At 31.4% G+C, this 60948-nt stretch overlaps 11 protein-coding genes across 11 annotated transcripts; 9 read left to right on the top strand and 2 right to left on the bottom strand.

Moving 5' to 3' along the window:
* Positions 1-254: 254 nt before the first annotated feature.
* On the top strand, positions 255-2891 carry Osi9 (DUF1676 domain-containing protein Osi9). Its single transcript, XM_011068437.2, has 3 exons — positions 255-700; positions 1513-1685; positions 1907-2891. Exons 1-3 carry the CDS (start codon positions 441-443, stop codon positions 2230-2232), a joined length of 759 nt encoding a protein of 252 aa, XP_011066739.1. The 5' UTR covers positions 255-440; the 3' UTR covers positions 2233-2891.
* Positions 2892-3183: 292 nt separating this feature from the next.
* On the top strand, positions 3184-6372 carry LOC105153531 (DUF1676 domain-containing protein Osi10b). Its single transcript, XM_011068435.2, has 2 exons — positions 3184-4371; positions 4982-6372. The coding sequence occupies exons 1-2, from the start codon at positions 3891-3893 to the stop codon at positions 5404-5406; spliced, it is 906 nt and encodes a 301-aa protein (XP_011066737.2). The 5' UTR covers positions 3184-3890; the 3' UTR covers positions 5407-6372.
* A 1818-nt stretch (positions 6373-8190) lies between these two features.
* On the top strand, positions 8191-10994 carry LOC105153529 (uncharacterized). Its single transcript, XM_087406538.1, has 3 exons — positions 8191-8781; positions 9015-9074; positions 9433-10994. Exons 1-3 carry the CDS (start codon positions 8412-8414, stop codon positions 9663-9665), a joined length of 663 nt encoding a protein of 220 aa, XP_087262664.1. The 5' UTR covers positions 8191-8411; the 3' UTR covers positions 9666-10994.
* An 83-nt stretch (positions 10995-11077) lies between these two features.
* Positions 11078-14170, bottom strand: LOC147909795 (uncharacterized). The gene is made up of 3 exons (XM_087406561.1): positions 13163-14170; positions 12071-12250; positions 11078-11590 (listed from the first exon to the last, which is right to left on the bottom strand). The coding sequence occupies exons 1-3, from the start codon at positions 13410-13412 to the stop codon at positions 11433-11435; spliced, it is 588 nt and encodes a 195-aa protein (XP_087262687.1). The 5' UTR covers positions 13413-14170; the 3' UTR covers positions 11078-11432.
* A 3306-nt stretch (positions 14171-17476) lies between these two features.
* Osi12 (DUF1676 domain-containing protein Osi12) lies at positions 17477-18796 on the top strand. Its single transcript, XM_011068433.2, has one exon. The coding sequence runs from the start codon at positions 17736-17738 to the stop codon at positions 18510-18512; it is 777 nt and encodes a 258-aa protein (XP_011066735.1). The 5' UTR covers positions 17477-17735; the 3' UTR covers positions 18513-18796.
* A 1170-nt stretch (positions 18797-19966) lies between these two features.
* On the bottom strand, positions 19967-21777 carry LOC105153527 (hypothetical protein). The gene is made up of 2 exons (XM_011068429.2): positions 20653-21777; positions 19967-20198 (listed from the first exon to the last, which is right to left on the bottom strand). Exons 1-2 carry the CDS (start codon positions 20942-20944, stop codon positions 20011-20013), a joined length of 480 nt encoding a protein of 159 aa, XP_011066731.1. The 5' UTR covers positions 20945-21777; the 3' UTR covers positions 19967-20010.
* Positions 21778-21986: 209 nt separating this feature from the next.
* Osi13 (Protein) lies at positions 21987-28438 on the top strand. The gene is made up of 2 exons (XM_087406555.1): positions 21987-26166; positions 27413-28438. Exons 1-2 carry the CDS (start codon positions 25977-25979, stop codon positions 27733-27735), a joined length of 513 nt encoding a protein of 170 aa, XP_087262681.1. The 5' UTR covers positions 21987-25976; the 3' UTR covers positions 27736-28438.
* A 3215-nt stretch (positions 28439-31653) lies between these two features.
* Positions 31654-34004, top strand: Osi14 (DUF1676 domain-containing protein Osi14). Its single transcript, XM_011068427.2, has 3 exons — positions 31654-31947; positions 32567-32755; positions 33421-34004. The coding sequence occupies exons 1-3, from the start codon at positions 31737-31739 to the stop codon at positions 33777-33779; spliced, it is 759 nt and encodes a 252-aa protein (XP_011066729.1). The 5' UTR covers positions 31654-31736; the 3' UTR covers positions 33780-34004.
* Positions 34005-35011: 1007 nt separating this feature from the next.
* Osi15 (DUF1676 domain-containing protein Osi15) lies at positions 35012-37668 on the top strand. Its single transcript, XM_011068426.2, has 2 exons — positions 35012-35419; positions 37227-37668. Exons 1-2 carry the CDS (start codon positions 35047-35049, stop codon positions 37556-37558), a joined length of 705 nt encoding a protein of 234 aa, XP_011066728.1. The 5' UTR covers positions 35012-35046; the 3' UTR covers positions 37559-37668.
* A 5192-nt stretch (positions 37669-42860) lies between these two features.
* On the top strand, positions 42861-44686 carry Osi16 (DUF1676 domain-containing protein Osi16). Its single transcript, XM_011068425.2, has 2 exons — positions 42861-43638; positions 43875-44686. The coding sequence occupies exons 1-2, from the start codon at positions 42891-42893 to the stop codon at positions 44252-44254; spliced, it is 1128 nt and encodes a 375-aa protein (XP_011066727.2). The 5' UTR covers positions 42861-42890; the 3' UTR covers positions 44255-44686.
* Positions 44687-55061: 10375 nt separating this feature from the next.
* Osi17 (DUF1676 domain-containing protein Osi17) lies at positions 55062-60859 on the top strand. The gene is made up of 4 exons (XM_011068424.2): positions 55062-56488; positions 56566-56798; positions 56963-57672; positions 58279-60859. Exons 1-4 carry the CDS (start codon positions 55861-55863, stop codon positions 58415-58417), a joined length of 1710 nt encoding a protein of 569 aa, XP_011066726.1. The 5' UTR covers positions 55062-55860; the 3' UTR covers positions 58418-60859.
* Positions 60860-60948: the final 89 nt, after the last annotated feature.

Here is a 60948-nt window from a genome sequence, read left to right as displayed (position 1 = left end):
TTGTGTACACAAACAGCCTAAGTAGGCACACAGGTACACGGAGAGGAGAACCGGTGGAGAAGGACCGGTGTGGAGGCGCGTATTCGCAACGCGAGACGTATACGACACAAACGACCGCCTGGAGGAGAACCAATAGCTCGTATGGGTTTGTAACCCGGCAGCAGGCGGGGGCCATCCGGTGGGGGCCATCAAAATTTCAAAAACGTACGCGGGCCCCTTTCGCGACGAGGATAAAAGGCAGCAATCGTGATTCTTTCGGGCAGTATCGATACGATCGCCGTACTCGTTCGAGCGTTCACGTGTGAGAAAAAACAGAATCGAGATCGAGACGAGAAAGCGCGAGGAAGAGAAGGAGAAGAAGAAGTGAAGATAAGTTTTCGAGGAGTTGGAGTAATTGATTCGATTCGGTGTTTCCTTCGCTGTCTGGAAGATTCATCAAGATGTTCAAATTCGTGGTAGTCGGCGCACTCTTCGTGGTATCCGCTCTCGCTGCACCGGCCTCACAGGATGCGGGGGTGGCACCGCCACCCTCGATCCTCGAGGAAGCTCTCGACGTGTACGCTTCCTGTTCCGGGGAATCGAGTATTGCGGTGTGTCTCAAGATGAAGGCCCTGCGCTACGTCGACCGTGCCGCTCGTTCGGCCGACATCGAGATCATTGACGGATTCAAGATCGTACAGACTGAAGATGCCAAAAATAGGTAAGGGATCGCGAGGATTTACTCGAGATAGTGATCGGTACGGTTACTTACAGTTACTTACGGTAACTGACCATCAAATCATATAATGGGCGATATGAGAAATTAAGACGTGAAAAATGAAAAAGAGCCCCTATTCTTGAAAAGTATCGCATACGTAAAACTAGGGAAGTACTATAATATACGTTATGTATACTATAGTATTTTTCCAGTTTTTCGTTTTTTTTTTCAAGAATAGGGACCCAGGTCTCTAACAACACAGGCCTTCAGGGGACGTCCTTAGGACATCCAGAGGACGTCCATATGTCCCTTGAACAGCCTAAGGACATCCCCAGGATGTACTCTGGATAAAGTGTGCTATTAGGGGTGATTCGTGTAGTGAACGCATAAATTTATATTCAACATATATTTTTTAATAGACTAAAGTGCACGAATTTATTTATATAATATAAACCATAAAAAACTATCACTATTTGATTACCGAGCTTAGATTGAGTAATTATTTTGTAATATTCGATCATTTTTAGATTCAAATTTGCTTTAAGTATGATCTTAAGAAGAATAAATTGTAAAGAGAAAAAAGAGACAAGTAGAGAAGAATTTGTCATTGAAATTTATTATTTTATGAACTGTATAGAGAATTAATTTTTTACTCTCATTTAATTACTGTTGTAATCAATGAACATATAATTTGAATGCTACTTGACTCTACGATGTCCGGTTGTAAAAAATTGTAGCACAGAAAGTTATTAACGAAGTTTAAGATAGCTCGATATGTATATGTTGATATAACGAACATATTTCTTTCTTTTCAGCCGAGCTGACAATGCAAGGTCTCTTAACGACATTGAAAATACTTTACCTGTTGAGACCGAAGCCAAGGAAGCTGCAATTGATCAGGCCATTGTCGACAGAGCCGCCAAATTCTTATCCACGCATACTGTTGAATTGAGTCTTCCCGAAGACGTTTCCCGCTCTTTTGATGAAGGTAAAATTAAATTAAATTAATTTTTTATTTAAAAAAAAGAAAAAGAACGTTCTTAAAGTTTTAAAGTTCTATCATTGAATATTTTTTAGACTGTTAAAATACGCATGAATTTTATTTGAAATTTTAAGATATAAAAAAAAACGAAAAAAGTTTGGATATGCTTGTAAATTATAACATGTCGAAACAAATTGGAGACCTTATATTTCGGAATTATGTTTCAGCTCGTGGCAAGAAGAAGAAAATCGTTAAATCTCTCTTACCCATCCTTCTCCTTCTGAAACTGAAAGCTGCCGCTCTTATCCCTATTGCCCTTGGTGCTTTGGCTTTGATAGCTTTCAAAGCCCTTATCATCGGCAAGATCGCTCTCATCATTAGCTTGATCATCGGTCTGCAAAAACTCCTTGCCTACAAGAGCCAGAGTTACGAGGTCGTTGCTCACCCCGTTCATGATTATGGACACGAAGTGCATCACGACCATGGTCACGGCTGGGCGAGATCATCGGCTGGTTCTGATCTCGCATACAAGGCGTACAAACCTTCCGAATAGCTCAAAGTTACGCATAACTTCTTCCCTTTCTAATTTTCTACCTACATTCGCCAAAGTGATCGTCCATAATCCATCGATCACCTGAGGGTGGCGTGACTCAACTTCTCAGGGATCCGTGAACAAGTTCAGCTCGACGACAAAGACGTTTACCTTACGATATACAAACGACTATACTGAACGCAATTCTATGTGGACGGGTAAAGGACTGTTAGATACGGACGAGATTACTGGATTTTGCGTGAACTGGATTTAACGGTACGATGACTTGACGACTTGGACGACGGTGCTGTAATTCAATAAGGACAACCAATAAGGATACTACGATAGTTGTGTGGTTCGATACATTACGACAAATCTATGACGAAGCTTATCACTTTACCAACATCAACAGAATACTGTGCTCAGAGATTATGAGAATCTCGAAAGACTCTCAAGTGGAATCCTGTCAGAATGGTAGAAGTCGCGCCCCCTCCGTCATACCCGTGCGGTATCCTTTCAGAATCCTCCGTGTCTATCATATGCGGAACGACTCGTAGTCAGTACTCGCACGGGATCACCAGATTTAATCCAATGATTATTTATATACCCCATTTTGGGATCATCATGTAACTTATCATATTATTTATAAATAAATTGTAATTTTTATATAATATTAAAAATTGACTCAATTTTATTTCTTTCCAAATATTTCTCTTCCATATTATCACGCAAATATCCTTTACCACAAAAAAAAAAAACAAATTCCAACAAATATAATAAGATTATATTGATATAAGAATTTTTGAAACCATATTACAATAGCGATAAACTACGTATAAGATATAGATATATTTATATACATAACTTTACGTCAGAGTTAAAAAATTATTTTCAAGTGAAAATAATATTTCAGTCTGAAAATAATATTATTTTAAAAATGAGAAAAAGATTTAAAAATATATCACAATTCAAAAACTTAATCCAATACTTTAAATGTCTTGCTGGATGACGATCTTTAGATCTCGTATGTTCCAGATTTACGCAAATTCGGCAATTATATCCGCGCTACTTGTGTTCCCAATTTTTCTTGCTCAGCCATCAAGCTTGTCCTATCAATCTGAAGATATAACGATCTTTCGGACACTCCATTCTTCGACCAAAGGAAATTACGCTTCACAGTGCATCCGGTGTATCGACCAAGCTTCGTGCGCACAAAATACAAACGAAGTATACTTTCGCTACTTATAAAATCTTCCGAGTGAAACCAATTGTTCTGTCGTGTGTGAACGCCCTCTTGTCGCCTATATAGGTAGGTGATCGCAGGAACAGTATGAACAGTATTTTACGGGAACTTCATTACTCTACAGCTCGTCCTTATAACAGGATTTTCTGTTACAATCTTACAAAATTAAAGAAACAAAATTATGATAGCTCGAAGATGTGAAAAGCATTCTAAAAATCAAAAATTTTTGAGTGTCTGTTATCTTACAGTGTGGATTATTTTTTGTGCCTTGGAAAAAAAAATTAAATTTAAATAAAACGATTGTGCAAAAGTTTTTATAAATTTCCTAAAATCCTTGTATCTTTGTTCTGTTTATTTTAATTCTTATAAATTTTTGATTCAATGTTTAATTTTATCTAAACACACTTATACGATTTGAGAGATCGGTGCTCCGAAGATGAAAAGCGAACTCCGTTATTTAAGTTTACTCTTTCTCGTGTCTACGAGTTTTACAGTGATCATGGAGTCCAAGGAACATATCACTTTAGACGATGAACATTCCTATAGCTTCAATGAAGTTCTTGGTTTATGTCTCGCAAAAAAGGAACATGGTACATTCGAATGCATAAATCGTGGCATTTTAAATACCTTGCAGTCATTAAACGATAATGATAGTTTGGAGTTTGGAAAGATGCGACTTGACAGAGCGGAGGGCTACGGTAGAGATCTTTTGGATCTGGATTACGATCCAAAAGATTTCGGAAATGTTGTAAAGGCAGCTGCCAGACTTATGGAACGCCGTAATGCCAAGTGGAATTTGGATAATATATATCCGGGATTACAGATGCGTATTGGACCAATGCTAAACGGAAACGGAATACTGGAATTTGTTATTAATGAAAGAGTTCCTTCGTACGGCGATAGGCAGACTAGTACAGGTAAGCTATAATATTATTTTTGTAAAATTAATTAAAATTAATTTTAAATTTGATTATCTCTTCAATAAGCTCGTATTTATAATTTAGAAACAAACGTTAAGAAAAATTTGTTTCAAATACGTATATATAATTGTTATTCTGCATAAAGATAAAGCAGAATTTTATTTAACTGTGAGAACGTTTTTACGTAATATTTTTTTTAATATTGTAAATTTTACAAATATTTTTTATATATGTATTATATGTTCTTTGCTAATAATTTATTAGCACACAAAAAACATGTGTACATAAAATTTATTGGTAATAATTTGTGCAAATGATGTAATGTAAGAATTACATGCAACTGTTTCAAATAATTTGTGAAAGAATGATTATATAAAATGAATAAAGTTACAAAGTGCTTGTTTCAAAAAATTGTAGCTTGTTACACGCAGAATTACTCTATTCTCACTATTACTGTTATCTTAGCGTGGAATTAAACCTTATGCTGATTCTTGTACTGGTTAAGACGTTACATGTTACAACCAGTTTGAAGAACGTCCTCTAGCAGGCAGCACTATCAAGACAACTGGATTGGTTGCAAATTCAAGATCAATTTCTATTATTTCAGGAAGGCAGTTGACTAGACACATATTACTGCCATTTCTATTGGGTTTCAAATTCAATCTGGCCTCACTAATTCCGCTCATGTTCGGTTTCCTGTTAATCGTGACCAAGAAGGCCCTCTTATTGACGAAGATGGCGTTGTTTCTGATCGGTCTTTTAGGATGGAATACGCTCTTTTCCGGTGCACCTGCTGTACCTCCTTACTCGACAAACGCGTTTAATGGCTTCCACGCTTATGGACACGACACACCGGCTGGTGTATATACCCATTATGATTATCATTACCCGCAGCGACCTTATAGACCCTTACAGGACTACAGTCCTTATGATCAGCATGTTATTAGAGAAGTTGTCAATGTTTATGACGGAAATAGCGATTCGGGACAAAGTAAACAAAATAAGAGGAATTTTGTTTTTGACTCAAAGTAGTTAATTGGTCGTAAATTTTGAAATATATTAACGAGAGATTTAGATTATATAATTATCAACATAAAAATCATGACCAAAGTTAGATATTATTAGATTTAACAGAGAGAATTATTTTCGTCACATCTTATTCATATAATTAATTTAAAATATAAGAAATATTTTATCAACTTTTGTATTATATTATTTAGAGATAAAATTCTTAAATATGTCCGTGTTCATAGTCAGACCTTGTATTTAAGACCTTTCTTAAATTTATCTTTAGATACTCAGCAGCCAATGAAATAATTCGTAGAGTATCTAAAGATAAATTTAAGGAAGCTTTAAATATAAGACCTATGAATACGAGTATTAGATCTAATAATACGAGTTACTTTACATTTTGCAATATCGTATTATTGTATTATTTCTATATTTTATTATATACGCATAGATTATAATTAAACACATAGCTTTAAAAGCCGAATTGAACATATCAAGAAACGTTTTTCTTTTATTTGTTCTATTTCGTTAATTATATATAACAAACATTTTATAATATCAGTAATAAGTTGAATTAAACTCCGCTTATACGAATAAATCAATTAAGTAAAGAAACTCTAAATGCAGTCAAAGTTAGATCTAGTGCTTAATAATATTTCTATATTTATATTTAAATACATTTTCCAGTATTTCAAACTGTGTACTGAAAACATACAGTCTTGAAAACACAGTCCTAAATTCAAATTGGCAATAATAGTATCACAAATTAAATTAATTGTCAATATTATAATAGTAATAATGCTAATAAGCGTTTCAAAATACTAAAAAAAAAAATTTATTACAAATATTACATCAGTTAGAGTTAACATAATTTTTCAAAATGATGTTTTTCTGTTAACACTGATACATTTATATTATTAAATTGCATAATCTGTCGCAAATAAACATAGTAAGAAATGTAAAATGTTTATTAAAATAATATTTATTTAATATATCTACGCTATTAATTTTTTATTTTGTTACATTATCATATTATATATCACATTCGTATTGTTTCAATTGTAATATATCTTCGTATTGTTTAGACGAATCGAATAAGTCGAAAGAGAAGAGATATTTTATGCTGGTAAAACAACTTCTTCGTCTGCATTGTATGTCTGCATAATAATATTTTTTATTACAAATTCACTTTCAAGTTCAGTTGCAAGTATCTGTCTGTCCATCAATTAGAATTGTCACTGAGATTCTGACGTTTTCACTTAGTGATTCCATTAGCTTAGTCCATTATCGCATCGTCCTTTCTTTCGGTCGCCTAACTGTACTAGTTCTCTCTTTCTCCGTTGCTCTTACGTTATTATCATTCGCAAGAATGACGATTACATCCGGGAAACGCATATTTGTTTCTCTCCCTCTCCCTCTCTTTCTCCTCCCCTCCTCTCTCTTTCTCTCTCTCTCCTACTTATAAAGGAAAATACTGTCATATATTTACGGTCATACAACTACATATGCGACCACATGCTCATAGCATTTTCTATCAGGTATAACAATTAATAAGGTGGGAATGCATTGCACGTTGTAACAATTAGTGAAGAAAGCTTTTAAACAAGTTTTATCGCTTGTCCATCATTTAATTATCCCTCCTTTTAAACGTGTATCTTGTGTGTTATTAGCTCATATCATAGAATAGTGTTAAGAGATATATGTAGTGCATATTGAGAAATAGGTTAAGATTTTTCAATTAATTATATAATGGAAATACATTTAAAAAATGAGCATTATCGATCAGATAAAATACTTTTAATTAAGAGTGTTCGGTTAAGAATACAAATCTCTTACAAACAGAAAGATAGTATTTACGGAAATACCAATTTACAAGAAATGACAATATTATCGTTGAGACAGTATCATTCTGTAATAAGAGCGTGACAAAAGCTTATGTTTGTATATACGCTTTCTTCTTGATAATTATTCGAACTATATCATTAAAGTGACGATGAAATGGATAATGAATACTTGGCTTCGTATAACAATCAATGTGATTGGAATTGATGTGGTCGGAATTTACTAAGATGATGAAGGAACTATAGTGAACTTAAATACTATGACAAACAGCCTACATTTGAAAAAAATAATTGCGAAATTTGAATGCATTGAATGTAATGGACAGTGTTAATCAAGTCCATATTTATAATTGTTCCAGTTATTTTTCGAATGTAGCTCGTCACGGATCGTAACCTGCACTAAATTAACAGTATTTAACAAATATAATAAGTTCCTCGATCTTTATTAGTTGTATAATATTAAATTAAATTATATTATATTAGTTGTATATATTGTAATACCGTAATATTAAATACAACAAAATGAAAGAATTTCCCAAGTGATGAATACTAAAGCGATTATTTCATGTATTCAGTATTCAAATATTGAACTTGAATGTATGTAGTAACAATAACAAGAAATAATTAGCGTTGGAAATATTAAAAATTCATTTCCGCATGACATTATTCTGTAACACGTAAAGTTAGTCATGCATGCAAATTGATGGATAAATCTACAACCGTTTCTGCTTCTCAATGCAGAGGTTTGCATTTATAATCATATTTGGGTGGAGAATATCGTCTGTTTTACCTGCATTCCATTCCTGTTGCGTCGTTATTAACTACGATCGGCGCGGCGGAGTTTTAAGGTTCGTTTGATAAGCAGGTCAGAAGGATACTTACTTACGGGGCTGTACGACATTGTTTTGGTTGAGGGGTCTTTCCTTCCGTTGTGTAGCGTTAAACAGCGCGTGGATCAAGTACGGGCGTATACCAGGAATCTTAATGCTTTGGTAGGAGAGGCTAATGGGTGCACACTTATATAAGTCGCAATGCAACCAGATTTTAAGGAGTAGTCTGCGAGATTTATCGAATAGATCAGCAGAGTGGACAGTGTAAGACGTAACGGAGGAGAAGCTGATAATTGTAGAGATAGTTAGAAGATAAAGAAGGAGAATCGACGAGTTTGCGTATATTATACTCACGATGGATAAGCGGCATTCAATGATTTGGATTTTACATTTTCTTCATCTCACGGTGTTCTGCAATTTAGTGATTGCTAAAAGTGAATATACAAGTCTATTTGAACGGTGCGCAAACGAAAAAAACACTTTCAATTGTTTCAAACGGCGTGCTTTGGAAATCCTCGATTCTGCTATCCAAGATGATTCTGTATTTAAAATCAATGATTATATTTCAATTACCAAAGATCCAACATCTACCGCCAGAAGTCACAACTCGATGAAATCTGAAAATGGCACGGAACTAAGTCTCGATCAAAAATTAGATAATAAGTTTTATGAATATTTGACATCGAGAAGCGTGAAACTGACAATACCGGGAAATGCTTTTGAAGGTAACAGCACCTCAAGATTATTAATAAATTGTGCCATTAAAAATGCATTATGTTTTTCAATTAAATCATTGAAATATAAATTATAATTAAAAATGTTTTATAATCGATTGTTTTACACAAATAAAATACAATTTATTTGTTCGGATGTATATTTGACAAAGAAATTGCTCCTTTTTAAAAAGAGAAAAAATTTAACAATAATATTTAAATAAATATATTTGCAATATTTGCAGGAAGAAAAAAAAAGAATAAGGGTTTCGGATATATAATAGTAGCAGGTGCCGTGTTAGCAGGTAAGTTCTTTCTATTCGAAAATTAATATTTTATATATATATATATATATATATAAAATTTATAGAAGAAATAATTTCAAAATCGAAATTAAAAAAAAAATAATCAACCCAAAAAATTAAATTAACTTATTAAAATTTTTTTAGGTTTTTTATACTGCTAATTTTTTATATTACTAAACTATATTTTTAAACAATATCATAGATACAAGCAATGAATAAAATTTACTTTTTATGGAAAATGATTTTTATTTGATTTGTTTATTTTAGTATTCTAAATGAATGAAAAATCTAAATATAATTATAAAAAAAAAATCGATTCTTCCAATCTTCCTTATGGAAGTATAAACTATTTGTTTAGGTATGATGGCGCAATTAGCCTATGGAAAAATTGCTTTCCTTGCTGGCACGGCTTTACTGACGGCGAAAATGGCTTTAGTTTTAAGCGCGATAGTTGGTTTGAAAAAACTAGTGTCGAGCGGAGGAGGTGGTCATGAAGTAATTTATGCTACAGCATCGGAACATCATGGAGGTGGTGGCGGTGGATATGGTGGTGGTTGGCAACGAACAATGGATGTTATTCCTCCAACCTGAATCACATTCAACACATATACTACAAAAGTTTTACGACTTAGTTACCACATGTAATACATCTCCTTTGATGTATCCGATAATGAAAATGTATTATTTTTTTAATTTTATTATTTATTTATTTATTTATTTAAATATTTGATTAATAAAAACGTTTTATTGTACATTACTTCCTTTTTCTATCCAAAGAAGGTGTTATTCTAAAGAATAAATAATACATAATATTGATATATTGTATATTTTGATCAGTATTCACATTACACTTTTGTCGACAAATGCGCAAATTTAACTTACATTATTGTTAATGTATATATAGTTTATATTAAATATTACATAAAATTTTAAAAATAAATGCATATATTTATTAAAAGTAAGATGTGAATATGAATCTTTGTCTTAGATTTATTATTAGTTCGAGAATTTTACCTTCCATTAACATATTTTATTTATATTAATCTAGAAATATAAAATCAAAATAGATATTATATTTTTGCTTAATATTTAAAAGATATTAATTATTTTTTATTTAATTTATTATTAAGTTGTTATTTAATTTATACTTAGTTCTATTATTTCGTAAGATAATATAACATTATTACCAAAATAATATCAATTGTAAAATATCATAAAATATATTTGTGTTTGATAATTTTATGAATATTCTTAATCACCTTCATGATCACCAGAAATCCAAGGGATCCCAAAAAGGTAAGAGGCTTTATATCTCTAAGGTGTTTTTTTAAAACGGGATTTAAACTACCATTTATCCAAAGTTCAACACACCTTTTTTGTGCCCAGAGGCCAGATACTGTTCCTTAGATCAGTCTTTGCAATTTTTTTAATTACGTTAAAATTAAAAATTTCAAAAAGTCAGTATATTTCCATGTTCTACAACGTTTAAAGTATGTTCAGTAATTTTTTGTGATTTCGAAGAACAAAAGCTGGAAATCAATTAAACGGCAATTACGGCAATCAATTAAAATTGTTGGGGTCATTTTGCCCCCTGTATGATTGACTTATACAATAATTTTCAGAAGATGTCACTACGAAGGATTAATACAAATAATTGCATAAAAAATTAAAAGTATATAGAAAAAATAAGTTAAAATTGTATATTTAAGCTGTTTAAATAATTACACATCGTATATTAGACTTTATGTAAAATATAATTTATCTACACTTAAGATTTACAAACAGTTGTTATTATATATAATTTTAAATGTATATATTCAAATGTATACAATTTTCTATTATAAGATATGATCTAAATTATAGCTTTTTTTTCATTAAGTATAATATAAATTTCAAATTCCGTAAATAAATGGGCACATTAAGCCAAGCAAAAAATAAACGCAAATAAATTAACAATACTATATTTTTATTAACAATATTAAATTAACAATATTTCTCATATAAAATTAAATAACATTTAAAAATTTTGTCTTTGTATTACATTGTTTAAGTGTAACCACTTATTAAAACTAACAGTAGTAATATACAAAATTTTCAATCTTTGATTCAAAAACTTTTTTAAATAAAAAAATACTTTATTTATATTTATAAAGTACACATTTAAATTGGTCATTTCTATTGTTCATTTGTTCTATTATTCAATTGTTCCAAAATATCAAATTTTTTAATAAAATTAGATAAGCTTTATAAATATTTTTGTTTATAAATAGATTTATGTATAATATAAGTAGCTTTACAAATAATTATTCTATAAATAATTATTTTATTTCCTTGAAAATCTTTGTCTCTCCATTTATATTAAAATATAAGCTGTCGTCGCTTCCGATGTTCGTAAAGATAATCATTACGATCATCACTGTAATCATTACGATGATCGTAATCGACGCTTGAGCTGTGGGTTTGTATGTAGCTGGTATGTGGATGTTTCACTATTTCATAAGAAACTTTTTCAGAATCTGAAAGAAAATTTTATTAATTAAATCATTTCATATAAATTACTGATTTGTTTTGACATCATAAAATCGTATTATTTTCTAAGAGCTAACCTTCCAAATTTCTATTATCAGAAAAATTTACAGAATATATTTAAAACCGGAAAAGTTATCAAAAAACTTTATAAAATATATTATCGTCAAAAACAAAATATATTATAAATATATAGAATTATAGAACACAATATGATTTAATTTGAGAAGCTATATTTTAAGATTTATTTTAAATTTATTTAATTATTTAAGTTTGTACATAAATTTTTTTCTTAATATTAATTTTCAATATTCCTTTTCTCATTTTTAACTGTTTAATTTAATTAACTATATTGTTGTTAAAAAAAAACAAATATTTGTATTTCTTTTGATCATAGAGGCTTGACTTTTAAATATACGAGCATGAAATAATAATTTTTTATAATTTTTTTTGATTTACCTACCACGTACCATTCTTTTTTACAATTGCGGCAATGGCAATCGCTATAGCTACTTTGGCAAGCAATATTGCTTTTCCTGCGAGAGCTGCAACGCCATGTAATAGTCCATACAGCAATGCTGCTTTCAAAGCAGCTAACATGTAAAAAACTACTCTGCTATTTCCTTTTTTATCTTTTTTCCGAGCAGAAACTGAAATTTAAAATAAATTGATTAATTAACCAAGTATTTATACTATCTAATTTAGATCAAAAATTAAATTATATTATTAAATTAATCAAATCAACAATGAAAAAAATAAAGGTGCTGATTATAAATAAATTATTATAAACAAACATTATATATGCAATATATTAGGTGTTGGAATTAATTCGTAGCGTTTTTAATGAAAGAATGTTATTTATTTCACATGAGCATTAAAAAATACATTAATGAAAGTACTTCCCATCACTTGTAAAACGCTACGAATTAATTCCAACACCTAATATAATATACGTCTTTATTTTTAACTGCTTCTTTACGTATAATATCAAATTTATATGTATAAAAGAATTATTATTTTTTGAAAAACTAATAAAAAAATGTAATAAATAAATATATTGTACTATTTACTGTGTAATCATATCGATTTATTTAATTATTTTATTTAATATTTGTTTACTTAATTGTTGATTAAAAGATTCAAAATATCGACTAAAACTATTAAAACTTTCCTTTTTTTTACTAACTTTTTTTATTAATAGAATGTTTTTCCACTCAGAAATTGAGCATTAAATGTAAGATTCTAGAAATAATAGACAATGAAAGTGTATTTTAAAAGATAATTTTGCAAATAAAGGGGGTAGTTATAAAATGTTTTTGTTTTATTTAGTATACTTAAATATATATAGTAATATAATATAACTAAATATATTTTTAAATTATATATTACATTATACTTATTTAATAGAAAAAGTCATCTAACATCTTTTATTTAATATCTTTTTTCTTGAAATTACTCTAAAATTACTCTAAAAAAAAATATGAAACATGCTATTACTTTTCTTAATTATATTACAATATAAACTGCAGATTTATTTTAAGAAAATCAGCAAGAATTCTCACCTTCACCCATGTCATTAATATCATTTAGAAGTCTTTGTCGGGCTTCCCTGTTAGATTGCGTTTGATTCTTGCTATTTGGCGATGAAGTATCGGCCGACTCATAGGTTTTACACTTGGAAATGTCACCTTCATTGTTAGCACACTCGATTGTATCCGAAGTTTTCAATAGATGTTTTCTGTTCACGGGCTCGCAAGAATAAATGGCGATGAAACCGCCTAATATCAGAACCGCGAAGAGTCGCCAAAGCATGTTCGATCAGAACTGACGCTTTGTGAAGATCGTCATATTTATAGGCTCTAGCAATTAGTAATAATGGCGAAGTAAAGTGGTGTTACGACATACAGAGCGTGAATGCATCTATGGTAAAATGCATCATGCGCATAAAATTATTCCAACGTACGGTGCTGCAGAACCGTACGTTTCTGCACGCATATAGTGGCGGATCCAATATACGTACAAGGATACACATCTAGTGTACATATAGTATTGTACTTGCCACATTGTTAAATGGAGTGCATGAAGCGCAGTGAGAAGATAAATCTCAGCGGCGCGTATCATTATTTCGTCCTATCAGAAATATGTATTTGTGGAAGTATGTGATGCAAGTTGACTCGCATATTCGAATTTACGCTTGGAGAGATAGATGGCTAGATAAACAACAAGATAGGTGAGAAAAGTAGGTGGGGAGGATGACATAGATGAAATCTCAAATTTATCGAAATCGAAGGTCAAGCATCAACGAATATGTTGGTCGTACAATAGCTATTTCTATACAAACGCTTGATACAATTTGGATGTATATGTACTGTTACGGATCCATAATTTGCGAGAAAGGTAATTTATTTAATATCAAATAGACCGATAATAGAAACGTTGAAGAAAGTAGAAAGTGATGTGAAACATACGATTAATTTTTGTATTACTCCTAACTAATGTTTTATTTATCTTACATACACACACATACTCAGGTTTCGTTTCGACAGGTAGTCGTTTAGTTTAATTCAAAATGTCAATTGTTTCTATTATTTGATATTAATGATTGTATATTATTATGAATTTGGAGATTTTTCTCCAATATAATAAATGATGTAAAAATTAATTAAGTTTCCTATTGTCAAATATATAACGATATTATTTGTCAAAAGTTCTTCTACAGTACTTTAATTTGAAGTAAATAATCATCATCACCTTATGTATTATTTTCAATTACACACATTGTGGTATATAAAGTGACAGTAAAGATTGTTATATTACTGAGTGGAAGAATGATGCTCTGATTTATTATGCACCGCAGCTGTCATTTAAAAAGTTATTAAAATGAATGCGTGAACTGAATTAAGATGATAAGTAGATTGTCAAGTGAATGAAAAAGCTTTCTTTTCACTTGTTACAGCTCCCACGATCCTCGCGCGCCGGAAAGTGGAGAATAAGGTCTAAAAAGCATGATCTTTTTCTTCGACGAGTGTTTTGTATGCCACTGGGCCAATCGAGCATCCTCGATTTACTACTCAGTGTATTACAGACAGGGTTACAGCCTCTGAAGGTTACCAGCTATACGCATCATAACATGGCACGAAGAATGCAGCTCCTACTCTTTAGTATCTAATAGACGTTTAAAGTTCCTTGCATATCCCCGGTGTTGTAATGTAAGGTATTATAATTCAAAGAGCCATTATTCTTTCTACAATATTTTGCAATCTTGTTTTATAGATCCTGTTATGTCTGCTATGTAATTTTGATATTTCTGCGTGTAGCTTTTCCTTGGTTCGATTATGCTCATCATGAGCAACTACGCTGGATTATTTGAACGATTTTTTGCGGACATGCCGTTTCAACATTTTAAATCCGATAGAGCTCTTTGGAATATAAATTTTTTCATTTTTTTATTAAATCGTACTAAATTTAATGCTTTTTTTTGAACAAACATGATCCGACAATGAGCTAAATCAGAACCCTCCACATCCGAATCGGCAGAACCACCTGTTGCTGATCATTGACCTGAATCTAATAACAGGCAGAAACGTCCTGTTCTTGTCTAAAATATCTCTCGAGGAAATCACTCATGACGATTTAACCTATTGCCTCACTTTTATTATTCCGGAAACCTGTGTGTTCCATACAATAACTGATGTTTCGTATAGGTGACTTTTACTACGTAAGGCTTTTATAAATTATCCATTTTTCCCATACTTTATAGTTTAGTTTTAAATCATGAAGTCCAATGATAAATGGGTAGCCTATTTTAATTTTAATTTTCATTTTTTTTTTTACAAAGAATAGTATCATTGTGACTCAATGACGCCTTGGTAAGTATTCTTTTGGCAAACTTCCGCGAATTAGACGTTGAGGGATGAATGGGATAATTCATGAGGCATCATTAAGATAAATGTCTCGGCTGAAACGTCCTACTTTTCTACTTTTGCGAACAATCGAAAGTACGCCGCTCTTGGGACCTGAGTATCAGATAACAAATAATTGCGCACTGTGCGTAGACTCATAGCAGCGAAATCCATTTCTCGCACCATTCGTGAGAATATAACTGCACGCTCAGAATGTGGCACGGGCCTTAATACAGTTAAACACCGTCTGTGTAAGCCCGTAGCACTGACTATGGGATAATCGCGAAGTAGGTAACAGTATGGAGGATGCATCGTTGGCTGTTGTCGCATTAGAGATGCGCTAACCTCGATCGAATGTGTCGAGGATGCGCCAGGCGCTCAGCTTCACGCTCCTAACAAATCGTGATACAAGAAGAAAACAGAATACATTGGACCAGATAATTTCACCTTGTGGGTTTGCACACGTTATTAATCCTTTCGAGGCTAAGTGCTACAATTTCGTACACAAAAGGTATGCAGATTTTTTTTATCTTCCATGTACAGTCCATGGCGATTCCTTAAAAGAAATAAAAGATCTGTTCTAAAATCATAATAATAATTATTTTATAAAAAATGTAGCTGTCTTTGAATCCTAAAATCTTGTTTTGTTTTAACTGTATAAAAGGATTATTTATTTAGTATATCTTTTAGTAGTAGCAAATAGAAAGGTACAAAAACATGTTCTAATGAATGTATTAATCGGTATACATATGGAGTGCATATGTGTGTCAAAACGTTGCTAGTAATTGAGTAAATTAGCTAATTATACGCCATAAGGTTGCGAATTCCACATTCGTAATGTACATTTATCTACTGATAATCTCTATTTCATGGCTATCAGACCAAAAATGAACGACAGCTGGTTTATATATAACGTTGTGTTGAGGGAGATGCAATGTGTATGTAATCAAAAAGCAATTTGTGCAAGAGTAAGGTGCTATGCAGTTATAAGTTGTACTATTGCGCAATAAAGCAGTATCGCATCATGTAATCACAAAGCGCGTTGCTGTTTTGTTCGTCTCGCTTTACGTATTTCAGTGTCAATAAATCTGGAACAAAATGAAATCTCTTCTTCAACGTCATATCTTGCTGAAAGAATAGAGATAGTAAAGACAATTTCAAATACATTTTACGTTCTTCATACATTAATGTGATTTATATTTATTAATTTATATTCAGAGCGCAACTGTGAAAAAAGATTAAAAAAATGAGAAACGGTTCGTGACGATTGTCGTTAGATAAATACAAAACATTATCCACCATCTATGCGGGACACAACATGATGAGAATGATACACCAAAATGCAGGGAAAGTAGATCATCCGTGTCGATAATCCTCGCTCATTCCACGCCGCAGGAAAATCGTACGATAGGAAGGTCACGGGCTGTCCGTAACCTGGAACCAGTTTCTACAATAGCATCCTCACGTTATGCTAGGGGTCAGAGAGATCACGGTGCCAGATACTCTGCCAATGCAGTCTACGGCGCTCCCCTCTGGTCTCATCTCAACACAGGCTTTGCCTCTCTTCTCCCGCGCAAAATGCGAATCATGATGAGACCGCACACTAACATGACGCGGAAGATACACACATAGTATCTCCAAGTACATAACCGCCACAGTGAAATTTAATGAACGAATCGCGTGGTAGCGAATCGCGTTGAACAGCAGTGTCTCGATCTCGAGACGCGAGTGGGTCTCTGTGTCAGGAAGGGTCACATGTTCTTGGCGCGCTACCACTATGAGAATTTTTACTTTGGCCCCGTCCCGCCGCGACGGCAGCTGTCTAGCGAGCTGAAAGAGAAAGAGGAAGATGCAAGGACGAGAGGGGTTTGCGATGGGGAGAAGAAAGAAGAGATTATCCACTCATACAAGTGAGGTCGTGTCGTCACATGCACCAGCATATCCGTCCGTTTATACGAGAGAGATACCTCATCCCCTTCGTGAAGGATGGTATCTAGGAGGATGGCAACTCGCTGGTATATATCTGCTCGGAGGCTTCGTCCTGATGCCAGTTCTCTCTAGTCGAGGATCATCTAGCTCGTGGGTGCGCGCAACTATTCGTATATCCGACTAGTCACTTCGAATTTCGAGTCGCGTGTCTCTCGCGTGACTTCGAAGATACGAGGTGTCTGTGATTTAATCCCAAAATTGTCCAGTTAAGCATTCGCGAGTTGGAAAACCATCCAAATCCAACATGTTGGCGATTAAGATTATATCAAAGTGCGTGCTGCTGTTGTTAGTCTGCAGTGCAATTCATGCCAATGAGGACGGCGGATTCCTTGAACGAGGATACCGTGCTCTTTATCGTGTCTACGAGGAGTGCGAGCATCGCAATATGGCCGTGTCGCCGTGTTTGAAGAAGAAGGCGATCGCCTTTTTCGAGAGACTCGGTCGTATACAGACTTTACCGATCAGCGATAATCTCGAGCTGGTCAAAGTCGCTTCTGCGACGGATGATAGCTCGAAAAATACGGTTCCCGATCTGGAAAAGACTTTGGCTAGAACTAACGGAGGGGCCATGGACGAAATGCTCAACGATATTCTGTTCGAGCGCGTAGCCGCGCTAATGAACAGTTTCAACGTGCAGATCAGCTTACCAAAGACAAATTCTGGCGAATTGAAACGAAGTATTGAGGAAGGTCGTGGGAAAATGAAGAAGATGATGGGCATGATGATGATGGGAATGGCGATGAAACTCGCCGCGTTAATTCCCATTGCTATGGGCGTGCTTTTCCTGCTGGCAGGCAAAGCTCTGATCATCAGCAAGATCGCTTTAGTTCTGTCGTTGATCATCGGTTTGAAGAAACTATTAAGCCAAAAGCAGGGTCACGATCATGGCGGCTGGCAGCAAGGCGGAGGTGGATGGGACAGAAGCCTGAAGGGAGTTGTAGACGCACCTGTATCATCAATAACGGAAGCCGATCGCGAATACGCTCAGACTTTAGCCTACAACGCACGGCAGAAGCATTAAACAATCCGCAGCAGGAAGAAACAATGGGAAATCTTCAGGTATTAGGAGGAAGCAACGCCTGTATCCAAAGGAGCAGATAATATGCAATTTCAGAGACAGTTCGGAACAACGAAATAGATTCACTTATTTATGTTTTAAAATAAATTTTATCATTTATAAAACATCGCATTTATGTGTACTGCATAGATTACGATAAAAAGAAGAGAGTGTATAGATGGAATATATCAGTGATGTTATTGTTAAAATAAGAAAAAAAATATGAACGAAAATATAGAAAATGCAAAAACTTTAAAAAAATTGAAAGTAGGAAAAAAGATTCAATTGGACGAGCTGTTCTTATTCGTGTAAATTTTTAACAATTTTTAACAAGTCTGATCGCTTTTTAAATGATCATCGATATGATAATAATCGCATCGTAATTTCTTCTAAATTAATTATAAATAACGTAAATATTTAATGATACGATAATACAATATGTAGTAAATTTTATTATTATATACATTTGGAGCGAAAAGGAAGTTACCGTAAAGAAGCTATTTCGACAATTTTCTGCAAAGCGAGAAAAATGCGCAAGCTGTAAAAATGTATAGCTGGAATGTAAATAACTGTCAAAAAATATAAAACAAAAAAGTGATGACGACAAATATTTCCATTTCAACTGTCAATTGCCTCAGTAAACAATCTAACAAAATGTGATAGCGAGAGAGTAATTTTCACTCACGAAAACTTCTAATGGTACCTGTTTGAAGTTTTTGTCGACAATCAAAACGCGATCAATCACGAGGTTAAATGAAAAGATGACAGATTTTAGTCTTTGATTAGCCGAATTTGTAGTCGTTTCTCAGTACACTTGCGATATTTATATTTATTTATTTATTTAGTACCTCACCAAGGTAGGCAGAAAGTATTTATTTTAGATTTATAAAATAACTTTAGAGAGAGTTTGGAATGTGTAGCTTGCGACAAGTACTTACATCTGTATCAATATTTACGTTACTAAAATCTTGTGTTCAGTAGAGTAAGCGTAACGATTAAAATACTTGAGTGTTAAAATGTAGTGAATAAGAAATACTAATTCCATCATCTGTCAACATTTATTATATAATGATTAATTTATATAAATATATTACATTTTAAGAAGTGTAACATTTATTTCGTAATGATCGTAATACATGAGAATTGTTTCGCGTAACGTTTTCCATTTGTAGTGTCTAAAAGATGAAAAATAATTTAATTTAATGTGTTTACAAGTATACACTTGACGCGACGCATTTTCTAATGTATACGAAATGTATACGAAATGTATACGTTTGACTCCGAGAAGCGATTATAAATTCGGCTTAAGCGTTACTTTGTGCACACAGGCGTTCAATACTTTCTCAAAGATAAGTTACACAAGTCTAACCTGATTGTAAATTATTACGAAATAAAGTCGTATGTCATTCTCACTTCTTAGTATATTCTTGGTGCTCTCCTTCTAAAGATCCTGATTTCGTTGTCAATGTATCTTCAGTCCGAGAACGGCAGCAAACAAGGCGAAGAAGAATCCCGCAAGCAGCGTCGTTCCTTTGAGAAGAATCAAACCTCCAAGTATTGTTGGTATCAGAGCGACAAATTTGAGTTTATATGCCATCAGCAACGCCAACATAGTACGGCCAACCTTTCGTTTCTTACGCCGTGCTTCATCTGAAAATTATCACGAACAATATGATTAAAATCTTGAATATATTTTCGATGATTTAGATTTGAAATAATGAAAATATCGAATTATTTAATACTGTTATATTTATAATAATATGATTCTAGATATGAAAACGATTTCACTTACAAGAAAATTTATTACAATTGAAAAATTAACATTAAACTCATTGATACTACTTGTTAGGATTTTAATGTAAAAATTATAAAATTTTAAATTATCGACATAAATGTTCGATATATCTCATTTCAATAATGAAAACCATTATAACATATCTTAGAGAAAACCGTTATACAACGGTACCGTTAATCATACTTCATCAGAATGACAATTCAAACATAACATTTGCTGCTATTTTTTTACATCAGTGTTTTATAGCGCTTGCATTAGAAGATAAAAGCATTTCTGTCATTAAGCATTATAAGGCCGGTTTTAATTTACCTCGTTCCTCCACTTCAATCTTAGAATGTGCATTATAGAAGTCTTCATCAATTGAACGATGAATCTTGGCTATGTTATTTTTGACGTTGTGACCATTGACCGAAGAAATAGGATTCTCGAAGGTGATATTATCATTCATGTACCTAAGGATCTTCTCGCCGGAAATGACGGTTCTCTCTTCTTTCTGCCATTTCTCTGACGTCGATTTCGAATGCTCACTCGCGCGACTGACGCAATTCAAGGTCAGCAAAACCGCGACCAGATTAGCTCTCAACAGCATCTTTTCTCGCATTCATGAAGAATGAGTTCTCGCTGGAAATCCACTGATGGTATTTGCACGGTTTCGTCTACAATCTTACTCTTTCGTCTATCTCACCTTATTTCATTGTCAAGACGTCATCGCGCACTGATTGATTTTCCTAGATCAGGGAGTACCCGACGAATGTTTCCTCGAATAACATCCGAATGACTGACGAAGCGAGCACTGTCTTTCTCTAGGATCGACGATGAATCACGAAAGATGAGCTACGGTCGTCACGACATGCCTCTTCCGTTGCTCGTGTCCACTTTTGGTTGAGCTCGTTTTGTTCCGTATGCAAGATTTTAAAGTTGGATCTATGGAAACGACATATGGAAAGAGAGAAGATGTCAACTGGGTATGGGCAATATAGAAAGAAGGAATGAACGGTGCAACGAACAACCGCGAACTAACTGATCCGCCGTTGATCCACTGTTCGACGACAAACTGACCGGACGCAGTGGATACCACGCCGGGCACGCTTCAGTTGCCGAGAAAATCGGCAGTCCGTGTAAAATGAGCTCCGACCGGTGAGCCAGCGATATATACGCTTGCGGTAAACACTATGATCCAAATTGTCAGTACCGATATATGTGTCACGTTATATCGCAGAACGGTATATACGATGCATAGACACGGTCATACCAGATAAGAAGGTTTCTGCGGGTGTTCTCGTCGCGTAAGAGAAAGGGAGTGGAGGCCGTCGCGCGAACGAGCGCATTATAATGCCTCTATAGGGGCGGAAATGGTTTTGCAGAAACACGATGTATTCGCAGTGAACGTCGTTTTGCAATGAACGCGATTTTTTTTAAGTTACGCCACGCAGATATCCGGGCCAAAGAAAATTTGATGATCTTCACGTTGGAAACGTTTCGTGTCTCTAGTCATCGTATAAGATCATAGCGTGATTTGCTTTATCTCTGATGTTCTTATCTCAAGGAAAGTCAGCTTATAAATGTTTGATCTAATTTTCAAATCTCTATGATCAAATGCTCATGTACTTTTGTATCTTTTAATGATTTTTTTTATTCTCTTATACTAAATTCTAAGATATTTTACATTTACAAATTGGCATAGTACGTTGACTGATAATCTTATCCGATTGTGATTATTTGCATGAGCAATTTCCAATATTTTAAAAACAACGTTTCTTTGTTTAGAAACTTATTTTAAAATTAACTAAAAGAACATATATTTATTTGATATATTCACTGTTAAATAATCTTATTTGTAAGTTAAAATATGTAAGTCACTGTTATTTTTAATTTAATCTCATATACTTGTGATTGAAATAATATCCGCTGGATATCCGGAAAAAGTTGTGTCACTGTTTCACTTCATTCCCTTCCACTCGCTTTTCAATTTTGTTACGCCACTTTTAGATTATCGATTGCCTTTCTTTTGTCAGAGCATCATCCCACACTCATAACAGAGCATCACAAACTGCACTACATTTTACAATCTGCTGCATATTTATCTGAGCTATCTGAAGCACGTTCCGCTTAAGTGCACAATGGAATATTGCACATTGCTCTAACCACGACATAAATGAGCATCTTATTGAGTATTCTGCCCGTAGGATAAGAAATTAGAAATCTGCGTGTATACACGTAGAAATCAACGTGAAAAGACTGGGATCTTTTTTTTTTAGTTACGCCCAGCAAACATGCGGGTTGCTAATAATCCGGTAGCTTTAAATGATCCTTACAACCTGATAATATTTTCTTCTCGTTGCGTTTAATGTATTAATTTGCGTATGTAGGTATATGGGTCCAAAAATACTTGTACACACATACACACACACACATTGCGCTCTTACGGTTACTTTTAATTTATCTTAAGATCAATTTCATAAGAATATTAAATACAATATTTTAACACAATGAGAACATGGGTGTTATTTAACTGATTTAATATAGGTTCTATTACTTTTATAGAATTTGATATGACAGAGAAATGTTTCTTCATAAAGTTATACATTATTGAAATTCAAATAAAACGGAGATTGTATTATTGCATCGTTTACCGAATAAGTAAATGTAATAAAATAAAGTGTACGCGAGATTGACAATGTATATAATAGAACGAATTTATATTATTTAACATCTACAGAGTAGACAGTTATTAATGTATTTAATATTCATTAAATTGCGGAAAAATGTAGTGAAATTATAACAATTTGCATAATTAACACAAAGCATTCGAAACGTGTATCGGATGCCCGCGTACGAGATTGATGAGACAAAGCATTAGATACAGCGTGAAATGTTTCCATTTTATTAAATGATTAATAGTCTGACTGTTTCCAACAATTATCAGGTTCTTATCTGCTCTGAAAATCACGAGTCACATGCATCATATTAAATAAAGTGATACTTAACAATCATTATCACATATGTACTCTCTCCTTGACTTTCTTCATTCTCGGATATTACATCGAGGCAGTTTCACAAGTAATAAACCTGTATATTTACCAACTTGAACAGAGAACTTGCACGCACTAATTACGCACTCGTAGCAAAATTGTTTTTTTTGGATACGTTGTTTTTAGTTTGTGGCTAATAAAAGACATTACCTGTATATTATGTTTGTCGCTATTGAAATTATCAGACTAGTTATTTAAAGATAGAGCATTAGTCGAGTTCCTCGTGTATGAAGCCGACAACCTACATATCGGTACAGTAGTTTTATTCATATACCTCCTAAGTATATCACTTCAGATTCTTGGAAAGAGGAAATAAAGAATAATTTGTTTTTTTTAAGATCTTAATAATAATCCTAAATAATAATGATCGTTAGGAGGAAGATATCAAAAGACGAAATGATAAAATGATAAATATTAATTCTGTTATTATAATGATTTTTGGGGTTATATATATATACATATACATATTGTCTTACCATTTATTTTTATATTTATTGCAATCTATGATAAATTCTTATAATCTATGATAAATTCATATGGTAAAAATAATTCTTTTCACATATGAAAAAATTAAAGTTTTCGTGAAAGTGGAGACGAAATCCATCATAGATGTATATTTCGTTTCACAATATTAAGTTAATGTTTTATGCACATTTAAAGTTTGGAGGAGGTCATTTCAGCCACAGTGCAAGATGAAATTTTGTAATTGTTAAAAATCATTTTTATGTATAATAAAATTGATTGTTGAATCAGATAAAATTAATGTGATGAAACAGAAAAGAATGAAAAACGTATTTTTTATCGAAAAATGCTAAAAATGATCAATTTTTTAAACCTTAAAAAACCATAGTATTCATATCTTTTTCATTAATATTCACAAAGATAAAAAAGCCGAAAAAAGAAGAAATTTAAACCATTTTCGATTACAAATTTATTTTTTAAATCATTTTGTACTACTCCAATTTATCTATTCCAATTTAATTTTTTTGATTCAGTGATTAATTTTATATGGAAATATATGATTTTCAGATAATCGCAAAATATGATATTATTATGTTATGATTAATTGTGATTATTAGGATCAAAGAATATTAGCCAATTAACAATTGTTACGTTGAAATATTAGAAATTAAATTATCTTTAGAATAAATAAAAAAATTTCAGGCAATATTTATGATTACTATAGCTTTATAAGCATAATGTATAATATATAATTTGTGAGCTTACTCACATGGAACTATTATTACTGTTATTACTATTGTTATAGTTCTAATTTTATCAAATAACAGGCGCTCACGAAAGAGGAGCCTATCATTAACGATATAATAACTTTGCTTGTGTAAAAAATGAATTAGCCTAATAATGTTAACCCATGTAAGTATAACGGTACGAAATAATAAATAAGATACTAAGCTATAAATTAAAACACGCATAAAAGTTTTAAAAAATTGCTTTTTAAATAAAAGTTTCTACATTTAAAAAATGTGCTAGATAATAATTTATAACAATGTTTCTTTCGTATGTAACTAAAATTATTTTCAGAAAAATATTGTAATTTATTAAAAATTTCTAAAAATATGATTGTGATAATATGGATATGACGTTCGTATTTAAATTAATATAAAAATGTTGTTCTTTACTGCTTTTCTGACGTTTATCTATCGTATTCAAGCGTGAAACATCATTTTTTTCTGATGTTGATAGAAAATACTTCACTTAATGATGAGCATGAATATAGATCTTTTTTATAATCTTTACTTATTAATTGAAAAGTTGGTTACTAAAGGTACGTACACTTTCTTCTGTGATTAATGATTAATAACTAATTTTATACGCTTTACGGTAAAGAAATGATATTATTCATTAATATAATTTGTCAAAATCTTTTAATATTAATTAATTATTAACTATATTTTATTATACTTCAACTTCTTTGTAGTATAATACAATATTGATAAAAAATTTTATCATTAAAAAATTATTGCTGGCTTTAATTTAATTAGATATCAAATTATTATCGGTACAATAATTGAAACGCTATTGATTCTCTTTAATTATAGATCCGCTTATAGAATGAAATGGTTTAATTTGAATTATTTCTAGTTTACTTTTTTCGGTATAAGCAGGCTATAGATCGTTGCAGTCTTTGTACCATAACTATTCGAGTGTAAAACGAACTCAATTGATAATAGATGTATATTCATACGACAAAGGACAATAATAAGACGTTTGATGGAGAGAATGATCTACTTATCCCGGTCGAAATATTCTGTGGAAAGATTCTTCGTTCTTAAGAGTAGTTGACGTGAACAGCGTCCAATGATCGAGGTAGACTAGCTCGAGAGGTATGGGAGTGGACGTTGGATCCTTCGTCACGCATCAGTACCAAGTTAGATGACTGGTCTCCTCCTCTGAGCTTTTCGCGGTCCCACTATATAAACTAATAACCCGGTATAGCACGAATGTCAGTTAACATATTATTGGCGAAGAGGTCGGTCACAATTGCAAGATAAGTGAAGTTTTTGAGGTAAAACGTGATCATAAAGTGAGTTATAAGAAAAAATACAGAAAAGGAATAAAAGAAATCTAGATGCTGGAAAGATGTTACTGCTGTATATGCTACTATTTCTACCTGTGTTCGTCGCAGCACAGGGATTGCAATCAACGAAGACCCTGAATCGAGAGATGATACGGAACAACTCTACAGGCTCTTTAGATTGGATTGGCGAAAGCTTTTTGAACATCGTTGATACATTTTCACCAGTTTCAAAATCGTGTGATAATATAGAAGGTATTAACAATAATAATTATTTGTGGCTAAATGTAGACAATTCTATTCATTTTTAAATCTTGTATATTTATCTAATGTTTGATAAAAAAAGAAGTTCAGATTTTGTTTTATTTTATTTTCTTATTAAATAATAATATATTTTATTTTCTTATTAAAAAGTGTATAGACAAGAAACAATCAATAAGACATAATCAAATAAAAAAACTTTTAATAAAAGTTATATATATTTTTTATATTAATTACTGTTACACTTTTAATAATATTCTGGATTTTAACAAAAAAATTTTTATCTGTTTTTATAAAATTTAAATTTTGATATATAATTTTTATATTATATATGTATAAAAATATGCTAAATTAATATACACAATATACGATAGGCATATTAATACAGATAGAATATGTTTATGGGATATCATTACATTGAGAAAAAAAGAGAGTATTATATCTTTACAACTATTAAATTAATATTATTATAAACTACTATGTAAATTTATAATTGCATTTTTAATTTTATTAATGTCAAATAGAAAAGATTAAATTATTACAAAATGTATGGCTATTTATAATAACGTTTTTATGCAATTTAGTATTAACTAATTTAGTGAAAGTGTAGTATATAAGTGTCAACATCGGTATATATTGTCAAACATTTTTTCTCAATAATACGATCATAAGTTTGTTAACAACAAATTATAATATATCTGGATAAGGAATTACAGGGAAATGAGATAGCAAATCTAGTGTGGTATTTCAAGTTTAGTAATCAAAGATTTGAATAATTTGCTGTAAAATGAAATTATAAGACTGCGTATTAATCAGACGTTGCTAAAGAAGCGTGTAATTGCACATATTGTCCATTATGATACTTTTGGGTTTACGGATTTGTGGAGCCTTACAAAAACATAAGTGCTTTCTACTCTAGTTCATCTTTATTAACTTCCGTGACGATCGTACTTAATAAGGAAGGTATACTTCAATGAAGGAATGCACATCCTGTTTCTGAAGGAACAAAATACTTTTATAATATAAACTTTTAAGTCATAACATATGTAGTGTTTAGTAGAACGTTGCAGGCAATGTAGTATAGGCTGTATCAAGTAGCGATATAAATGATATGTTACATTTATTTTTTATGAATCATGTTTTATATAAAATATAAAAGATATTAGGAAATTAAAAGCACGATTATAACACGATTATATCTATTTGTATTTATTAAGTATCTCTTTTTTATTAATTACAGGGCGTAAAGATAAGAAATTCAAGAAACTGAATAAATATATTCTGCCTTTGCTTATTGGAGTTTTGTTGATAAAATCTATTCTATTGCCCATCACGTTAAAGGCATTGGCAGTTCTAAGCGGAAAAGCTGTTGTACTAAGTTTGATGAGCTTAATCCTGGCAGCCATAGTTGGATTAAAAAAGGTTGCCCAGAAGGAGAGCAACTACGAATCAATCAATAAGTATAGACGACAGGATATATATGATTTCGTTGACGACGTGCAAGAATTCGAACCTTATCGATTTTACAAAGAACGACGTAGAAAAAGAAGTGAAAAGAATTAACGGACGATTCTTTGTTGGTTCCTGAATTATTTTTAACTTTTAATTATTTTATCCTTATAGTAATGTTTGAAGTAGAAAAATATCAGTTTTATTTTAATTTTAAACAATTCTGAAAAGATTGACGTTATATATAAAATTAAGAATAAGATGTATTTATTTAGTTAGTTAATTAATTAATTTTCTATCAATTTTATTTACTTATTTATTTCAGCGTCTGGCTATGATAAAATTACATTCAGATCAAACATTGTAAATATAATAAATTCAAAAGTAGCATAACCAATGAATCAATGTCATATATACGTAATGTTGTAAAAATTATTTGTATTAACATCAATGAAGAGCTTTACAATGGAGATGCGTTAACTGCTTGCGTTAATTATGTTAAATAGAATAACTGACTATTGATACATTGGTAAAAGGTGTCAAAAACTATAAAATTTACAAATGGAAACACAAATATTTACAACTTATAATTAGTCTAATAACTTGACGACAGTTTTCAATATCGCTAACAAAATCCTTTTTAATGCGTAATCACAATGTATATTAACACATTTCACTAGCGTGATGTAAGAAAGAGAGAAAGTTTCTTGATTCCGTGAGGAACTGTTTGTATAGTATATTTATGTCTTTCTTGTATTCCATTTCTCTGTCGAAGTTAAATTATTCAATTATGTAAATAAATATGTTCCCAACAAAATTTTTTGAATTATTATTACAATATGCTTATATAATTCTTATATAATGAGAATATTATTTATGTAATGAGAATATAAATTTTGTTAACTATTAAGAAAAAATAAAATATTGTCAATCATTACAAAAAAAAGAATATCTATTAAACATAAGATTTTTAAACGATTTTTTAATCAAAAATAGGAAATTATTAACATTATCAATTGTATAATAAATGATTGAGAAAAAGCGATCTTCTAGAGAAGGAGCGGTCACATCGTATCACGTGAAGAATAAAAGAAAAAAAAAAATAAGATAGGAACTGACCTCAATATAAGTCATTGCTCTTTGATTCTCTAAATTTTCTACATTCCTATGTAGTTAAAAAGAACTGTTTTAAAGAACTTTTATGCTTCATCGTAATTATTTTATAATATAAATGAAATAAATAGTTTTGCATAGGCATGTGTCGAATATTACATGTATTCACAATCATTTGTGTTAGGTATCACCGATAGGTGCATTAGTTAACAATGTATTTATATTGTACAAATAAACAAATTAGTTATTACTCTTTATTTTCTAAAAAAAAATGTATTTTTAAAATATCGATGATTTCGTTATAGGTAAAAATTCTCATATTTCTCTGAAATAAATGCAGAAGAACGTAACCGATGATAATCATAACTCAGAAAATTAATCTAAAATTGTCTTCATTTCTTCCTTTGGATACCGTTAAACGAAGATGACAAAGTTCTTTCCATATCTGACGTTAAATATTTAAACAGATTCGTATAGAGCACAATGAAATACCTCTTGTGAATAAATTATCTGTTACCTTTTCAAGTGGTTGCCTAAAGCAACGTTGATGATGTCTTCATTGTTGTTTCGGTATGTTACATTAATTTCTCTTATGCATAATCCGGTATAAAATTAAAATAAAATTAAAATTAAAATAAAATTAAAAATAAACAATCTGTACAAGGCCAATAAGAGTCACAGACTGGTGAAGGTGTCAACGATTAAAATCTACACCATTAATCGATTGTGTGGAATCTTCTTTATTTTGAACGGTTTTTCGGCTCTCTTTGAAATCCTCCTCAGCAATACATATCTAAAATCTTAAATCATTTATTTTGAATCTTCCGTCACATGTGAGTCACTAACAGATTGCCAACTGAAGTGGATCCTATTTGACATATATAAAATTAAAATTGAGTCAATAAGAAAAATCCAACCATCTCAAACAGGAAGTTCAACAATTCCATGAAGTTTTGGAGGTTTATATTAACTAATAAATTATTGAAGTTATCTCAGTTTTATACATATTCACTATTTATAACATTCCTCTCCGGATAGTCAAAAGCATTTAATGGACAATTTTTTTGAAAAAGGACACTCCGTAAAACAAAATAATTAAGTCATAACTAACATTACAATATTTTAAATATAAATGTAAAATCATAAATTATATGTATGTGTGTGTGTGTATATATATATATATTAGGTGTTGGAATTAATTCGTAGCGTTTTTAATGAAAGAATGTTATTTATTTCACATGAGCATTAAAAAATACATTAATGAAAGTACTTCCCATCACTTGTAAAACGCTACGAATTAATTCCAACACCTAATATATTTCTTAAATAGAATTAATAAAATCAATAATGTCAAAATTAAAAGGATATGTAATTTTAAAAAGATATGTGCGATTTCTGCGATAAATCCACTATTTAGATTTTCTTTTCCAAAAAAGAATATTGTGTATGTCTTGCATAATAATTTTGCAAATGTGATAATTCCTTCTTTTATCTTGAATACTTTTAATGTTGTTGAGAAATAGAATTTTTTATACATAATGATAGAAATTCTTGTAAACCCGAGCTAAATAATTGTGATAAAAATAAAAAACAAAACGAACCTATAATAATAGATTATATACATATTATATTTATTATATACATATATATATGTATTATTTATAAAAATGTAGAGTTATTTAATAGCAACATAATTCCGTCTTATTTGCAATAATTATATTTTATAATACTAAATAACAAAAATAATCAGATGAATACAAAAATATTAAAAAAAAAAAAAAAATAAAAAATTGTATCAATTTAAGTTATATCAGAAAACCTTAAACTTATATCAGAGATGTAATCTGTTCTCTCGTGTTACCAACGAACTCATGGCTGGGTCAAGGTAAACGACCTGGTGCGCGTGGTTATAGAGGAGAATGCTGCATCGGTCCATTTCATAAAGAAAGTTATGTTATGATGCTTGGATTCCTCAAAAAAAAAAAAGGAAAAATTTAAAGCTAAATTAGCACGTTATAAAATCATTAATAAATAGATATAATAAATTATTTTAAAAAATTTTTATATTTTTAATTTCGGTTAATATAATTTAAAATTATATTTTTTGCAATATGTATACGATTGTTTTACTCACAATTTGAAGGAAAATTACTATTAGGAATTGTCCACATTTAGCGTCACCTAAATGCACACGCACACGCTATTCATAAGAAAAGTGTATGTTGGCGACCGCGAAGCATGTGCAATCGTGAATGCGAGGTGCGAAATGCACGTTTGTCATCACCGTCGGTTTTCTAAACAATTTGTTGTAAGTAAAGAATAAACAGAAAATGGCAAATGTCAAAATGATATTAATTTTACAGACGAAAAGAAAGAAAGCTGTATCTTAAAAAATAAAATCATCAATGTGCCTTTTTAAGATTAAATTATAAAATATGTCTTTGACGCACGCGCGCGCGCGCATATATATATTTAGAACGATAAATCAAAATAGTGTCACCAAAAATATTAAGAATTTTTTTTAGACATAATGACGACGAAAAATTCTATTTCTCAAAGATTCTTCCCTTATATGCAGAAATAATCCTTGAATTTATGACGAGTATTACCTCCCCTACTAACCCAAATTCTGGTTACTGTGGTAAACTTCTCTCGATGTTAGGGAGAGCGACTTCTAGGTCCGCCCAAATGGTGACGTCTCCATGCAGTCATTCGTTTGTTTAAAAATTATCGAAGAAAGTTTTCTGGGGAAGTGGCCGACGGCATTTACCTGCAATGATGAGTCGTTCGTCTCATCGTTTCTTGTCGTCATACACGTCGTCGTTTCATCCAGAGTGGGGATACCGAGGAGGGTCCTACATGGTGCACACCTATAAAGATTCAAGCGCCGCAGGGCCAGGTCACACTTTGTTCCGAAAATTTTCCGGGGAGTAGTTTGCTTCGTCTTCGACTACTGCCTCTCTGTATTCCATTCCGTGACGACGTGATTAGACGACGAGAAGATGAACAAATTTCTGACGCTAGTACTTCTTGCTGCGTACACTGCAGCAGGACCTACAGACGTACAGCCATCTCAGAATCTGAATTGTGCGGAGTACGACAATGCGTTCTTCAGCTGCATGTTCGTGAAGACTATCGGTGTTCTTAATAGAGCGACTCGATCGAGCAACATCGAAATCATCGATGGTGTGACTTTCGTACGAGATGTCCCGAGTAAGTTCTTGTATTTATTACATAAAAAAATTTAACCATGTATATCTTAACAACGCCAAAAGGATATCCTAAGAACGTAAAAAAAAACATCCTAAGAACATTCTCAGGATGTATCTTGAATAAAGCTATTAGGATAATATTAATTTTAAATGATATTACACGGAAAAACGGCTACGATTGCTACGATCAAAAGATGCCCATCAATACATTTTTTGATTACAAGAATTATAGTACTGATAGATTGTAATAACTGTAAGATTGATATATCTTAACAGTTGTGGCTGTTAAGATATGTCCATCTTACGTTTATTACAATCAAATTTATTGATGGACGAAAATTATTTCTGGTTGTGTGGCAACTGTAGCACTCTTTCTGTGTAGATTTACAACTGTAACATTATTTATATACAATAAGATATAATAAATATTATATATTACTGAATTAATATAATACAAATTATAAAAATATTAAAGAATGTATTGCAATTTTAAAGAAATTAGCTACATTTGCTTTTAAACACACTCGATGAAATTATATTCTTCTAATATTTTGAAAGAGATAATAATTACGTTAACAATTAATAAACATTTGTCTTATGCTTAAAAACATTTGTTATAGCGGAGCGCCTTAGCAGGAATTTAGAAATGAACGAAAAGGAAATCATGAATGAACTACCACACGAGAATACCGATAGAATGATAAAACTTTTGAATATACTATACGATTCCGTTGTCTCTTTTACGAAGAGCCATAGTTTGAAATTTGACATGCCCGAAGGCAATTCAATTTCTCGTGCCCTGACTGAAGGTAAGTCTCTTATTCCTTTTGCCTTCACTAAGTACTCACTAAGTATCTCAGTTACGCAATCGTTCACCTTTCCTTGATTATGTCTATTCGATTAACGTTACGGATTCGCGACGTCATGAGTATAAACGAATAAGCATCTCAGCATGCCTTTCACCTCTATCTATATGTATGACGCTGACGTCTGAACCTGTTCCGGGTAAACTCGTTCTTCAAGAAAAAATGTTTCGCTTTCCTTCTCAAATGTATTTTAAAATATTTGAGTAATTCATAATTGTATTATTAAAAATAAAATATAACATCCCCATTAATCACACTTTTATTAATTACTTAATTTTTACATCTTCCAAACATATATCGATAATTAGTATTATTGATCTGTGTTTGAAAGGCATAAAATTATTAATTTAAATATCTTTATATAATATATCAAAAGATTTTGACATAGCTTAACATTAAGTTTAATATTAAGCTTATATCGATATTTTTATATTTATTAAAATATGAATTTCTTTTGTAAAAATAAAATATGAATTTATCTTTGCATTAAATAATTAGTTTAACTTTAGTATTTTTATATTATTGATGCACACAACATTTTTTTATATCGATTTTATAATCTCATAATCTAAAACCAATTATGTGTTAATTTATTTTCTGATAATTAGGACGCGCCAAGATCAAGAAAGTATTTCTGCCATTGATTGCTGCAGCGGGTCTCAAGGTCTTCACATTTGCACCGCTCTTGCTTTTTGGTTTAGGTCTACTAACTGTGAAAGCTTTAATCTTCGGAAAACTCGCCTTATTTGCTACCGCCTACGTGTTATTGCAGAAGTTTTTTAGCGGTACTAATGTGGGTAGTTTCTTTAATAAATATCCTGCACCTCCTTTGTATGACTACGGCGCTGGAAGTTGGCCCGCTGGAAGTGCACCCCAGCAACAAGGATACTACAGAAACTTCAAAGCTGATTCGAAACTGGACGCCCAAAATTTGGCATATCCTGCTCACGTACCGAATGCCGAATAATTAAGACATTTTTGTTATCTGCCATGAAGAAACTTAGAAGCCATATCTCACGGAACCAAAAAATTTTTTCGTGGCCATTGGACCCACCTACGACTATATTATAGTATTTATATGTACATTGTATGTAACTTATCAATTAAATAAATTATTGATTAATTGTATGTATTAAACAATTAAATTGTTTGTACTTAATAAATTATTTATTATCTCAGAAAAATATTTGTAGAAAATTCTTTGTTTCCGCTCTTGTAAAATTAAATCAGAATAAAATTTCTAATTTGGAGAAATTATTGTCACAATAAGATTCGACAACACAGTGCATAGAAAATTTTGTACGTGATTAGTTTTTGCTAAGACGAAATATTGACAACTTTCGGCATGCAATTATAGTCGGCTGAGCTCATATCCGATTCCAATCGTATATGAGCAATCCTACAGGTCATTTACACTCCCACTTCTTTTCTTCGGTCTTTCTTTTGCCTTGGTCGCTACTTCTGTCGCTCGTTCCATTTCTCTTGTTCAAGCGGCTTCCGAATGCATGATTTGGGACACAAGTTTTACATACCATGCCGTGTCACCAAGAGACACGGAAATCTAATTTTCACCAAACTGTGTGTAAGAAGGTTGATGATATACGTTGATCGTAAACATAGGAGATGATAATTGCTTAGAGTCAGTCTTTCAGACTATTGTATGTATATGTGATGCAAATAAACCGTAGATATATGTAAATTAATTAGAAATTTAATTGAAACAGATTTCTTTTTTACAATAAATTTATCCAAAAAAACGTAATATATATTCAAAGAAAAATATCTGAGCAATAAAATGCAATATTTTTGAAATTTAATTCAATTTTATTACAGAAAACTTTAATTATTATTATTATATATATAAAACTTTATAATTATTTATAATTGTTCAGGCTAAAAAGTCTTTTTTTTTTTATTAAAAAAATACTTTTTAGCCTGAAAAACTTAAGAAATTTCCTAGGTTAGATAGTAAAATTCTGAAAGTAAAAGGGAAATTTGCTTGAGTCGACGTATTCTTCGTCACGCGATTCTTGTACATTGCATGTTCAAGTCAGCTCTTCAGAGAGTCGGCAGAATTAAAATTCTTGACACTACTGCCCTTGCACGTTGCTTGCCAAATGGTTCAATATGGCCCCACCACTAGTCGATTGTGGTTCATATAAAAGAAAAATGTCCCTGGGGGCTAACAGTCAAAAACGCTTCTTCGAAGTCACGCTATATAGCACTTCGTAACTATGAAGATCAAAGTAATCATCCTCTTAGCGTTGCAATTACTGACGTTGGTGATAGCCGATTCGGACCAGGAAGTTGGAAATAGTTTGGAACATTTAGAAGGGAAGCTCACGAAAGCGATGGACGAAATCAACAGAAAGGACATCATTGACGTTTACGGCGATGTAATAACCCTAGAAAAGGTTGCGGAGGATGGGGAACTATCAGAAGAGAGCACGGATCCCCTCGTAAGCAGGATCGAAAAATTCCTGAGAAGTCGAAAAGTTCAAATTAATCTTCCTAATGATGCTTCAACCGCTGGTTTGTTTGCACGCGCTCTTGGTCAAAGGAACATCGATATAGAACTCAGAAGCTTGGCACGTGGAACATCCGAAGGTAAACGATGCATTACAAAAAATTATTATAAATTGAATTTTTAAAACGGAACTGATTGTTTTGTATTTAACTGATTGTTTTGTATTTGGATAGAACAATGCTGTTAAATTTGTAAATTAGAGGTAACTAGAGCGTTTACCCCCTTTCAAGCTTTTGTGAATTTGCATAACGAGACTGTGATTAAAATAATTTGAGAAAATTTGCTACTATGGCAAGGTCATTTGAAAAATACTTATCTCTTTAAATTTTATAAATTCTATACAAATTACATTTTTTAAAAAATAGTTTCAATAAGTTAAAAAAGCAATCATTTTTCTTAAAATATAAAAATATTTAGGGGGGGGGGGGAATATTACAATCTTCACTATATAAAATATAATAAACATCTCTTTCTCTCTCGCAGTAATTATCACGTTTCTACAATTTAAAAATATTTCAAACTTTTTGAAAATACTTTTAAGTACAAGTATTCGTAAACTAGTATTAATTCATTAAGTTTATGAGATTAAATCTATAAATCATATTTAATATTACATGCTGCATTTATAGATCAACATAATATACAACATATATACAACATAATATACAACATAAATTCTCTTTAATATTTATATAAATTATTTGAAATAAATACGTTTAATATATTTCTTATATCTATAAATTAATTTGTAGATCGATCTTACGCTTCATCTTTTTAAACGTACATATTAAATTTGTACTTTTCTTCCACAAGAATTTTACAATTAAGTTTTTAATAACATTTTTAAAACTAAGTTCCGATAATAACATTATTGTTCAAAGTTCTTGTTAGATTCCCGTCAGACTTGTGTTAGACACTTGGATCTAACAAAAGTTTCTTGTTCTTCTCTAACGTTCCGATCTGATATGAATACATCATTCAATGGGCGCAAACTTATAGTGCCTCACCTTTCTAAAGCCCTGCCAATGGGATTTAAGTAGCTCATGAATCTCAAGATTCATTGGCTGGAAAGTATAACTTGTATCTTTCTTTTCAATTCGATCGTGGCCGAAATACCATTCACGCATCTTCTATGTATCTCTTTCTAATGCTTATGAAGTTTATCGTTTTTCTCATATTTAAAAAAATTCTCTCAAAATTTTCTACTCACATATTTATAAAAAAATTTTTTTTCGCAAAAACACTGGAAAATTCGAGTACGTATAAACGTTTATTAATAACTATTGAGAGAAAGAGAGAGAAAGAGAGAGAGAGAGAGAGATGTGAGTGACTGGAATGGAAGATTTTCATACGTAGAAAGCTACAACGCGTTCCACTTCTACCATATTCGCGAAAACAAATGGCAGAGGTGGGAGTGAACTGAAGTGGGTTACCATTTGGTAGATCTGGTGGGATTCCGGGTTTCTGGGACGGCTACCGTCTAAGAAGGACCTTGAACGAGAGTGTCGCGCATTCGAAGAAAGTAGATTGGATGATAAACGTCCGTCATAGACTTTTAGAAATCTTCGTTCACACACATCCATGTGTTCTATGATTATTGATATCATTTCTTTATATTAATTGTGCTTTGCATTTTTATATATAATACAAATTTTATATATGATTCGGTGTTACAAACTTTATCTACAATTATTATATATATGTATACTATATATATTTATTACATATACATATTACATAGTTCGCATATAGATTCGCATTATAATTCGATATCTGAATAGTGTTTTTTACATTCTTCCTTTTATTAAGCACTATTGTAGATATACATACATACATCAACTAAACAAGAAATGTTGTTATTTACAAGATAATTGTATATGTTTACAGCACGCACAAAATTGAAGAGGATGATTATGCCACTTTTGATTCTGCTGAAGCTAAAAGCAATAATCGTTCTACCTATCGTGATTAGCATGATCGCTCTGATAGGTTTGAAGGGCTTAGGTGCGGGCCTTATGTCGCTCTTAATTTCTGGCGCAGTAGCTTTGAAGGCCCTTGTTACGCCACCTCCACCAGCAAGAGTCTCCTACGGAATTGTAAGACCCCACGAAATTCATCATGATCACTGGCACAGGTCAGAAGAAGAGGTCAATCAACCTTACAAAGGCTGGACACCGGAACACAATGGCGAACATTATCCATATCATGACATTCCATAAAATACAATGTTTCCTTTGTCATCATAACCATTAATTTATTTATTTATCTATTTATTGCGTAGCTGTGTATGCTCGCTTTGTAAAATAAAATAAATCATCTTTTCATAAAATTTTGTCTTGTTCATTGTGAGATATCGGAAATTATTGGATATTTTGTGTCACCGTGACATTAACGTACTATCAGAAACGTCATATCAATGCGACATTGGTAAATTGCCAAGCTCAGATCTATCATATTTTATTAAGGCTCGACCTAAAATACACATGTGTTATCCTGAAGACATCAATAATAAGGATTATTTGCGATAAGGATTTTACAATTTGTAAATAAATAAATATCGAAAAAGAGAACTATGTACACACATGCATATAAATTTATAGCCGTAAGCAGGTTACTCTGTCGGTCAGACGAGAAGGCTAATGACCTAGATGGAGGTTCATGAACGGAGAGAAGATAGAATGATGTTGCGCGGGTGGGAGAAGTGGAGAAAGACCGGATCAAGGTGGGGAAACTAGGAAGAGGAAGGAAATGAGGTTACTGTGTCGGGAGCAAGGTAGGAAAGCGGATTGTCGCTGTGATTGGTCTACCGAGTTCCCCCTCAATGTTTCACACGTATCAAGGTCAGTGTGTCAATGCCTCCACGTGGTTCTCCACTTCTATCAGTAAATATGACTGTGGTATTCGTGGTAGGGACTGAAATAACGGCATCGGTTGTGATTAGTCGAGTCGCTCGAGAGGAGGAGTGGAAGAGTGAATACGGGTATATAAATATAGGCTCTTTGAGAGGCCAGCACTGTCGAGAAGTGACGAACATGAAGAAGAACGCAAGAGCTCTGATTGACCGATGCTTAGGCATTCTTTTTTTAACAATACATTTATAAGTTCACAGACACTCTGCAAGTAGTAAACACATTTTTATGTACGATTTTATATTCAAATTTTATTTTAATAAAATATTACCTACAATTTTACAGTTCAATTTGTTTAAATTATTTATTTATATTATCGAATAACTGAGACTTTCTTTATCACGATAATAATTAATAGTAATTGAAACATGCAAAAGAATATTAGGATTCTAAAAAGTCTAATATAATACTATTTATTATTAAATTTTATAAAATTTATTAATAAATTTGAAAATATTGTTGTATAAACCTTTGTTGTAGAATAATACAAATATTTTATTATATAAGCCTCGAGTCGTCAAATTACAAATGTAGAGTTGTATAAAAAAATTTCTTTGTTTTTAAATTTTTAATATGATTTTTTATAAAAATGTAGTTTCACATATGTAAAATGAGAGTTAGAATAAAAATAAATAAATTAATTTTTCAATAATTTTTCAATAAAAAATATACTTTTAAAAATAAAATTTGCGATATTTCAATGTTATTCTCTTTCATTATATTATTTATAATCATTACATTCTTATATTTTAATATTATTTCTTTTTATTGTATTTTACATAAATATTATATGTATCTGTATGTGCGCGCGCGCGCGCGCGCGCGTGTGTGTGTGTGTGTGTGTAAAACTTAGAGTGTTTTTCTATATTAGAAGTTTAATATATTAATATATTAATTTATATATATATATATATTATATATATTTAAAGAAATAATATACCGAATGAATTTATTGTATAAATTTATGTATAGTTCGATACAATATACACAGTAGTATATTATTATTATAATATATTATTTTATAAAAATTATCTTATAAAAATTATTTATAAATATTATATGCTATGATGTAAGAGTATTCTAGATATACAATATAAAATAATATAAAATTTATGTGATGACGGAAGTCATTCAATTTTATTTTTTATATAACTAAAAAAAATAAGAATTTCTTGCAAATTTATTCGCTTCAAAAATTATTAATATTACAATAAATTATTTCATATCTTGACATGACTGGGCCAATAGCGATCAGTTTGCTTAAAATGTAATTCACTGAGAAAATCACAGTGTAATATGGTTGCTCTAGACTAGTCTATTCTTATGAATCCCCTCCGAGGGTAAAAGAAATTCGCGGTATGTAACGTTCACTTTAAACTGCTGCGTAAAAATTGCGAAAGTATAAATGTACGCAATGCATTTCGAGTACATAACGGATATGCGATCTCAAATTAACGAGGTCTATGTAATCACTCGAGCAGCACCCAGTATATTAGAGATGCGGTAATTTTACCTTTCTTCTTTCTTTCTTGTTTCACACATAAATTATATATGCACTACATGCGCGTATTTATATTATACGCTTTCTTAAAATAAATTCATATACTAATTAATTGTGAAAATTATATTACTTTCAATAACAAATTAATATGTATAAATATATATAACTTTACATGTATAAATAAGAAATTGTTAAATAGGGAATGTCTTAAGCAATTAAATAATACAAATATTATATCTTTTTTTATTAAATTTATTTTCATATATTTCTTGCTATATATATTATTTTATTATCTGATTAAATATGTTTAATATAGCAAAAAAACCACATTTTATTGTACCATAATTTATAGAAATTTAAAAAAGTATGAATATGACAACATGCTACTTTTGTACAAATGCAGAAATGTCTGAGAAAATAATGTGTCAGATTTTCCCGTTAAAGATTAGAATCTTAAATTTTCTTTACGACAAAGCAGTAACCGAACCATTTATAGAATATAATAACAATTTGTATTCCTGTTCGTATGAAATACAAAGAAGAGAAGAATAAAAATTATTTTCTTGGAAGCAAACAGACCGTCCGTAAAAATTTTGCAGATACCGTTTATTAACGGACAATATGGTAAACAAATGGGCTCGGTAATTTCTAGCTTTCTAAGACACAATCAATTTCTCTGTGTTATATATATATTTTTTAATTCCTAACAGTATTACTGTCTGATATTCTAATAATTTTAATGTAAGAATACGATTTTCCCCAATAAAATCATCAAGGAGAAATTATCGGCATATTTTCTGATCCAGAGTGAACATTCCCTGTATTGTCGCAAATTGTTAGGTGAGTACGAACGACTTTCTTGAAACAATGATTCTCTCAATTTCGACTGAAAATGGGGTAACTATGGCGTTATGGAATGCACAATCACAGTCGTCATATGAATTCATCTGCCATGACGTTATGTTCTCACTTGTGAATATATCTTTCATTTTTGGAATATCTTATATTTAAAAAGATTTCGTATTTTTCCCTTTAATTTCATATATTAAAAAATCATTTTAAAAAACGATTTAAAATTTAAAAAGTATTTTTTTTTATTCTAAAAAGATCTTATTTTTATTTTAGAAAAATTGTATGATTTTTATAATATTTAACTTATACATAAATTTATATTTAATTGATATTCAACATATTTCAAAATTTATATGAAAAATTTGAAAATATAAGGCCTATTAAATAAATTTAAATAAAAATTAACTTTCAAATACATTCCTTTTATTCTTCTTTATCTATCATAAGTTACTTGAGGGTAAATTGAGATAAAAACAACAGATTTTTTATCAAGTGTTCCAAATACTATGCAATATTGCGGTTTCAACTAATGCTTGTAACTCAACAGGAAATAGATTAATAACACGGGGTTATTTTGAATGAGATCTGATAGGATAAACAAATGCAATAAAAATTGCAACATCAAAATGCATGAATGAGCGCGATTGAATCCAATCTACGTAAAATATCTTTTTTATTGCAGTGACTTTAATTAAGAACAAAAATGAATGAAAAAAGATTTTCAGAATTGTGTTCCTGTTCTTTTCAACGATGTTTACGATCGTAAAGTCAACGCCTACTATCGATTCGATCTATCGCGCATAGTTTCGTGAGAATAAAATCAACACGACGTGTTAGAAATTATTAACGAAAGGAAGGCACGATGTGAAAAGGAAGCAACAAATCGGGAAATGGATGCCTTTGAAAGAAGGCTAGTCCGTTCTAAGTCGACACACCTGCCGCATGGACATGCAAACGCGTGATATCGAAATATGCACGCGTTCGTCGTATTGTGCGTACGCATACACGCACGCAACGATAAGACCATCATCGGATTGCCCGTGAAAATCGACTGCGTACTTTCACATCGGCATATCCGTCTGAAGCGCCGTTGCTCGAGCGTAGCGCGCGAAAATCGGATCTCCTACGAGCTAGTTAAACTGGGCTGATTTAAAGTAGGACTCCCGTCTCGTTTCGCCTCGCCCGCGATAATTTTCACGATATACTTATTGACAAACTTTTCAAACAATTTGCTATTTTTATTCGCGCTTAATACGCAAACTTCGCAAACACAATGTATGCTGTCGCTCTCTTGGTTTCGTTCTTGAAATCGAAAGTGATTTCGCGCTGGGCAATCGGACACTAATAGCGATTGTCGATCCGGATAATTAACGTGTGCTTTGGCTAATTGATCCTTTTACCACAGTATTATCTCTAATCTCAAGTTAATTTCATCTTTATAAAATAGTTATTAATCTTTTTGCGAGATCCTTAGTAGCAACTTATTGGCGATATATTGTTTAAAAGTTTGTTTAAATATTATATTGGGCCAATATTGTGCCAACAAATTGTGCTACTAGGGACAGTGCAAGAGCGATTTCTAGGCATCCGGATCATAGATACTTTATATTATATGTCCTACATTATAGTCCAGATGTTTATTATTTTGTAAAAGAATTATATGAAAAGAAACTTTATATGATGATAATTATATGATGTAGAAACTTTTACATGAACATTTTTATATTTTTTTAATTTCCATTAATTAAAAAAATTATAATTTTTTTTTTTTACGATTCCCAGTAAAAAATGATTAGTCGATTAATGTTGAATGAATGAATCGATTTGATGTTGATCGGCCAATAACTTCTAACTGAGATATATTACAAAAAAAATTGTGTAATGTAATTCTCAATATTGATAAACTAACTGGTTACAACATAAACGTGTCTAAAAGTGAAAATAATATGGAGAAAATCTACATAGCCTACAACGATCGAAACATATAAATAGTAACGATGCACTTATAAAAAATAATTGCATTGTTAAATATTGATTGCGTATGCATTAATTGTGTTAATTGAATTGGCGTTGATGCGATCAGCCTTCGCTCTCATTCATCATCCCATACTTGTTCATTGCTATCCGTTTTTTTTTTTTTCGTAAATTTGACTCAGATTCGAATTCTCCGCTCTATTTGACGCTCCCTCTCGCCACTGCTGCTGGACGGTTGCAAGATGCCCCTGCCTCCTCTTCAACGTCCGCAAAGAAGAGAGTTCCGTCGCCGGTGCTCTCGTCTACGGAGAATGTATGAAACGACCGAAAGGCAAAAAGGAAAAAGGACTATCCGTTGACTCGCTCTATATATACTGCAAGTATCCGAGGGTATGCCCAGTGCACGATACGCGTCTCATCCGTCAGCTTCAAGGTCCTTCGTCTTCAAGGATATCGCGTCACTGGCGATCCGTAGACCTGGGACGAAAAAAAAAAATAACTGCACCAATTTGTTCTCCAGCCAGACTTCAGGGAAACATTCAAAAATTCATGATGAAAGGAATTACGCACGTTGTTCAATTGTCACGTTGCCATCTGCTTCTTCTGGTACTTTTTCTTTCGGGATGCGCCAACGCGGAAATCGAAAGACGCACCACGAGGCAGTTGATAGAAGATGCGCCGGAAAATCTGGCATCTAATTTGAACAAAGAGAATTGCGGGAAGTCATATAGTGCCACGTGTCTTAAATTGGACGTGGTATCCTTTCTGGATAAATTGTCGGAGCAGGAAAACATCGGTATCTTACCGGGTGTATCTGTGATCAAAGAGAATGGTTCCGCTGATGTTCCGGCTTCGGAAGTAGTCGCCAATTTGGCGAGGGATTTCCCGAATGATGTTGAGAAAAGACTGGATGCTTATTTGGTTCACAAAGTTGGCAGTTATCTTAACAGCCATTCGATCTCCATCAAACTTTTCGATCCGAAAACTTTTGAAGCTACAAGAAGCTTCAACGAAGAGGCACTTGCACAACTTGGCTTGGGCGGCAACCAAAATGTTGAAACAGGTTAGAATACCAAATTTCACTGTTTATCTAGCAAAACTGTAAATTAAAATAATGAATCCTCGCAGAGTCAGTTAACATCGATTTGTAAAATGTTTCATTTTACAATTTCATATAATTTTTTTTATGAAAATTATAATATTTTCAAATCACTAAGTTCTGTTTTGTTATACATACATATAGAAAATATAAAGTAAAATAATTTAAGATAATAATGATAACGATTATATATTTAATAGGACGTAAGAAAGACAAAGGCGGTTATGGCGGCTTATTGGCCGGTCTGATGATGATGAAGGGAACTCTTGGCGCTATTGGATTCGGTGCACTTGCGCTTCTTGCCGGAAAAGCTTTGATGACCGGTCTCATGGCGTTGATGTTGTCAGCTATCATTGGATTAAAATCTTTAGCGGGCGGTGGTGATAAAAAGACTACGTACGAAATTGTTAGCAAACCGGTATATTCCAGCTCGCACACGCACAGCTCAGAGGAGCATCACGGACATGGATACGGACATTCCGGATACGGAAGGTCTCTTGATATCGTCCATGACTCTCTTCAACAGGCCGTGTTGAAATATGGCAACGCGCACGATCGTAGATCGCTTCTGCAGAATTAAAATCATCTAATCAATTTCAAGGTGTTTGCACACCACTGATACATGATAAAATCTTTAGCACATTTCTACCTCACCGACTTTCTTTGCTGTCTCTTTTCTTTCATTTTTTCAAGCACTATCAACTTTTCTCTCTATCTGTCTGTGTCTTTTTTTCATCTTACTCTGTCTTCATCTCTTATCTTTCTTCTTCGCCATCACTTTCTACCTTCTAAGATCTCGTACAATTTCATTTCATTGATCTACAAATTATCACCCTTATTATCATAGTCATATAGGTATTTATTGCGGCTACTGTTGCATTTTCGACTGATACCTATCGAGAAAGTGTATCATCGCCGAGTACGCAGAGTTGCCCACGATCATGTACATGATTTTTGGATATTTATTTCGTTATTGTAAAGTTGTAATAATAAAAAAACATTTGTAAAAACATTAGTATTGTCATTATTATAATAACTGCAACAGTTAAATAAATTGCAGTGTATGCACGATACATTTTATCTACGATAATATAAACATTTGTCTTATTGTTCAGCGATAATCATCAGGAACTTGTTAATTTAAATGAAGAAATTATGCTGAACTCTTCTACCTATCTGGCGTAAATACATTTATACAAATACATCACGCGCTAAAAAGTACACGTACTTTCTGTTACGGTAATTACATTTACGTTACTGTTAAACATAGATATCTCTGAAGGTGAATGTACGGACAATTAAGAAGTAATAAGGCCAGCACCTTCACCACGTTAAACCACCAGAATGGTTGTTAGACGACAGTTTTGCATCAGATCATAAAGTGTTGCAATTCTCAAGGCGCCTGAATCCTATTATAATATGTATTTTATTAATTATTTTTGTTAATGTAATAGAAATAATAATTATATTATTTTTCCTACAAAAAGTACTTAAAAAAACTTCTTAAATTAATCAGGTTCTCTTAATAAACAGAAAGTGTAAAAGCAATGATAAAATACTATAATCAAACATTCCTATAAATTAAATAATACAAATTTTGTCACCGGACATATTTATTAAATATGCTTTTATCATTAGTTTCTATCCTCGTCTTTTTGTTTCAATTATGAACTTTGAAATCCTTAAGTTTTAAATTGCTGTTCTACAGGTATAATTAATTTAGAAGTGGCACAAACTGTCACTGTCTTATTCAATAAATGTTTGTGTAAGCGTGTCAGTTTATTACAACAGATCGCAATGCAGTATCTGGAAATATTTGTTTTATTGTTACGTATGCTATCCATGGTTGTGGCTAAAACTTGATAAATGATTTTGATTTACCATTTGATTTACCAGCTTTGTTATTAGAGGATTATTATTTGTCTCGCTGCGAGTAATGACAATCGTGACAGAACGATGGGAGAATACCGCGAATGACATAAATCTCAATATATATAAACGATTGTCATGACCCAGAGATCAGTCAGTGCCAGTATTTCTCCCAAACTTATCTTCGTTGTCATCGCCATTGGAATTGATATCAACGTTTACTTTTTATCGTGCAAAAGTGCTAAATCTATGCTCATCTTTTATTTATTGATCACGTGCGTGATTCACGTGAATACGTACGAAAAAAATGAGATTCGAAATGTTAAGGATTACATTTTTGATACGACATTACATAGGATACCAGTCGAACGCCAAATATTTAACTTCAAAAAGAATGGCATTAAAATCGACTTAAAGATCGTTCCATCGGCTAAAAATGATTCAGTGAAAAATAAGAACGATGATTATTTTCCGGAGTTTCCTGTAAAGGACATAGGCAAATGCATTATCAAATTTTCGCTTGATTGTATCAAGAAACGTTTTATCCGTTTCATAGAAACGGTAGGTCGCCTCGATGAAATAACATTACTTGGGCAAGATGTAAAGTTGGTGAAGACCAGAGTAACACGTAGATCCAATGCTCGATCTATGAATGACTCGGACGTCAGTATCGAGCGCAGCGTAGATGATTTCTTCGATTCCTTTACTCTACGTATCATGCTGCCTAGATGGAATAATAAACAAGAAAAGAATCAAATTGATATGATGTTTGACGAGACAGCTGTAGCAGAAGGTTAGCACAGCAGCCATTAAATGAAGTATAGACTAAGTGAACATTTTAGAAATATTTAAGTAACGTATACGTGCTAAAATTTATCGCGGTGTAACAAGGAGAGGAGTTACGCTCTTCACCGATTTTGATCAAATTTGCAGCGATGTTAGAGGAGCTTACCAAGTGAATACCTGTAAAACCGTCCCCGCTAATAGGCCTTAGAAGCAGAGTAATGATCATTTAATTGATTTGATCAAAATCGGTGAAGAGCAGAGCGTAGTCCCTCCTTGTAAGAGATCTTCAGAGATTTTAGAGTTTTTTAGAACTTTTACGTTGTTCAGGAAACTATTTTTTTCTTATAACAGTAAATTGTTAAATGTGATTTGTTATAGGACGAGGAAAGAAAGGTGGTGGATGTGGCGGGGGCAAAGGCGGAAAATGCAAGATGATGATGATGGGCATGATGATGATGCTTAAAATGAAACTCATAGGTAATGTTATTATATTCGTTCGTATATATTTTCTCTTACTCGTACAAACATATTTCTATGATATAAAAATCTTTGCTTATATCTATACACAATTTTAAAATTGTATCTAATTATGATAAAATATAATCAAATATTTTCCATCAATATGATAGGATTAATGTCGTTAAAAAGTATGATGATGGGCGGAATGTCTCTAATGCTTTCAATGATGATGCTGATGAGTAAATTCGGAAAAGGAGGAGGTGGAGGAGGAGGAGGAGGAGATTCTTGGAAAGGAGGAGGCGGCGGAACAGGAGGAGGCGGCGGAGGAGGAGGAGGAGGTAAAATTGCCGTTTTTATGTTTTGTTTAATTGTAGTATCTAATTGTTAAAATTTAATTATAATTAATTTAATGCTCTCACTAATTTTTGGTTGGTGCTCTACTAAAAAATTTAAATAATTATAAATAGCATTTTGTTAACGTCTATAATGTAAGAAGTTAATTATATAAATTTTCTTTCAAAAAAGTCTATAAGTGATGTAAAATTAAATAATACTCTTGTAAAGTATTGAGTAACAATTAACATCTTTGATATCATAACGGCTTCCAGACTACAAAGAGATAATACTCCTTACAAAATCTGCGGGCGGTGGCGGTGGCGGTGGCGGTGGCGGAACTAGCAGTAGTTATGGTGCACCTCCACTAAGTAGTTACGGTCCACCACCATCAAGTAGTTATGGTTCACCTTCAGGAGGATGGGGTCGTAGTTTCCACAAACGACCGATGATATACGATAAAGAGACTAAGACAGAAATTGCGGATGGATTTAATCGCATTCCAATGATAGGAGAAGTTATTTCAAATGCAGAAAGTATTGATTATCTGGACTATCAGGATTATCAAGAACCATCATCAATTACAAATTCAAGTTCTAGAATTTCTAATTGGAACACGTCAAGCTACTCCGCTTTCCACCAAGACGGGGACACTGACGTAAGTACCGGTTCGGCAAAGAATAATTTGAAATCAGAAGCGATAGTAAATGCAGAAGGAAGAAGTTTCATCTTCAACGAGACTCCACCTATTAGTATTGTAAATGTAATTGAAAAGACTGTTGATACAACGACAACCACGGAACAATCTGTTACTCCAGAATTCGCAATAAATGCGGTATATATGGATGAGTGGCAGGCTACAGCTGAAAAAACAAATTCTAATGTATTATCAACAAATTCAAATGAAGAAATTAAATTGCAGCAAACCGAATTACAGCCTAAAAATATACCTTTGTTACGTAAAATTTAGATTTTCAGTTATTAGTTATATATCATCATGTATACTTATTTTTCAATAAATGGTATTGCAACTGTTACACATTTTGTGAAAAAATTTATTTTACTGATAATATTTCAAATACTTTTTTTGTAAAAAGTAATTTAAAATAAAAATTAAATTACGAATGAAAATAGTATCTAAAAAAATACTTTCTTTTTTAATAGAAATATGTCATTTTAATTATTTGTTTATTTTATTCTTGTATATGTGAAAAATTTATAATAATATAATAATTTTGTAAAAGTATTTATACTTTATAGAAGATTTTAATTAATTTTAGTGCGCAAAATAGTGGCGCAATCTTTTGAAGAGTCTTTCAAGCTTCTTTCTACGACTTTCTAGTAAGTAACTGATCTTGAATGTTACTGGAAGTATACGGAATCCATTTTATCGAGTACACTTGGTATACCGATTGAGAGGCTTTGGCATGAAGAACATCGACACTAGGTGTCGAAAGCTATTCCTATAGTCAATCAAGTTTAAGATTGAATATGTACGGATTACTTTGAAGAACGGTTAAAACATATTTATGTTTATAACGGTTTTTCTCTTGCCTCATAAATCTTATTTCATCGCTTTATTTATTCGACATATGTGCATATTATTAGACAAAAATGTGGCCGCAGATATGTAAGATTAAAATCTCTTCAAAATTTAAATATCACTTAAATTTTTCAGCTGATTTTGTTTTGGAATTTTATTTTTGATGAAATTCGTTAATTTATTTATTTATTTTACCTTAGCAAACAAAATGACGACAAAATGACGTAGTTTACTATCAGGGTATCCAGCACATTTATCTGTACTTTATAAAAACAATTACAATAGTGATTAAAAATTAAGAAATTTAAATTTCATTAAATTTCTTAATTTTTAATCATTATTTAAGAAACATTCTTCAATAAAATTTATAAAACAATTCTTTGTTAAATAGAATTAAAATTTAAGAAAAAGTTGTAAGAAACATGAAAAATAAAGACACTGCACAATTATAAATTTCATATTAAAAACATTATTTTAGCGCTGTAAATTAACGCCATATATAAAAATATACATGGTGTATCTTTGAATTAATTTAATTAAATAAGATTTACTTATTTGGTTTATTAAACTCAGTGTTAGAGTTATACTTTGCATTGCGAATGTTACACACGAAATTCTTAAGTTTGTCTGAAGTTTTTACTCATGCGATGATCGGCCTACATTAATACATTGACTATTTGTTTGAAACTCACGACACGTCTTTTCGGTGGCAACGCGATCTGATTTGAAAGGAGAAACGGTAGACGGATTTGTCAGCCGTGGACGATGCATGAGCATGCGTGTTTATGGTCGCACATTTGATTTTCTCGGAGCGCTCTCCTTTAGCTTCTTTGATGGGGAAGCGCCTGCTTAAACCGCAAGCTTATCTGTCAATCACCGTTAGGTAACCTACTGATCAACAGGATGCTATTTGACTGCTTCACTACTTTTCGCGACTAATCAGGAAAATCGGCGAAAGTGTTTCGCGCCGTTCGACACAAAGAAGATTCCCACTGTTCTAGAAATAGATGCAACGCGCCTATTAATTTTATGCCTGAGGATCACTTTCTTATGTTACCGCATCCAAGGATCAATTGTTAAAAAGAATCTATGCAATAATGACTAATTCTAATTTACTGTTATAAATGATAATAAATGATTTATTAAACTGTAATGTGAATACACAATAAGTAAGATATTAAAGCTTATAATGGTCGAAGATGGATCTTTAAAATAATTCAATGTAAATTATATATGTACATGTATGTATACCATATTTGTAGTCATTCGAACTGCGCGCCGAATTGGCAAATTTTAATAATTTTCATTTTTTGTTTAATCCGGTATTAGAAAGATGTTAATGTGCTGAAAAACTATAAATAAATTTATTGCAAAAAATATTACTTCGACCGGAAGTCGAACTCGGATCTCTTGTATTTTGTACGAGCGTCCTAAGCCTTTAACACTATCGAGGCCTCAGTAATATTCTTCGTAATAATGCGTTATTGTTCCTACATACCGATTATTGCGAAGAATATTACTAAGGCTTCAGTGGTTTAAAGACTTAGGACGCTTATACGAGATCCGGGTTCGATTTCCGGCCGAGATAATATTTTTCGCAATAAATTTATTTACAGTTTTTCAGCACATTAACTTTCACAACAGCACATTAATTTTTTTAATATGATAGTGGATTAAACATCAAAATTATTAAAATTTGCTTGACAATTTTAATTTAATTTGTGATATTATTATAGTAGTTTAATTACGTTTATAACTCCGGAAAGCCAAAGTTCGGAGCGCAGTTCGAATGACTTCGAAATACAAATATGGTATATATGCATGTACATATATAATATATATAGCATATATTAGGTCATTTAAAAAGTATCCACGGTTTTTTGTTCAATTTTTGAATGAAAAAACCGCGGATACTTTTTAAATGATCCAATATATATATATATATATATATATATATATATATACACACTATATAATTCACGTTGAATTATTTTAAAAGATTAAAGATCCAGTTTCGATCATTATATAGGCTTTAATATTCTTACTTATTCAATTTACTATTATATATTATTTTGTTCAAAATAAAGAAGACATCAATCTAACATCTGATTATTGATTGTTTACTAAATAATTGCGCCGTTGCTGACTCTCATTAGCCTACTATAGTTATATTATTATAATATAATTTTTACTTCTGTCCTTAAAAAAAATAAAAATTTATAATCCTTTATAAAAATATTAATAAAGTATTTGCAAGATTAATTATTTCTATATTAGAGAAAATTCGATATTCAGACAAATTATAATATAATATATTTGTGTTAATATTAACTTAAATACTCATATTACAAGTACATGTATTTATTCTTGATATTTATTTCTGTGTACGTATTTCATATATATTTTCTTTTATTTACTTATCTGTGTTTGGAAGTTTATTATAAAAGTCGAAAGCCATTTCCCTGTTCTCAGTTGACGTAACGGAAATTGTATAGCAGTCCTGCATAATATGAGGCAATGTGTAGTAGGCTATTTGTTCCGTCAGAGACGGTGCGATAATATTGCATTCGCATGTCTCTGATTTGTGATAAAAAGTAGGAGACAGGTAAGTGGGTGAGTAAATGTTGTCACTCTTCGTCAAAAAATGAGTATGAAAAAATAATGATTGACGCTTTGACGGATAATCATTTATCTATTCTTAACTGTAATATCTTAATGTATTATTATAATTTTAATGCGCGTTTAAAATTATATTATTTATTGGATTTAAAATTATACATAAAAAATTTTGAATTACTCTGATAAGTAGAATCCTTATAAAAGATAATTTGAAAATGTTATTCTCTAATGTAATTTCTCATATGCTATTAGAGAAAATAAAAAAATTGCGTTTTCTAAGATTTCCTAGTAGATTATTAAAAGATCATAAATTTTTACAGTCGTAATTATCGTAATCAATTACCATACAATGGATTTTTGAAATGTTAAAGCTGAATTTTTTTGTTCACCCAATATGTGGCATGTCCTAGTTGCTTGGTTCACTTTGTACATGTACAAACCAGTTTCGATGCATCGCAGACAAATACTTTCCGTCGGATCTGTCGCCATTGAAGTTTACACTTCTGATTCACAATTGTCAATTTTCTCCAGCTATGTCTATAACTCAAAATACTTTCTAACATAGTTACAAGCGATTGGCATATCTAAATATCCGCCACAGTCAGACCGGCACAAACTGTTTTTATCTGTAGAAATTGTAAGATAGAACTCGTGATAATGACAAATAAGTATAAAAACAGCAAATACGACTCAGTATAATAATTAAAAAACAGAGAAATTGGAAGAAAAAATATAGAAATCATTACAAAATTACAAAACTTTTGAATTAAATTTTATCAAAGATACTATTTGCGTCGTAATATTATAACATTCAAGAAAAATTACAATCTTTTTTAAGAATAAATTATTTGTGTTGTGAATTATCTGAGATAGATTTTGCAATTGATTTATTTTTAGTAATTGATGCACTTATTTTATTAAATTAATCGTACAGTATTGATTGTATATTAAAAATTTTATTGTTATAATAAATTAAAATTAAATTAAAGTTAACATATGATTAATATTAGAAATTTTATAAATAAGTCTTTATATAATAATATTATTTATAAGTGGGCAAATTAAAAGCACACAAACTTTATGCTAATATTATTATTATATATGTTAATATTATTGCTGTCTTTATTTCTATAAAATGGAAAATATTTATATATTAGTAATCTTGTCACCCATAAATTACATTCGATAAATTATGACTAAGAAATAACTAGGTTACGCTGAAATGTTGAACGAGCCCCTTGTTCCTCCATGGGTATCGAGAGCTCTAAAGAAGTAAGGTAAAATAAGAGAGTGTGCGTGCCTGCGTGCACATTTTTGCATTCATCAACGGAAGAAAGACAAATCTCTGTGATGGAACAAAATTTCTAGTGTAAAATTCTGTCACACACTATGAATATCGCTTTCTGTGTGTGTACGCGTGTTTACGATCGCTTTTCGGCAAACGTGTAAGCCGGTCATGTGCCTCAACCTACCTACCTACCTATCGAGCGCCTCACATTAGTGGGTCAATGGAATTTATTCGGTCAAACTGCGTCCTCTCGCTTGGCCCACCCGGTCATCTTGGTCAATGGCTTCCGAGAGATATTGAACTTAGTCTCTTTAGAGATTGATACGAATATGAACTTGACCTCCATATTTTGGGATTCAGATTCTGAGAAATAAATGCGCTACTTCCACAAAACTTTCTCATATGAAAAATAATTTATTCAGAAAACTTTTACACGCACATTATACAGAATAAGAATCCGACATTTAATAATAATATTATTGTATGTATAGAAATAAAACTTTAAGATTTAAACTTAGAGAAAAGAAAGGGGAAGGGGGAAAAAATATAATGATTTAATATATTTATAAAATTGTAAAAAATTGATCTAATAAAATGGAGAAAGTAAGAATCAAGTTTTAAAACATTTCAAGATTTTGTATTTATCTAAATATTATAATGGATGCATACAAATTCATATTTCAATGATTATCATATTGATATAAATCGACGCTTATGAATATTATTAATGTACTGAAGAAGATACATTTATCATTAGGTATATTGACATAGGTTGGAATTCTATGTTCTTGAAATTACTTCTCTCCTCTTTAGCTGGAATAAGGAGAACACCTTCACCAAGAATTTATTAGTGAAAAGCGATTGGAGAGTATGAGAGAAATGTAGCAAAATGATGTTTATTTTATAAATTTTATTGATATTAATGCGTATTGATTATAAAGCAGGTTTTTAACTTGTTCGATTAAATGTCTTTTTAAAGACATGTTTAGTTACAAAATAAATAATATTATTTTTTAGAGTAAAAGTATTGCCATGTTAATGATAAAATAAATAAGTAATTTTTAAGAGTACTTATGTTAACATAATTTTTTGCGCATTTAATAATGATGTTTGTGATCACTTATTATTATTATACTTTTTAACACATTTACATTTATATATTAATATTATTCCAACGTAACGGTAAAGAGATACGGCATATGTATGATGCAGTATTAGCCTAAAGAATACGTCATTAATTTGTGACTTACTGATTGTATTATATTAACGGATCTGAAAGTATATTCCGATTTATATGTTCCGATATATAATATGATATGTACCTAAAAATTAAAATAATTTAATTTATGATGAAATCGAATACATTTATCAATTATTTGGTAATTTATAATTATATTCACATTTTAGCAAAAAATAAATATGTTCTTAATTATTTCATTCTCAATTATTTCTTAATGCTAGTTATTTAAACATCACAAAAAATTATTTTATTTTAGATAATTTAAATTTTTGAAATAGTTCCTTTTATCATAAAATTGTAATATATCTAATTCAATAAAAAAAAAAATATTTTGCTTTAAATGTACATATTATTAAGATACATTGCTATTTTTGTAAACAACAATTAAAAAAAGAAAAATGTTTAGTGCTATTTATAATATATCTACAAATACGTACTTATGTATATATATATATATACACTTGTTTTATATTTATATTTAAGATATATAAATTTATTGTGTTACGGTTAATTTGATTCACTTTGCAATTTTAATAATTAAAATAAATAAATAAATAATTGTAATATCGAGCTTTTTATGTTCAAAATAATACATAACTGCATTTAATAAAAAATTTAATTTAAAATCCAGTTATTATTTTGCTTTAAATAAGATAAGGAAGTTAAACTGGATTTACACCGGGATGCATACTAGACTCATATATATATAACTTTGTATAAATGCTATATGCAATAGTTTAATTATATTCTAACTGTTTACGGGAAAAAAACTTGTCATTACTATTTTTCAAAAAAATAAATTACAAAAAAAAGTCGCGAACAATTTTTATATAAAAAATGTTGTATATCACATATATATGTATATATACATTATAATTAAATTTTATAAATCTATACATTTATATAATAATTATAACATTATATAATACAAATTTATAACATATGTCCAATAATAAATCATCATGTAGTTTACGATAAAAATAGCAAATTTTTTAAAGCAATTTAATAAAGTTTACTAATTTATTTAATTCTTATCTCGTGCACGAGAAAAGCATGTTACATTCTAACTTACATTTATATACTTACAGTAAAAAAAAATCTTTAAATTATGCTAATAAAATATAAGGTAATTGGATCATAAAACATTATAATTGACATACATAATTTATGTTTATTGAATATTCAAAATGTTCTGTTCTATAAATTGAAAGGACGAACAGACGTGACATTTAAATTCGATTGAGAAACAGTGCGAGCTCTTCCAAAAAGTACCTTATTGCATATTTATTTCCACAGTTAAGAACAGGACAGTCTTAAATATGCGCGTATATAAGTATAGGCCTGGTCGGTTGCAGTCCGAGAGGAGACGATAATGACCTTCCACGGAGGAGCTCGCTGACGGAGTAGGAGGGCCTTTGACACACTTGACGCTCAGGTGAATTGTAACCGAGAACGGAGAGGTTCGTGGTTAGTGCAAAGCGAGAGATTGAACGTACCGCGTCTCGACGAACGAGATAAAAAGAAAGAAAGAGAGTGAAGAAGATAAAACGGTTCAAAGTGCATAGAGAATTTAAATCATATGTGATGATAGCGATGCGAACAATGGTGATCAGCATGACGATTGACGTCTGCGATGCAACGTGACCGCAGCGACTTACGCAGAGCTTACGTCGCATCGAAACGTGAAGAAGAGGACCATCGATGTCGCTAAGAGGTGGAGAAGGTCGCGGTAAAGTTTTCGGTCACGAAGAAGAGAGGGAGAATCGATATTGAACGACGATTCTAATAAGTAGGAAGGGTGTGTAACGATTACGGGTAGATACCAAAGAATCCGACGTGCACGTGGACTAGCGATGATGACCCTTTCGCGAAATCAAAAGTGTACCGGCTCGTGTTACTAAATAAGTAGTTAGTGCCGGTCATATATATTCAGAGCGTGCAGTACTTCCGGCACGCTACCTCATACTTCTGGTCATACATAAACAAAAGTCAAATAAAATATATGCATATACATTAAATGTAGTTAAATCTTCGCAAGTGATATTGAAGATGTATCGGCGAACGACATTAATCCTGTTGTGTCTTTCGATAACATTGTCGTATTCGGAGTTATTTAGTACTGAAAAATTCAGGTTCTACGCGAAGTTCTTAAAATTTAACACGTTAAATGTCAATGAGACCGGAAATGAGCTTTGGCACGGACTTTTTAGGGATTGTAAAAAGAAAGTGACGTTTTCTTGCATACAAAAAAATGCGTATACGTATCTTGATAATGCATTCATCGAAAGGGACAATATCACTATTTTCGATGGTCTTACACTTACGAAAAACAATATCACTTATAATACGTGTCCTAAGAGAGAAAATCATGACGATGTTCACGAAAATATCGTAGATATCGATATGGACAATTGTAAAAATAAAGCCGAAGAAGCAGAGATAGAAGGTCGAAAGTTTAATGATGAATCGCCACTTGAAGAGATTACGAACGCTCTGCGGCGGAAAACGATGAAATTTTTATCAACTCGTAATTATGAAATTCAACTTCCGCAATTTTTCTTTGAAGGTGCCACAATGAAGATAAGCCCGCGCGAGATAGACGAGAACGGCGCACTGCTCAGGGTAGATTTTGGAACTGAAGGCGTACAAGAACAAGGACGAATTTTTAAAAAAATTAGTAAGAAAAATCAAATTCTTTAATATTTGTTATATAATATTAAGGCTGGAGATTATAATGTCTTATTTTATTTTTAGAGAAATTCATACAAAATAAATTGTTGACCAGTTTTCTGGCGCTCCTTTTAATTATCAAGTTAATTAAAGTGAAGTTTCTATTCATAATACCATTTCTCTTCGGTGTGGGAACTGCCAAGAAACTTTTCCTAAAATTGCTGCTTTTCTTTATTCCTGCATTTGCTCACATATTTAAGCTTTGCTCTAGCTATTATTCAAACCAAGCCACCAAGTTCCATCATCATCATCATCAGGTATGCGTGCGAATTATTCGCATTTTAATTATAAAATACTCGTATAAAATATTTTTATCAGTATTAATTAATGTTAAAATGTTACAATTAATCTAAATCTTTAAAAATTTTATCAGTATTAATTCATGTCAAAATATTACAATTAATCTAAATCTTTATTTCAGATTGCTCATCATCATCATCACGTTCCGGTTCCAGTACCCGTCCCAACGTACTACGATCACTCTCATGACGCTTTAGACGGTTTCACCGACGCTCATTACGGTCATCCTCACATTCAATATAGGAAGGATTTGGAAGAACTAAAGGAATGGGGTATCGAACTTCAGAACGAACCCTATGAAGAGTCCAGTCAAACCCTAACTCGTGTACCAACTCCGACCTCAGTTTCGGGAGTTGCGTATTCAGGCCCATACGGATTGTCTCAATATGCGCCGAACATAAAACCGATCGCATCTTCGTACTTAGACAATTCAATGGCGGCTAATGCCCACAATCTGGTCTATTCCGGATACCGACGACTCGCAGCGCAGCCAAATTCCGCCGCTATACTTTCGGTAAATCCAGGCTTCGTGTCTGGTGCGAAAACACCGATAAAGAACTCTTACGCGATATTTGCGCCAAACGTACGCCCAAACATTCACCCAAATCAAGCCCAGAGATTTTTGACACCTGCCGCATCTTCTCCCGTGTCGATCTCGCGAAAGGACACAGAAGACGAGTATTACGGCCCGATAATCGATCGACTAGAGAAAATCTTTGGACAATTGAGATTCTATGAGGAGACGTGCAGAGAGATGCTTGTTTGCAGCATGTACAAAAATCCAACGGGCTACTCACCGCACAGTAACCTCGTGTCGAATGAACTTTCCAGGTATAAAATAAATAGCAACTACGTGGCTTATCGATTAAATCGCACATCACAAAGAGAAAGGTGGAGATCGCCCGCGCGCTCCGAATCAACGTTAATCGGGTCATCTTGGTTTCTCTCTCTTTCTCGATCTTTCTCTTTTTTTCTATTTCTTTCTTTCTTTTCTTTATATCATTCTTTTTGCCATTTTTTAATGACATAAATGCCATTTCGTGCATCATATTAATCTTATCTAATATTGACACTTGTTTAGAATGTTAATAATTGGCATGAAGTATGAAATGAAAATACTTTTAGTCGAGTCGACTATGCGATAGACCGGAAGAAGATATAGCACAGTTCCGTTTCGTTCGTCGGGTAATCCGCTTATAATTACAGTCGTTTGAAAAGTAACTTTCTATTTAGGAGCAACAAAATTACGTTTTCAGAGCAATGTATGTATATTGAATTATCCGCTAACGAGCAAGGAAGACAACATAAATCGGGTCGATGCGGCTCAAAATAAGCACGTTAATCGAGATATATAAACTCTCACAATACTTTTTAGAAATACAATATTATATCTTTTGAAGATTAATTAAAAAAATTACATATGTATGTGTTTTTCAGAGATCCGCAAGAACTCAGGCAAGATGTAACAGGAAGTACGTCCAGTCAGAAGTTCTATAGATATATGAATGCAGCCAGATACGGTCAAAATGGTGGAGATTGCCTCAAAACGTATCCGTGTCATAGTAATAACGAATAAATACTTCCTAATGTGGAATTTATATCGGCTCACATAATCTGCAATTAAAACGTAACGGATGTTTGTACGAATACTACAGAACATATACATTTGCTCAATGAGGCCGAAGAAATTATATTAGAAGCTCAGCGTCATAACGTTGCGCAATATCATTATAAGGAAGACCGATGATATACTGCCATGCATTAATTTATGAATATATTATGTATAAGACGTGCGTGCGAATTGATATGAACATTAATTTTCCTATTAGACAAAAATTGAGGTGTCCTACAGACAGGTCCATCTGTAACTGTACTAATCCTAGCAATTAATTTAGTTAATAAGATGCTGATCAACACGTTGAACGTTATACTTTACGTTTACGTTATTTATGTCAATTTTTCGAATTTAATGATCGAATTTAGTAAGGAGTAAAATCGGTTTTGTGATGGCACGTCAAAGTTTTTAATTTATTGACGCGTTGTCAGCAAGATCACTGTCTCCAAGAATAATATTATTATTAAATATGGTTAGATAATAAGATTCACATTATGTTGGATTATGTGGCATTTTATGAGTTAAGCGAGCTTTATAATTTTTCATGTGATTTCGAAATTCATATTATTTTAAGAAATAACAGGAGAAATTGTAGAGGAAAAAGTGATAATGTGGGCGCCATTTTTTTTTTAGTTATGTATTCAAGTTAATAATATTGTAAACAATATAATTTATTTAAGTTTAATATGAAACACATTTAAAATGATTAAGACAGTTTCCACAAAATGAAAAAAATTGTTCAAATGAAAAAAACATTATGATGTCATTAAGTTTGTTTTTATTGCTGCACTCTGAACCAGTGCAATAAGTTAAAGTGAAACAAACGTATATTTGTTTCACTTCAACTTATTGCACTATGTGTACTAGTTCAGAAAGTGTAGCAATAAAAAACAGATCTATTATCTGAATGCGATGTAAGAGAAGTGGGCACTCTCTCTTATATTTTTATAGAAGCTGATTTTTTCTGATGTTATTTAGACTTCTCATGAAGTCTAAATTGAAATTAAATTTATGAAAAATTATGAATATATTTATTAAATAGATATTATTAAATTCAAAAATTTCTTTTCATGAATACGTTCTTTTAGAAACAGTTTTACGTCCTGCCCTCGTGAATGTGTTTACACTTCTTTCCTGCTTCATAAATACCTCTAGAGATTTCTTAAAATTATTAAAATGATATTCATAAAGATTTTTAGCGAAAATAATGCTTTTCAATGTTTTTTTCTAAATCCTAGGGCCACTTGTTAGGAGGCTCAATATAGAAACATTAATAAAAAATTTAAATTTAATTATATTTCAACAAAAAAATTATCCAAGTTTTCTTACATATTCAAAACAGCAGAATAACATTTTAAAAATTAATAGAGTAAAAATTCATTACTGACAAATCTTAAATCATGCTAAACTTAACTTGGAAATCATACGAAGAAACTTTGATTTACGTCATAATAAATAAATATTGTCAACAAAAAGGCCGCGATGGTAACTATTGTTCATAGCAATAATTATTTTATAATTTCATCTATCTAAGAACAAGTTAAAAATCTTTTACAGAAGATAATGTTAGCAGGAGCCCTTTTATTACAATCTTTTCCCCTACTAATTTAATATTTCATAACATGAATTCTATTTATTCGTTTTTTCTAAAATTGTATGATAATTATGTGAGCAATCAACTTTTATTTGTTTTAATAATAAAGTAGGGTAATTTTCGCTTAAAATTAGGATAACTTTAATAATTGTGATTGTGCCCACACAGAACATGTCAAAATTGCAACATATGTAAGACATTTTAAGACATCTTATATCCTGATTTTGGATATGCGTGCTATCTAAGCATTTTTTTAAATTTCGACTAAAATGGAATAATTTTAGTCAAAATTTAAAAAAATATGCTTAGACAGCATGCATATTCAAAATTCGGACAAGATCTATTATAGTATTTTATAAGTAAAAAAAAAGAAACTTTCTTTAGAAATGTAATACATGTATATAGTTTAGAATGTTTACTTATAAAACAAATTAATTAAATAATTTCAGGAAGACTTCTTTTATAATTACATGCAAAGTATGAAAAATATTAAAAAATGCTATTTTAATAAATTAAAGATATATTAAAAACATTTTACAATTTTGCATGATACGTGTGATGTTGTATAAAAATTAATTAAGAGTGTATTTATTATGTAAGAACTATTTGTAGATAATTAATCAGTTACTGTAACATATTCGGGTGCCATACCCAATAAATATTACTTTTTATTAAACTTTATGTTAAACTTTCAAAGCATACAAATCTTAATACATCGAAAAACAATGTAAAAAAATAAATACTTTTAATTAATTATATGGCCTGAATGTATATTAATTTATGCGCAATGAAACATTAAATTAATGTTATACTTTCATATGTATTATCCTTACATCTTGTTTGTAGTCGATACTTTTAACAGCAAATAATTCTTATATATAAGCTATATAGGATATTT

This window comes from Acromyrmex echinatior, chromosome 5 (assembly GCF_024713525.1).
Source record: "Acromyrmex echinatior isolate Ae372 chromosome 5, ASM2471352v2, whole genome shotgun sequence".
Classification (NCBI taxonomy): Eukaryota; Metazoa; Arthropoda; class Insecta; order Hymenoptera; family Formicidae; genus Acromyrmex; species Acromyrmex echinatior.
The sequence above is the reverse complement of the archived record's forward strand: the minus strand, read 5'-3'. Positions and strand labels throughout refer to the sequence as shown.

Excerpts from the sequence above, each read along its gene's own strand:
- Osi17 (XM_011068424.2), top strand. The coding sequence starts at position 55,861 with ATGTATCGGCGAACGACATTAATCCTGTTGTGTCTTTCGATAACATTG. Across the intron at positions 56,489-56,565 it reads ACGAATTTTTAAAAAAATTA|AGAAATTCATACAAAATAAA; the intron begins GTAAGAAAAATC and ends TTTTATTTTTAG. Across the intron at positions 57,673-58,278 it reads GTGTCGAATGAACTTTCCAG|AGATCCGCAAGAACTCAGGC; the intron begins GTATAAAATAAA and ends TGTGTTTTTCAG.
- Osi13 (XM_087406555.1), top strand. The coding sequence starts at position 25,977 with ATGTTACTGCTGTATATGCTACTATTTCTACCTGTGTTCGTCGCAGCA. Across the intron at positions 26,167-27,412 it reads ATCGTGTGATAATATAGAAG|GGCGTAAAGATAAGAAATTC; the intron begins GTATTAACAATA and ends TATTAATTACAG.
- LOC105153529 (XM_087406538.1), top strand. The coding sequence starts at position 8,412 with ATGGATAAGCGGCATTCAATGATTTGGATTTTACATTTTCTTCATCTC. Across the intron at positions 8,782-9,014 it reads ACCGGGAAATGCTTTTGAAG|GAAGAAAAAAAAAGAATAAG; the intron begins GTAACAGCACCT and ends CAATATTTGCAG. Across the intron at positions 9,075-9,432 it reads AGCAGGTGCCGTGTTAGCAG|GTATGATGGCGCAATTAGCC; the intron begins GTAAGTTCTTTC and ends CTATTTGTTTAG.
- Osi14 (XM_011068427.2), top strand. The coding sequence starts at position 31,737 with ATGAACAAATTTCTGACGCTAGTACTTCTTGCTGCGTACACTGCAGCA. Across the intron at positions 31,948-32,566 it reads TTTCGTACGAGATGTCCCGA|CGGAGCGCCTTAGCAGGAAT; the intron begins GTAAGTTCTTGT and ends CATTTGTTATAG. Across the intron at positions 32,756-33,420 it reads TTCTCGTGCCCTGACTGAAG|GACGCGCCAAGATCAAGAAA; the intron begins GTAAGTCTCTTA and ends TCTGATAATTAG.
- Osi16 (XM_011068425.2), top strand. The coding sequence starts at position 42,891 with ATGAAACGACCGAAAGGCAAAAAGGAAAAAGGACTATCCGTTGACTCG. Across the intron at positions 43,639-43,874 it reads CAACCAAAATGTTGAAACAG|GACGTAAGAAAGACAAAGGC; the intron begins GTTAGAATACCA and ends TATATTTAATAG.
- LOC147909795 (XM_087406561.1), bottom strand. The coding sequence starts at position 13,412 with ATGCTTTGGCGACTCTTCGCGGTTCTGATATTAGGCGGTTTCATCGCC. Across the intron at positions 12,251-13,162 it reads TATTAATGACATGGGTGAAG|TTTCTGCTCGGAAAAAAGAT; the intron begins GTGAGAATTCTT and ends TTTAAATTTCAG. Across the intron at positions 11,591-12,070 it reads CGCAATTGTAAAAAAGAATG|ATTCTGAAAAAGTTTCTTAT; the intron begins GTACGTGGTAGG and ends ATTTTCTTTCAG.
- Osi12 (XM_011068433.2), top strand. The coding sequence starts at position 17,736 with ATGTTGGCGATTAAGATTATATCAAAGTGCGTGCTGCTGTTGTTAGTC.
- Osi9 (XM_011068437.2), top strand. The coding sequence starts at position 441 with ATGTTCAAATTCGTGGTAGTCGGCGCACTCTTCGTGGTATCCGCTCTC. Across the intron at positions 701-1,512 it reads ACTGAAGATGCCAAAAATAG|CCGAGCTGACAATGCAAGGT; the intron begins GTAAGGGATCGC and ends CTTTCTTTTCAG. Across the intron at positions 1,686-1,906 it reads TTCCCGCTCTTTTGATGAAG|CTCGTGGCAAGAAGAAGAAA; the intron begins GTAAAATTAAAT and ends ATTATGTTTCAG.
- Osi15 (XM_011068426.2), top strand. The coding sequence starts at position 35,047 with ATGAAGATCAAAGTAATCATCCTCTTAGCGTTGCAATTACTGACGTTG. Across the intron at positions 35,420-37,226 it reads GGCACGTGGAACATCCGAAG|CACGCACAAAATTGAAGAGG; the intron begins GTAAACGATGCA and ends ATATGTTTACAG.
- LOC105153531 (XM_011068435.2), top strand. The coding sequence starts at position 3,891 with ATGAAAAGCGAACTCCGTTATTTAAGTTTACTCTTTCTCGTGTCTACG. Across the intron at positions 4,372-4,981 it reads CGATAGGCAGACTAGTACAG|GAAGGCAGTTGACTAGACAC; the intron begins GTAAGCTATAAT and ends CTATTATTTCAG.
- LOC105153527 (XM_011068429.2), bottom strand. The coding sequence starts at position 20,944 with ATGCGAGAAAAGATGCTGTTGAGAGCTAATCTGGTCGCGGTTTTGCTG. Across the intron at positions 20,199-20,652 it reads GATTGAAGTGGAGGAACGAG|ATGAAGCACGGCGTAAGAAA; the intron begins GTAAATTAAAAC and ends GATAATTTTCAG.